This window comes from Paroedura picta, chromosome 13 (assembly GCF_049243985.1).
Source record: "Paroedura picta isolate Pp20150507F chromosome 13, Ppicta_v3.0, whole genome shotgun sequence".
Classification (NCBI taxonomy): domain Eukaryota; kingdom Metazoa; phylum Chordata; class Lepidosauria; order Squamata; family Gekkonidae; genus Paroedura; species Paroedura picta.
Window position 1 is genome coordinate 21665554 of NC_135381.1, and position 54634 is coordinate 21720187.

Below are 54634 nucleotides of genomic sequence, written 5' to 3' on the forward strand. Positions count from 1 at the left end.
CTACAGTACCATCTCCTCTTAGCCTATCAGGCTATTATCCTCTATAGAAGAACTTAAGTTTTGCCTTGTGGAGATTATTGTCAAGATTAAAGGAAATTTCAGTGCAACTCCAGCTGATAACTTTCCTTCAAAACTAAAATGTGTGTTCCTTTTTCCAAATGGCATAATCTGCTTGTGGAACTGTATACTGTTGTCTTGCTTCAACTAAATCTCCCTAGCTTCTTAATATTTAAAAATATTTTCACAGATAGAGATCAAGCAAGCTTTTCTCTCTCTTTAGCAAAGAGTGGCAGTGGTAATTGTTTTAGTTGTCTAAAAAACTAGTCGATCTATTCAGTGGAGTTGCTTTCTGTAACTGGGGAAAACATTTACAAGGACAACTGAAAATATGGTCTTTTCCAGCAACCTGGTAGATCTGTCCCCATCAATTAATTTCAGAACACCTTCTATTAAGTTTTGGTTAAAAAACAAAAAACAAAACAAAACCATATGTAATCTGAGAATCTGAGTATTGAACAGCATTGATGCAAATACTCAACAGCGATGAACAGGCACACACACAGTAGCAGGTAATCATGACCACAGAACCTTCACATTCAGAAGCAGTATATCTCGGAATATAAAATGCTGGACATAGATGAAGTCTACCCAATCTGTGATGTTGCCAAAGGTTGGACTATGCCAGAGGTCAAATGCATTGGCCATGATAGTTGCTTGGCCTGTTGCAAAAACACAGTAAGTAACCAAGGGCAAGAGGAAGAACCAGGTCAAGAAATTCCCAACAACAAAGGCAGTTATTTCGAAGGGGATGTGTTCTTCCTCTACCTGACTGCAGCATTATTTATAAAGGAAAAACACTTACCAGAAAACAAAGAATCCTCTGTGCCAACAGTAAGTGCTCAATGTGTTAATTAGATTTCAGTGTCAATGTTGGACCTTAACTTTTCCCTTGAGAGCTAAATTTACTTATGAACTCTCCAGTGCCTCTATGCTGTGTGGACACTGCCAGGAAGCCCATAGAAATCTATATTTATTATGAATGCAAGCCTCTAGGGAGAAAGAGAAGAGTGCACCTCAGCCAGAAATACTGTGTGCTTTTTCTGGAGCAGCTAAACTTTTAACCTGCACCCAAGAGCTGCCGTGAGCAACAAGATGAACAAAAGAAAAAAGTTTCCATACTTCCAAAAATCCCTTTAACAGTCAAAGGACTTGTTTCCAAAGTGATTAAAATCATGTTAATATTACACGGAACTCAACCACCCAACATGCCTTGATATGACCAGCAACTGGACAGAGCTCTAAAATAGTGATCAAACTAGGGATATGGCTGCCAAACAGTAAACCCCAGGCAAAATCATTTTGAGATGTTATGACCAGGGTAGACCGATGAAAGTTTTATTTGAAAACAGTTTTCTCTGCAGAGCTGGTGTCAAATTAGCTACGTCAGGGCAAAGGAATACAGGAGGTCAGCTTTTATTCTGCAGAGCATCTTTTCAAAGGATTTCAGTTGAGTTTTATGAGTCGTTCACAGTATTCCCACTTGTGGCTTCACGAACGACTCCGTTACGAAATCGGAGAATCAGTTCTGTCCAGCCACATTTTATTGTTTGACCAAAATGAACTTTGCAAACATATAAAAAAAACCACCGTTAAAACACACAATTAACAAGGCAGAGAGATAGCATGTGGCTCAGAGCCACTCACTCAAATAAACTGTTGGGAATCTGCTGTCTGACTGCGAAAAGCTGGGCTTAAGAGGGCTGGAAATCAGAAGAAAGGCTTCTTGTAGAACAAATCCACAGGATCCAACAAACAAGCACACTCTGTGAGCCGGATGGCAGGGAAGCACATTGGGGGTACAGGCTCTTTGACAGAGGATGTAATTTGAAGGTGTCCTGACCTGGATGGCCCAGGCTAGCCTAATCTCATCAGATCTTGCCCTTGGTCAGTATTCAGATGGGAGAGCACTAAAGATTACCACGGTTGCTACACAGAGGCAGGCACTGGCAAGCCACCTCTGAACATCTTTTGCCTCCAAAACCTTATGGGGCTGCCATAAGGAAGCTGTCATAAGTCAGCTGCGACAGCAAATAAATAAATGAAAGGTAGCATGTCTGCTGCCTCATTGGAGTTCTCCAGACATCATGCGATACTTTGAGCATGTGTTTGTCAATAAGCTAAGTATTAGACACACCATTTTTCTTCCAGCACTCTCTCATCAAAGGGAACTAACCTAGTGGCTGCTGGCCCATGACACTTACTTAGAGCCAGTTTGGTGTAGTGGTTAGGAGTGCGGACTTGTAATCTGGCATGCTAGGTTCGATTCTGCGCTCCCCCACATGCAACCAGCTGGGTGACCTTGGGCTCGCCACTGCGCTGATAAAACTGATATCAGTGCTCTCTCAGCCTCACCCACCCCACAGGGTGTCTATTGTGGGGAGAGGAATGGGAAAGCGACTGTAAGCCGCTTTGAGCCTCCTTCGGGTAGGGAAAAGCGGCATATAAGAACCAACTCTTCTTCTTATTATTATTATTGCCCCAATTTGTTAGGAGGCTACAAACATTTTAGGTAATAAATACTGTTTCATGGAGGAAGGCAGCACAATATTGTTTGGGACCCTCGTGCTATAAAGGGCATTGTGAGTGGGATGTGAGGTCCTCGCTCATGTCTATCCCTCTATATATTGAAAGCACAGAACAAGCAATCAACTCTGGATCAATTCAAAACTCAGCCAAGTTGCTTCTTGTCGAGACTCCAAAAGTAACCAAATTTTATTAGCACACGTCTGATACTGATTTTTTATTACTCATTTGTTGCATTTTGCATCTTGCATGCTGTTTTTTTTGTGGCGGTAGAGTAGCTGGCTGCCTCTCCCCACCCCCTGAAACAAACTGTGAGGCAGGTTAAGCTCAAATCCGGTGATTGGCTCCAAATCCGATGTCCAGCTTTGCAGCACGGCAAGAATTGGAACCCAGGTCTCTCTGGTCCTAGTCTGACACCCTAACCGCCGACATTCTCTCTCTGCAGCCCTTCAGAGGGTGTTGCCTGAGTTTCCCATAATTTTAACCTAGCTGGCTGTTTTGTTTTGTAAATAAGTGAGATGAGGGCAGCCTCAAAGGAGTACTTGCATAATAGGAGACTGGATTCAGTTCTAGCTATCTTTAGTTTGTGGTCAGTGGCTGGCAATTCAGCTGGGTTACCAAGGACTTAAAGAAACGTGGAAACCCGTCTTATTTGCTCAGTCCTTTCTGCCGTGCTCAAATGCCCGTCTCTTGGGAGAAAATAAAAACCAGGTTTAAGACAGACAAGGAAAAAATGCATGAATTAATTAACTTCATCAAGTATTAACCTTGTGCCAAGCACCTACCCAGATTCACCCATGGTTTCCTGCCTGCTGCAAAACTGCAAAACCCACGGGAAACCTGCCCTTTTGAGAAGAAGCTGTACCACACGCCCCCCCATCATGTTCATCGGGTCCTGTAAGTGTGAACCCGTTTTATTGGCTATCCTGTGCTGTTTTTATTGTTCTCTGTAATTGTGTGATTCAGTTTTATAACATTGTTATATGTATTAAAGGTAAAGGTATCCCCTGTGCAAGCACCGAGTCATGTCTGACCCTTGGGGTGACGCCCTCTAGCGTTTTCATGGCAGACTCAATACGGGGTGGTTTGCCAGTGCCTTCCCCAGTCATTACCATTTACCCCCCAGCAAGCTGGATACTCATTTTACTGACCTCGGAAGGATGGAAGGCTGAGTCAACCTTGAGCTAGCTGCTGGGATCAAACTCCCACCCTCATGGGCAGAGCTTTCAGACTGCATGACTGCTGCCTTACCACTCTGCGCCACAAGAGGCTCTTTGCTATATGCATTATATACACATTTATCACATTGTTTAATTCTGTCATCCACTCTTGAGTCTCAACCAGAAAGAAGGGGGATAAATGAAGTAAATATTGGGAAGTCACATAAATTTATGATCAAGATATTGGCACTATTGTTTGCTCAACACTGCCTCACTCATGGAACGCCCACCCCATTGACTCCTTGCCTGGCACGCAAGGTTCTCCCCACCTCTTGCAAAAAGAAACTTTGGTTTGCTTAAGTTGCTGGTTATTGATTTCTCAGACACGCTGCTAGTCACTGCACCTAGCTGCAATTTAGAGCTTATGTCATTTGGATAGGCTTTGACTCTCCCTTGTGAGTTTTGAGTAAGCTGCTGTAATAATGTGTTAAGAACTTGTAAGGAGAACTTTTAGGGAGAGATATAAACCTTAAAAACCTTAAAAAGAAAATAAGTACATCAGTGCACAATTTGTCAAAAGAATTGCACGAGAGAGAAATGATACTCTACTTTTTTATTAAAAAAACAAAGGTGGGGGGGGGGGGGGGGAGAAGGTGGTTTGTCCTGCCTTTTAAAAACAAATTTGAAATGTTTGGTTAATTTGCTAGCCCACTTCCATGGTATGATTCTATGCTCTTGCTTGGGAATTCCAAAGATAATGCTTCAGCCTCATCAAATGCCTGCACCAAATTCCTACTCTTTTCTATATTGAGTAAGTGTTTTCAAGCACTTTGTAGCCTTGTCCTTTCCCTTTAGGGTCTTATTTCCTGACATGAAATTTGCTTAGTCAGCAAATCTCCCCCCCCCCCCCCCCTTGAAGGCTGTGGCTTTCTCAAATGCTTCTCTCCAATCTGGAATCTCTGTTCTACCCAGACTCCATGACTATTTCTATCTTTTAAATTCCTCCTCAAAATCATTCCCCTTGCTTCTCATAACACTTTTATCCCTATCTGAAATGACATGTAATTTTCAGTGTATTTTTTATTAACAGCTGCTATTAATAGTAGTTTGCACTTAGCATTTGTATTTAACTACTAATAATAGTGCTAATTCCTTGCTTGCGCAAGAAATTATTTATCTCCCTTTGGTTTTGTTTTTCCAAATTCTTCTCCCTTCCATATTTTCTATTTTGTTTAGAAATTAAATCAGATGAAAATCTCACAGCATTACATGGCCTTCTCAGTAACAGACCTACTGTAGCAGAAAGCCACCAGAGGGAGGAGGAGAGCGGAAAATGTGCCCTTTCAATTCAGCCCAGCTGCCAGAGAGCACATAACTGCAGTCTTACTGTCTTACACATAACATTATGAACTTCCCCGAAAGGGAAGAATCCTGAACAAGCAGACCTGTGTCTACAGCAAGTGGGAAAGGGAAGGCATAGCTGGAAAATGCATGAATCATATTTGGGCTTGACATCCAAGATAAAACTGCTGACACAGAAAAGCTGTGAGCCTTAGTTCCTGTGCTGTGGTAGCTCTCTATTTAGAAACAGGCCTGCTGTGGGTAACTCTGTTTCTAAATTTCTGGGCAGAGCAACCTGGAGAATGTGGCTCATTTCCTACACTACACAGGCAACAGGCTTCACCTGGACATAACACCCTGAGGAAAAAAATGCTCTTGATTAGTGGTGGGGTTTATAATATCCATAATACCCATCATTATGACAGACAAGATCCATGGAACGAATGAATCTCATCTCACTGGAATATGTGTGCCCTCCCGCCCCCTGACGCATTGCATTCCCTCTTAACCCTTTTCACCTGTTTTGTTTTGTTGCATTTCTTCCAGGTAACATACAGGTGTTTGTCCGGGAGGCCCCCTGCATGAGTCAAGCTTGCACAAGGTAAGCATAGCACATATCCCTCCCAATCTAGGGCCTAGACTGACCACACCTGGATCAGTGCTGGTGGAAACTGGCCATGAAGGGTGCTGGGTGGCCAGAACCAGTTCGAGCCATGAGGCTGCACAAGCCTGTGAAAAGGGCAGATCCTCCAAGGAAACACCGACCTCCTTGCCACCTTCCACTGACTGCAAGTATTCTTCATCAGCAACCACTCTGTGACCAAAGTAGCTCAGGGTTTCTTATTCTTATTAACATCCCCAGTGTCAACACTGTCAGTTCTTGTGTGGCCTAGTACTCTTCTGAGAGAACAGAGTGACCTGCAGAGCAGGGACGCTGGCCGTTGAGCTGCAATCATCCAAAGAAATAAATCAAAAGAAGATATAGAAGAGCACTCTTGCCTCCCTCCAGGGAACAGGGGCCATTTGGCTGTGAAAAAATACACAGTGAGTAGGAGAATCCAGCTTCATCCAGAAATCACAGGCCACAGGAAGAGGAGTTGCAGGCCTTTATCTGACATCTCTTGAGTGATGTATCTGTTTTCCAGTTCCCACAGCCAGGATAAAAGTCCTGGCTCTGTGACTTTTGCTCCCACGAGGAGGGAATAGCTCTACTGCTAACCAGGCCCTGAGGAAGAGCCAAGAAGACATTTCACAATTGAGGAAGAGGCAAGGCTGTGCAAGGAACAACTCTGCAACTGCATGTCAGTTTGGCTTGGGCCCATTATGCACGGCTGCTGAAACGGCGATTTCTGGTCACATGGAAAACGCAGAGGGGGAAGAAGCGAAGCAAACCACTTATGCACGGGACAGGACGCAACGGCAGCAAAACCCAGAGTAACCGATTATGCACGCGGCGACCCCGGCACCGCTTCTGGTTGCGACCCGGTCTCCCGGAAGCTGCGCTTTCTTCTGCGTTTCACTAACGCAGCTTTTTCGGCGGCATGCACTGAATCTGCGGCCGGTTGCAGCCGGCGCTGTGCGTTATCGGTGATTTTAGTCGCCACCATTCCACCTCGAATGCTCGCTATCCCCCCCCCCCCGTGCATAATGGGCCTTGTACAGGGTAATGACCGCTACGAAGCAGGGAATTCTTGCTTCAATCTCACCTCTGCCATCAACTCCTTAGGCGGCCTGAAACAGGCCATTCCCTCACGCCAACTCTCCTCACCATCACAAGCAAAATTGGAACAGTGACCCACTTGCAGAATTGATGTAAGATGACAAGATTCTCAGACTATTTAAAAAATAGCTGGCTGCACGTGGGGGAGTGCAGAATTTGTTAGCAGCTATAATCTCTACACATCACTGCAGGCTCTTGAGGAGGAAGAAGAGGAAGAAGAAGAGTTGGTTCTTATATGCCGCTTTTCTCTACCCGAAGGAGGCTCAAAGCGGCTTACAGTTGCCTTCCCTTTCCTCTCCCCATAACAGACACCCTGTGAGGCGGGTGAGGCTGAGAGAGCCCTGATATCACTGCTTGGTCAGAACAGCTTTATCAGTGCCATGGTGAGCCCAAGGTCACCCAGCTGGCTGCACGTGGGGGAGTGCAGAATCAAACCAGGCTTGCTAGATTAGAAGTCTGCACTCCTAACCACTACACCAAACCAGGCCTATGACTAAGACCAGGGCAGTTCAAAGTTTTATGGGCATCCCCCATCCTCCACTTCTTGGCTCTATTTGATGTCAACTCCAGTCTAGGCTAACTAGAAGAGGGTGCAAAGTGGGGGGGGGGGTAGAGATGGGTTTTTAAAATTGTATTTTATTATTGTAACCAATTTTATTGAATGTTTTATTGTTGCAAATTTCCCTGAGCCCATATGGGAAAGGGCAGTCTAGAAATTAAATATCATTCATCTTATTACTACCTGCTTCCCGTACCTCCTCAGTAATCCAGAGGGGCTCCTGGCTTTACACATCCTTGGTTAGAGTCAGAAATGAAAAGGTATGTGTGCGTTTGGAGAGATCTAGGCAACAATAAAGTAATTCTGAACTAAGAAGAACTGAACCGGGAAAGAGGCAGGTGTATTATGGCACCTGTTTAGCTTTCAGGCCAGGACCAGTGGCTAGTGGCATGCCAGTTCTAGTTGTCATGGTGAGGTCAAGGAGATATGCAGGGTTAGTGCGGAGTACTGTTTAAGAACGGTAGACTCTAATCTGGAGAGCCCGGTTTGATTCCTCACTTCACATGAAGCCTGCTGGGTGACCTCCATCTAGTCACCGTTCTTTCAGAACTCTCTCAGCTCCATCGACCTTGCAAGTTGCCTGTTGTGGGGAGAAGGGAAAGGCGATTTGTAAACCACTTCAAGACTCCTTCGGGCAAAGAAAACAGGTTATAAAAACCAACTCTTCTTCTTCAGGGCTAGTTTTAGGATCAGAACCCTGAGATTAATCATTATTAAATGCCAGAACTGGAACATCAACAGTAAGAAAAAACTGGGCATGGTTCTGTTCATATTTTTTATATTTATTTGTAGCCATTTAAACTAGTATGTCTACTGGCACTACACATCTAAAGATACATTTCAGTTCAATAATGTACAACACATAGCATAGCTGTACAGTTGAAAATTAGCCAAAAAGCATACCCGTTAAATAAAAATTAATACATTTTAAAAAATTTTAAATGATTTTTAAAAAGATTTTAAATTCCATGGAATTCAAAGTACTGCTGGACAGTCTAATCTGACACCTGTATAAAATAGGAATGCTTATCTACCCTTAAAAGATGCTGCGTTTCTTACTAGCAGTGGTGCAAAATTTGGCCATGTAAACAGTTGTATGGCTTCCTCCCTCATTTAGCAGCAATTGTATCTTTTCCCTTGATGGCAGCCCTGTTGTTCTTGTTTTCTATAGCCAGAGCCTTACAAGCTTAGGACCAAACAAGAATATGAATAGGGGATGGGTTTTATGTATATCTGTGGAGGATATGGATGTGTACAACTGCTCAAGTCCTAAGCAGGGCATGTGAGACTATAGATAAGCACACAGGAAAGGAGAGAAAAACATTGTCCCCACTCCTCCAGATGCAATTTTGATTGTATTCAGCACTGGAGATACTTGGGGAGGGGGAGAAATACTTAAAGCTACAGTACATAGCAGGATATCCCTGGCTGTGTCTTCATGCAGGCGTGACAAAAACTGTATCATGTGTTGCTTTGTAATGATTATAGAAGGAGATCATGCGATTGCTCTACTCTTAGGCAAGGTACCAGGTCACTCAGCTGAATAGCCAGCTAAAACCTTTCTTGCTGGGGAGAATGTACATGTCACAGAAAGAGCCATTTAGATCCTGCAAATTGAAAGAATTCTGTTCAACATGTGCCATTCTGATATTTTGTTTTAATAAATGCATTACTGAAAGGACCATATAAAAAGTTGTCTGTCAAGCTGTAGTAAGGTAAGGTGATGGCAGGGCTTAGCTCCCTTCACTAGTATGCTCCATTTTGGGTAACAAATGACATTTACAACTCCCCCCCCCTTTTAGATGGAAGTATAGGGACATGTATACAAACATATGTGAATCCTCTTCTTCATGTCTTATTCTGCTGGTCTGTTCAACGGTGTGCCACATACACAGAACATGCTGTGCTTTTCATAATAAAACAGTGAATGGCTTGTTTCTTGTTTCTTTTTAATTGGTGCTGATCTTATTTTTCAAACACTTTAGAATGATTTGTATAAAAACAGGAGCAATGTGTTTCAGGGGGAAACTCACAAAACAATAACGTATTAGTACTCCAAAGTTATGGTAGCACCAGCTCCACGTTATAAATAGCTGTGTCACACTACGCATGTAACAAAGGGGGAAATGCATTAGAATTTGGGGCAATAACCTAAGACTACACAAAGGGAAGTGGAACAGCTAGACAGAGTGTGAAAGGCTGGGTCCAGCAACTGATTAATGGAGCAGTACTTTCAAATTTTGGCTTGCTCATACGCAAGTCCTGTCAAGGCACGGGCTATTAGACAATATGGTTCTGGAACTTGCTGGAAAGGCTCGGAGTGACAGAACGTTCTCTCCCCTGTGATGGCTCTGGCTAAAGAGTTCTGGGTAAGGTTGTGCTCTCCATGAATCAACAGGTTCAACATCTGGGGATATTCTTGGGCTTGGGCCAGCTGCTACGTAAGCAGATGGCAGCCCAGTTTCACGGAGTAAATTCACTCTCCAGTGTAGAGCTCTGAAAAACAACAGTGCTATTAGCGAGTTTTCATCAACTTTCCCCTCATGCAGAAGTGGCCCAGGAGTGCCTTTTAACAGCCCTAACCGCTTAAGGCAGCTGTGGTCTTTCCTGGGCTGAAAGGAACTGGCCACTGTGGTGCATGCTCTCACTATATCTAGATTAGATTTCTGAAAAGTACTCTGTGGAACTGCCCTTAAAAAGTGTTCAGAAACTTCAATGGGTGCAGAATGCTGCAGCGAGGATGCTGACTGAAGCAGGTCATGGTGAAGAAGTTGGTTCTTATATACCGCTTTTCCCATCTTTGCCAAGCTAAGCTGCTTGTGTCCTACCTGGCACCAGAGCACCTCGCCACAGTGATCCATGTGACAGTCCCCTCAAGACTCGTTCAATGTGGGCCTACCCTTGGATCTAGTTTGGAAATTGTAACTGGTCCAAAATGCTGCTGCTTGAGTCCTCACTAGGACACCATGGAGGACACCCAAAGGGTGTGGAGAGGAGTGACTCCATCTTCTTGGAGAGGAGTGATAATTGTAGTGCCTCAGGGATCTAGCCTGGGCCCTGTGTTGTTCAATATATTTATAAATTTTATTACATTTAGTTATTACATTTATTTACTGCCCTCCCTTGTGGCTCAGGGCGGTTAACAGTGAAATTTATGGTGCAATACAAGAAATTATTGAAAACATATATTTCTAACAGTGGAAACTCATAACAATAAATTGTTGAACGTTTAACATTTAATTATCTGTTCCACTTAATATTTCTGGTAAGGCCTTGGAGGAGGAGCAAGAGGGCGTCACCCCAAGGGTCAGACATGACTCAGTGCTTGCACAGGGGATACCTTTACCTTATAGGAAATCAACAGCAATGACTGAGCACAGGATATTTATTGTTAGCTTTTTAATAGTGATAACTGTATTTGTGTGTTTTAATGGTTTTATTCTATAAATGCTATATGCTGCCGTGGGATGATAGATTCAAGAAGGGTGGCCTATAAATCTAAATAATAAATAAATAAATAAATGTTCTAGATGCAACAGCACAATAGATTGTTCATAGGGGAGTGAATAAACCCAAATCAATGATAAACAGGCATTGGAAAACAAAAACTATATTTAAAAAACAACAATTGGCAAACTCCTCTAGAAAAAGACAAAACTGATTAGGCTTGAACTATAGTAACTATAGACAAGCTGACAACCTGCAGTGATTAAAAATGTGGAAGTATTAGAAAGACTGAGTCTCCTATTGTAAAGGGAGTGTTTGTAATCCATTTAATATGCTAAAGAAGGATTAGAATGTAGTTATTTTAGGTTTTGTCTCTTTGAATAATATACATAAAGTAGTGAAGCCTATTGCATTCTGTAATACAATCGGCATTAGTTCATAGTTTGGTGTGGGTTTAATGACTCAGTTGGAAGCTGGCAACCCTAAGAGGAGGTTGCTGGGTGCACAGCAGTCTTGACCCTAGTCAGGTTTATGCACACCTAGGTAGTATGGAATTCTAGAACATGAACCTACACCAATCTGGAAACCTTTCCTCCTCGCTGCAATGTTTTCTTGATCTGAAATAGGTCAGGGGGTGGTAGGTGGCTGCGGGGGCATTACACACTTTTGATGCCCCGCTTCCAAACCTCAAGGAATATTTTCAGACCAGGAACAGCCAAGCTCCAGGTGGGGCCTGGAGATCTCCTGGAATTACTGCTCATCTCCAGACTATAAAGATCAGCTCCCCAGGAAAAAATGGCTGCTTTGAAGGGGTGACTCTGTAACATTGTATCCCACTGGGGTTTAGGGGTATCAGCCTCCAGGTAGGGTCCAGGAATTCCCTGGAAGTACAGCTCATCTCCAGGAAGTTAGGTTGAAGGGAAAGCTCTCTCTCCTCACATGCATCCCTTCAAAAGGAATGCATGCGGGCCCAGACACCCCTTGTTTGCTTAGCCGGTGATGTCTGACCTTCTGAAGCCTGAGGCCTACTGCTGGCAACTGCAGTTCCTGTTGTCAGCAAGGACAAGTTGTTGCCTAATAAGAGTGGATCACCTAGTTCCCCCCTAAGTCTCACTGTCTACTTTCCTGTTAAGCTAACTCCACTTGAAATTCTGGGCCACTTATGCCTTTGATTTCATAGGACCTTCCTGGCAAATGCTGTTTTTTATTTACCAGGCGAAGCTTGAAAGAAGTCACTTCAGTACCCATGTCTCTCCAGCCATTTACTTGTTCACCATTGACAGTTTCAGGTGGTAAATATTCTTTATTTAGATCTTCCTGCACTTTTCAGACTCGCAGGACCCGTGCTGGTTTGTCTTTCTGTCTGCACCCTAAAATAGAAACAGTTGCTGTTAAGGGCTGGCTGAAGCCCGTAGCCCAGGAGGGACACACCTGTACCACTCCATCCAAACCTCAGTCTGCAAGCCTCTACAATCGTCTCTAGTATCACTGCTCATCTCTAGATTATAATGATCAGCTCTGCAGGCAAAAATGACTACTTTGGAGGGTGGACTCTGAGGCATTGTACCATTTTAAGGCCCTCATCCAAACCTCCGGGAATATTTCCAATCCAAGGGCAGCCAACCTCCAGGAGGAGCTCATTTCCAAATTACAGGCAGAAAGGGCTGCTTTGGAGGATGGACGGGATTGTTGTGCAGAAGAAACAATTAAAGCCTCCCATGCTGGTTGTTGTGAAGTTGAAACACTTGAAGCCTACTGCACAGGGTTGTGCAGATGAAACAGGAGGCAAAAGAACCTCCACAACAACCCTGTGGGGTAGGCCTCAAATCTATGGAGAGTCATGGAGAATAAACATACATGGATTGGTTGTGTCTTCCCTCCAGCAGCGAGGCCAGCCACATAAGTATTTTAAATGAGAAGGGGCTTTTCTGTGGCCTCCCTGTCACCCAGCAGTTCGCAGAAAGGGAAATCTATCCGCCCTCAAAAGGAAACCACAAGTAAACCCACAGACTCCTCTGCGTTGCTCTCAGAAATGCCTCCCTCGCCTCAGTCAGGGGCTGTTAGAGGCTTCCTTCACAGCAGGGCTGAAGGGAGGTGGGGAGTTAGCTGCCAAGCCCAACAGCAGCTAACTCACCAGCCAACAGACTATGAAGAACTGAAAGGACTATGAGGAGACTGGTCAGGGGTGGGACACACACGTTGATTGGGTGGCCACCACAGGGTTGTTGGGAGTGGGTATGAGTGGGGCCAGGCCAATCAGGATGCGCAAAGCTTTGCCAGGAGGCTGGACAGGCTCCACCCAGGAGGCCTCTGCTCAAATATTTTAACAGCGAAGCATTAAAGAAAAGATATATGATTCTCAGTAGAATTTTCTATTACGTATGTAATGGGAAATAATTTTTAATTATAATGGGCAAATTTATAGTGGATTGGATGTTTTGATTCCCTTCTACTAAACCTTCCTTTGAGGAAGAAAGTCTATCCCTATGGAGAGGGTTTTGGTGTAAAGGAGTCATAGGATACAACCCAGCATTTAACAGAGGTACATATGATGATCAGGTCTACGTAGCTAACTCAGGGTCAAAGCAGGCCAGCAGAAAGGGCCACTTTCTCTTGCAGAGGGGCCAGGTGGCACCTGGGCTAAGTAGATTCATGAAATATTTGAGATAACCAAGCCAATTCTGGCTGACTGGTTTGGTCACTGCTCCCAAGGTATACCAAAACTCTTGATAAATTCTATACTAGGCCTTTATAAATACTCTATGTACAGATATCTTTTTTTACTGGCATCTGACAATCCAGAATGGTCAGTTAACTGATGTCACCCAGAGCAAGTTGCTCTCCTTTAACCACTGTATTTCTACATATTTGGACACATACTTGCCCCACCCCCTGTTAATCCACTTGATGGCTCATGCCATTGATAGGCAGCTGTTGTCATTGCCAAGGTACCTCCTTCTTTTCAGTCTACATCAAGCTGTTGAAAGGGAGCTCTGCTTCTTCTCTGCTCTTTGGGTCTGGTCCTTTGTACAAAATGTACTTTGAACTTACCTGGAGTCGTCTAGGCCTCTGGGTTTTCAAATCAATGTCATTTCTCCAAGGGATACTCATTTTATTACTTCTGTATTTTAAAAACAAACAAGAAAACATACTTAAAAATTAAATTCTCCCAAGAACATAGTAAGCAAACTAATTGTGCACCTATTTTCCTTGATTTAAGTAATGAGAAAAGTGATGCAAAATTACTAGAAATTATGAAGCCATGGAAAAACCCTCACTTTTCATTTTTTCTGCCCCTTCTTTCTTTTCTGAGGTGTGTGTAGAAATCTGAAATACATTCCACACTTATTCTATCAAACCTGCATTTATTTTATTGCCTTACCATAAAAAATGTATTAGTTATAACTAGGATACAAATAGGACAGTTTGGCACATTTTTGGAATTTAAAAGCACAACCTGCCTAGTTTTCTGAATGCAAAATCGCAAATGTAATCAACACTTTAAAACAGCTACGACCTATGCTATCTTAGCACGTATGTTAATTTTTGCCACCTAAGAAATAAGAAAAACACAGTAGTTCAAGTTAGAAAACAAATGTCATAGTTAAGTATTGTTTAGGCAGAAAATCACCGCAGCATATTTGGATATCAGATTACCTTTTTAACACTGAAAACCTCTTAAAACATTACACATACTAATTGTTGCCAAATTAATCATGGTTAAATATACATAGCCTTGAAAATATTGCCTATAACTACTATACATGTAGGGATAATCAATACTTTAGATAGCCTTATTTAATTTTTTGACACACATTTTAAGTAAAACCCTGTCTTAAAAAGCATTTTACTCATTCCAACAGAGAACATATTGCAGTGTTGTTTTAATGCTCCCTAAAACTTCCTGATTTTACCTTTAAAATATTTAAAACAGTTTGTCAAAAACAGTTTTCCAATATTTTCTAGACTTTCATGTCTTACATATTATGCAGTACCTGGAAGCCATAGTTGGCTGCCCGGTAATTAAGCCCTGCCTGCACAGGTCTGCCTTATTTAGAAACCACTGTGCAAAGCTTGACTGAGCAGGGGTTTGTACCCTACTATTATGATTTTGAAGCAGCTCAATAAAGTATTCTTATTCTACTTTTCCTTCAGACCTTAAGCTGTGTACATTTAGGTGTTCAAACATGAAGGCTAGCATTGAGAGCAAGTAATTTGCTTAATAGTAAGTAAACCATTCCATATCTAGACACTATGTCTCAACCACTCACTGTACAGCTGGGTTGCATTAATGGAGCTTTCCCGGCTTCCACCCTGTTGTCCTTCTGGTCTAAGAAAACTCAATATTATACCTGCAAGAAGTGGGGGCAACCTACTTGGATGGTGAGCAAACTGGAGGCAAATAATATTATTCAATCTGATAAATAGGTTGCTCTGTTCATAATATGTGTTACTATGGCCACTAAAATGAAGTTAATGGAGGAAGGCACAGAATATGGCAAACCTGAGTCTGCTTTGCCACCACTTCTGCCAATGGTGGCTCACTGCCCAGGATGCTGGATGAGACATGCAAACCCACCAGTTCACATTCATAATGCACTCTGGGATCAGCAGAACTATGAAACATCCAATGTGTACTTTTTGAACCATGAACCAACTGCTAATTTCGGCTGCAGACTGTTTGCAGATATTCAAAGATTTGGAAAAGGCAAAAGAATCTGAGACAAATTAACAATGTCATAAAAAAACAACTGAACAAAACTAGGTTGCTGTGTGTTTTGCTTTATGAATCTTGCACTTTAAAGTGTACAAAGCTCAAAGTTTTACACAAGACTCTACACTTTTAAAAAACAGACAGTTCTGAATACGTCACTCAAACAAGTCAACAGGGAAAATAAAAGCAAAAGTTTTCCCGCTATGAGGGAGCATGCAAAAAGTTTTATTTTACTGCCACTTGTCAAGTGGAGTTCATTGTCACAGTCCTTAAGTGCATGGGGAAGGGTTCACAAATTGTACTTCATCACAGAGTTATTTCGCAAACATAAAAACACTTTATGTAGCTAAAGAAAGCAAAGGACAAAACAAGGCAAGGACAAAAATCCCTCTTAAGTTAAAACAATCTATGCAGCGGCCAATATACAAGAAACAGCACTGAGCATACCCAAATACAATTCACACACTGATCAGTCATTTTTTAAAAAATGGCACCCCTGGGTGATAATTTACAATATACACATTTATTGGAAAAGGAGGGGAGGGGGAACTAACTCTCCACAGGTGAGTGTATTAATACAGATAAGAGAAGCACCACTGGCCCAAGTGTGATACTTATTACAGCTGCAAAACAAAAGAAAAAACCCAAACAACCTACATGGAAAAGCAAATCTAAGTATGAAAAATCAAGTGTCTCTCTTTTGACCAGGTCTCTCCCCCTTCCCCTCCATAGCCAGGCAAGTATTGCCACAGATGGTGTGCTTCATAGTTCAGCACACTCGTACTTCAATTTCAGTGCTAGAATCTTTCAAACAAAACAAAATTCATCAGTTGTACTTTGACAACAAGAGCATGTGAATTACTTATAAACATTCAGAACTGGAAGTGTACATTTCTGGCAGACAGTGTTGCCTATTAAATACAGACCAGCCAGCACTCACAGAACATAAAAAAGGTTTTCAATCATAAAAAAATACTATAATTCATCACCAGACTTTTTTCTTTACAGTTATAAATAATAAATAGCATAACACAGTAGATTACAAATGGATCTTTTTTTTTAAAAAGCCCAGTTCGCTTTTTAAGTAAGAAGTAATTTGCTGAACCCCAAAACTTAAACCAGGATATTGGCAGCAGGTTTACTTCTCTTAGCTCATGTAAGTTCTTTAAAAGTCCGGCTATATGCAGGGCCAGCATCCAAACAAAAGCATTAAAAAAGCTTCCCCCTAGAATTAACACTTGCCTATTGGCCTGCCCTTCTCATAAAGCAGAGCCCAAGGCTTGTTCTGATGATGCAGAAGACGATGTAGTCAGAGAACAGTTAGGGCTGCTCACAGAACTCCTCCCACTGGATCAAGCATGTCAAAAAGCAACTGAGGGAAAACAGCGGTGGGCTATAGCACCTGATACAAGTACTCATTTTTCAAGACAAAAACCAAACAAACAAAAAGCCCATTCCCCCACCCAATGTTTCAGTTTACATTCTTCTATTTTGTAACCACATTCCCCTAAGGCACAAACATATCTCGGTACCACAGGAGACACCAAGGGCCCAGCCAATTCCACACAGTGACCCTAAGCCCTTGTGGCAGCTCATACTGTGCTTTGTTGCATTCTCAAGGCCAAAAAGAGTTCTGCAATTCACATAATCTTTTAGCCGTCTGGGTTAGAGAATGCTGCAGGGGAGTTATATAGATGTGCACAGGAAGTTTTTCTTCTCTTCCTACTGTAAGTATAAAGGAGCTATAATAGCATTCCATAACTTTTTTTAAAAAGTGGATCATTATTGGCTCCTGGAACTGTAAGAGGACCTGAATCTGAACAGTCTGAAACATCTTTCCTTTTTGGGGGAAAGATGACAAAAGGAGAGGCTCCAATAGATAAATGAGGAACAATTTTACATTTTGATGTGATCATTTTTAGGGGTGGGGGAAGTGTAGTCCAAAATATGCCTAATATTATGCCTTCCTAAACAAATATCAACAATCTAGTTTATTAAAAATTTTAAAGCATTTCAAAGATTACATTACAACTCTGGAACCACTGTTCTTATTACCAGAATAAGTAATCATGATAGCAACAGTGGACAATTTCCCCATCTACAGTTTTAATGTCATTCCAACTTAGGTGCTTGTTTGGGATTTTAAAAAAAAGTGTATGCAGTTTCCTTGAAAGCAAATTAGTACAATCTGAGGAAATACTTGTAAAAATAAAATTTTAAAAAAATCAGCAAACCCAGTCATCAGTAGCACACATTCTTTAAGAAGGATAACCAAAATCACTTGTAGCATCAGGTTATGTTGATATTCCCACTCAGTATTTAAATCCTCATATCCTTAAGGATTTAACTGCATGGGTTTTTCTGTACAATGTACAGTACAGTAACAGCTCAGCCAGACATTGATGACTGGGTAAGTCACTTGGGTGAAAGGTCATCCATTAAGAGGAATGAAGAACATGAGTTTGAACATGTGACTGGAGATTCTGTAGTAGTGCTGCCTTTGGCCAGTGAATCGGATGATGAACTCACGCTGCTTGTGCTCCCATCCAGAATATCTGAAGACAAGCTAGGAATAAACAAGGAAAACCATTTGCTTTATCAGCATTCAAAGAAACAATGCATGCAACATTTAAAAAAAATCACTAGAAATTGGGAGGCAAATGTGCTTGTTAGAGGAGCAAAAATAATGAACTGGGAGGGGTGGGTCCCAGTGAAGAGACAAATATAGAATAGTACAGACGCACTGGGAAACCAATATGGCAATAAAATATCCAAATTAGACTTATATAGAGTCGTCTCTCTTCAGTTTCAGTAATTCTTTTGTTCTTATTTCACACAAGTCCCCTTTTTCCTTTTAACAAAGTTAAATATTTTCAGACTGTACCCCCCCCAATGCATACTTGTTGCTTCTGTGTCAGTAACTGGAAAGGTAAGATTCTTTCCACCTACTGCTGAAGAGAGAGGAGGGACATGCCTCCTTCATGGGAAATTGGCTTTTGGTCCTTTGTTAGTTTTAGTTTTAAATAGAAACTTGTCTCTAAGGGTTCTTAGCAGTTCATTATATCTACTATCATTCCATAGCGCCTCAAGGTCCTTGAGATGAACAATAAAGCCATTGTTTTACAAAATAATTTTCAAGTTATCTCAACAGGTACTTTGAAGTAGTAATGAACTATAACAGAATTAAGTCCTGGTGCTAGGCAATAGAAGTGCAGGCCAGCATGGCCTGCATAAAATACGCTGTATTTTGAACTCAGATTTTGGCTCTTCCTCTGGAGATTAAGCAAGAAGATCACTAGTGTTAGAACAAGACAGGTGAACCAGCAAGCACAAAAATAGTGCACTTGATAATCAGAAGACCTTAGCCTTTAATGCAGCAACAAGCTAACTATAGTGTTTAACATTCTGTAATATGAAATAAAACAAGTCATTTCTGGAACACAGTGAAGAAAGAACAACATCTATTCCAGTAATTCACAATAGCCTTATTCATTTTACTTTTACCAGGTACTGAGGTCTGTCAATTGTGCCACATCAGGGGAAAGCATATTGGTGGTTCCTTGGAAGAGTCTCTTTGGCTGGCTTTCAGTTTCCATCTCACCTATACAAATCAAATCCATCCTGTTAGATTTCAGAAAGAGCCTTTCTAGCTTAGTAGCACTGAAGTATACTTCACAAAGATGCTGGTTCAACAAAAAGAATATATCCAGTAGTTTGCATAAGCCTATTGACATATTGTAATTCAGCCACACATCAGTATTTTATGGCCACACTAGGATCATCCAGACTATGGAATATGCATATTCCAGTCTGTCCATGTAAATGTAGAAGAAATATACTACCACTCAGCCTCTACTTGAAGACTGGTGGCCCTGAAAACTCCTTATTTTTTATAGCACTGAAGGAATATTCATTCTCCTTAGAAGAAAGAAGAATGGCAGCTTCCATCATGCAGAGGTCCCTGGGGAAGAATTGTTCTTTGCATCAAAGTATAGTAAGCATGAACACATCTCTTGTGCTCAGGAATTCCACAGCTCTCTTTTGTTGTCGAAAAACTGAGAATACCCAACAGGAGAAAAGCGAGAAAATAGGTCTGCTGCATTTTTATCCTACCCTTCCTCCAAAGAGCTACCGATGGCATGCATCGTTCTTCCCCCTTCGGTTTTGTCTGCACAACAAATTTGTGTGGTAGGTTAGGCTAAGAAAGAAGGGTTGGCCCAAGGTAATGAATGTCCAATTTCAAATGCTGCGGCCCCATTCGTAATGCCAAGGCTGAGTGCTCAGTCCACACAGAGCAGGTTTCTGCAGCAGGCCATGTATGCCATCCATAATCAGCAGCAGCTGCAGTACGGCCATACCAACATGGCTCATGTAAAACAAGACCATGTCCAGACTGGAACTGCAGTTGCCATACCTCCTCGTCCCATAGCCCCACAGATCCATGGTGGGCTTTCTCAGTGAGGTGTGCTCCAGAATGGTATGCTCATTCTGAGCTTTTATGCCTTCTCCATATACTTAAATATGACACCACCAAATTCAGTCTCATTCTTCTCAGGAGCTCCATTCCACTCCCCAAGCATGGACGTCCGCACTTCTCCAAATGACCTGAAACCCCAGCCTGCCTTGGCTCAGTTGCTTGGCCCCATGATGGAGCTTGCCCTCATGGCTAAGGCAGAGACCCTTGGAGTGGTGTAGTCTGTCCTGAACTGGACGTTCATCAAGCACCTTCCATTCTGTTGGGGTGCCAGTAGGACAGTGCAGGGCTCCTTCCCCTCATCTGGAGAAAGGCAGGGTATCTTTTCTGCTATTCATGACTCCATTTGGGCTCATAAAGCAAATGACACTTTCTCACACAGTAGCCCAACATAACCAGACAGAAACAGTTCGATTTCATTCAGTAAAAATATTTTAAACTTTTTAAAAATCGTCAAATTTATTAAACGTTTATATTCTGCTACCTCGTCCAAATCAAGGCAGCTAACAAAGCAGTAACAGTTGCAAGTTAACAAAAAACAAAAAAACAACAAATGTGTTCAGGATTAAAAAATACAGAGTTAAAATCTACCAGAACAGCATACTACCTACCCTCCTTAGTACATTAGCAAAATACTAACTCAGATCTCTTTAAGAGGCATAGATAAAAACATGAAAACTATTGATAAGCTACATGAAATCTTCATGCTTAGAGGCAGCATGGCTCTGAAGATTGTGGAGAGCAGGAAAAGGCAGTTGGGTTCAAGCCCTGCTTGTGGGTTTCCTGGACACATCGACAACTGTGAGAATCAGGATGCTGGTTTAGATGGATCCTTGGGCTCTTCATTTTTTAACAGTCCCATCACAACTGTTCAACCAGCATTAATAAGTGAGCTAAAGAACCCTATAGCAAGAAGGCACAATGGGAGATGTACTTTCAAAAAGGATTACGAACACTAACTGGATCCAGTCTGTCTATCTCTTACAAGCATCACATCCAAGGGCAAGGAAGAGGACATTGTCTAGCATCTGCTCCACAATCTAGAAAGCAGGCCTATTTACTTTAAAGCATCTGTGACACATACCTTTCCTTTTAATGGGGCCAAGAACACTGGGCCTGATGCAATTGATTGGACTCTGGCTTCTCCTGCTAAAATAGAGTGGATTAGTATATTCTGGCAATGAAATATTTCCAAGATCATAACGAATAATGTGCTTGAAATAGGATTTTTAAAGCACACTGAAGAGCCTCAAGAGAACAAATTATCTCCAAAAGGAAGTATCAGAATATTACTATCATTAACCAGGAAATGTCAATAAATGACACATTTGTCATTTAGGAATAAGCTGTTAATTTGCTTGTAAAAAGGGGTCTCACTAGCAACTCAAAAGTGTGACAATGCTATGGTCTTAGACTTTATAGTAATACCATCAGCTTTTGAAAACACCTTTGATAAAGATGCCCCAGAAGGGAAGCTTCAGGTCTCTATCTGAACTGGATATTGCAGTTTGCAACTTAGACATCTGATAGATACTTGAAGGCAGTTTTCCAATTAATTAGGAGTCCATTTCAAAGAAACAAAGCCATGATAAGACAGGTTTTTATTCCCTGACCCTACACTTTTCCATTACAGGGGGTCCCTGTAGGCAGTTTTTACCTACGCCAAATCACCAATTTTCATCGTGCTTTCTTCTTCTCTCCTATCCTATTTAACATTTTCATGCGCCCTCTTGCTCAGCTGGTACGGAAGTTTGGGCTGGGCTGTCATCAATATGCAGATGACACCCAGCTCTTCCTCCTGATGGATGGCCGCCCTGTCTCTCCCCCAGAAGCATTAGCCAGCTGCCTTGAAGCAGTGACAGCTCAAGCAGAGTCGTCTGAAGCTCAATCCATCAAAGACGGAGGTCCTGTGGCTTGGTAAGAAGGGACCATGTGAGGAAGCGCGCCTGCCCACCCTATATAGTGTAGAGCTCACTATAACTCACTGTGCTAGGAACCTGGGTGTGATCCTGGATGCTTCCCTGACAATGGAAGCCCAGGTCACGATTGCATTCTACAATCTCCGCCAAGCCAAGCTACTAGTGCCCTACCTGGCTCCGGAACACCTAGCTACAGTGATCCATGCAATGGTCACCTCCAGACTGGATTTCTGTTAACTCGCTCTACGCAGGCCTGCCCTTAGCCTTGACCCGGTTACTACAGCTGGTCCAGAATGCAGCGGATCCTCACAGCAACACCATGGAGATCTCACATCCAGCCCATCCTACATCAACTGCAATGGTTGCCAGTCAAATGCCGAATCAGGCTAAAGATTCTGGTAATTACCTTCAAGGCCATATGTGGTCAGGGCCCAGTGTACCTGGGGGACCGCCTCCCTGCCTATGCCCCCCAAAGAGCTCTACGCTCCACTGTCACCAACCAGCTACTGGTCCCTGGTCCTAAAGAAGTCCGCCTAGCCTCGACGAGGGCCAGGGCCTTCTCTGTCCTCGCCTCCACCTGGTGGAATGAGCTCCCAGATGAGATCAGAGCCCTGACGGAGATAAAGCAGTTCTACAGAGCCTGCAAAAGGGAGCTCCTCCACCAGGCATTTGGCTGAGGCCAGACACAAACAATCGACATCAACAAGGCCCCTGCCCCTCCAGAAATCCACCAAGACTCCTGGACCTGTTGTATTATTACTGTTTAATGTTATACAGTTACTCTGTTATTATCAGTTAATATTATTAATGTTATAACTAGTTATATGTAATGTTTTCTGTATAGTTTCTTCAGTTCCATGTATACCGCCCTGAGCCTTTGGGGAGGACGGTATAGAAATGTGAAAAATAAATACATAAATAAAACTCTCCTGAAACCATGAGGACTTTGCGTGCCATGCTCACATGTTTAACTGCAACTGTGAGCACATACCGGGAATATTTGCGTAAGCTTCAATGAGATACATGTGCAACAGAAATGAAATAGAAATAACGTGTGCATAAGAAGTCTTTGAAGCTGAACCAACTTTGGTCTCCGGCCCAAGCCACGTATCACTGCACATGACAGCAAGTCTGACTGCTTCTTATTAAGTTTAAGACATCAACTTACTTTGAAAATCTCCTTGTGGGACTGGGAATGGGGCTTGGAGGCAATCCATTACTACTCACGAACATTTGCAAAGATGGTGAAAAACATTGCTAGGAAACACAATCACATTCACAGTCTTTGTAGACATTTGGAATTCAACACTTTAGTCTCTAAAAATAAAAATCCATTAAAAAAACTTATACGTATATTTATTAAGCGCCACTCCCAGACCCTGCCAGCTGTTTACAATAAAATTTAAAACCCATAAAAAATCCATGAGCTAGCTAAATCTTTTTTCTTCCATCTCCTTTAACAAAGCAATGTTATAGTCCAAGAGTTTAAATACTTATGCTAAAGTGCACGTCTATTCATTTTACTATCCTAACATGGCTTGTTAAGAAAGCATCAATAGAATTAGAAATAGGCAAGCAGAGCTCTTCTGAGAACTACCCATTTGTAAGGAACCTTGTTCCTTATGAACATGGAATCTTAGATTCTCAGGCTCCTGGGCAAGGGGGGGAGGGGAGAGAAGATCTCCCATTCTTAGGAGAGCTGCTACCAGTCAAATCTGCAACACTGTTTAGGTGGACAAATAGTCTGACTCAATAAAAGGTAGAATAAGAATTGTAAGCATACGCTCACATGTAACACTGCCTTTGACAAAAGGCCAATAGCTGTAGTCAAAATGTCATCTTCTGTATGTGAACTACTTGAAGTTAGTTCTTCTGGGAAGCAATTTTGTTTTATTTTTTTGCTTCCCTACAGAATCAAGATACAGTCATGCACCTCCAAGAATTTCCCTGGCTTTTCTCCTACCTTTCTAAAAACGGCTTTGCTTCCAAGTTTTGGGAAAGATTGCAGTAAAGCCACAATGGCTGCTATGCATGTAGGAAAATGTGGAATTTCTGGTTCACGTAGCACCCATTTTTCCAAACCCTGTCTCTGAAGCCATTTACTCCACCACCACAGGTGGTTTTTAAAAAAGCACTGACTATCATTTTATCACTATACCACTGTAACAATAGATATAGGAGATTCTCTCAATCCCCAAATTTCATTGTAAAAGAATAAGTCTCTTTCCCCCTCCTTTCCAGAGACACAAGGAAAAAGGCATATGTTCACAAGGGAAGAAGCTAGAGATTAACTTTTTTAAGAAGAGAAAAAGTTTGGAATTCAGAGAGCCTGTGGCACCTATCATGACAATGGTATACTATTAGAATTACATCCTAGTGTGGATTTAATAAAAAAATGTTGAAGCAGTTTTGCCTGAGGAGTGGGGGGGGGGGGGGGTGGAGAGCCACTTCCAGGAGAACTGGGGCAGAGAAACTGTGGTGAAACATAGCATATGAAAAAACCACTGTTGTTGCACTTAGGCTGCAGCTGCACCAGTGTACCTGGGTAACCACAAAACCTTGTGTCTCTGTGAGAGATGCATAAATCCCCAAAAGCTCTAATTAGGGCTTGATCTATTACTTAACAGCATTATCTTACCTATATCATTTAGTTTTTATATGGAAATTGTTCAAACACTATAAACTCCCTGACATACTATATGCTATCCAAAGCAGTCAGTCTTTACATCCCCTTCTTATGACCGGTACGGGCTTTGTGGCAACTGCAAAGCTTTTTGGCTGCAGTCCTATAAACACTTACTTGGGAAATCAACTCTACTGAACTAAATGAGATTTTCTCCTCAGTAAACATATGTAGGATCAGGCTGTCACGTCACTGAAGTTCCCTCTACTTCCTTCATGTTACTTTCACATAAGATACGAAAGAACTTGCAAATTTCTTATAATCCCTATTATAATACACAGTTCAAGCTCAGACAGAGAATAAAATTCTCTGTTCTCATGGCAGAAAAGTCTTTCCAGAAAACATTCAACCTCCTTTGCAACTTCCAATCTTCTGGAATCTCTATGGCGTACCTTTCCAATTCCTCTTGTAGGTGAAGGCGCTGGAGAAACAGGAATAAAATCTATCCTCTTTGGAGATGAAGATTTTTCAGATTTGTCCAAGTCATTGTCACTCTGGGAATACAAGATATCATGTTTACAGTCTCACAATCCACAGCAGCTATGGACACTGAACCCCAACATTTAGATGAAAAACAAAATGGCTGATCAGTGGAGCCTGAAGTACTCTCCACTTGAGCTATTTCCCCCCTTAAGTTCACTGGTCAAGTGAAAAGGTAAAATTAAAATATTAAACATCTTTAGAGAGATTACCAGGCTCAAGCTTTCCTCCCATGACTGGCTTATCTGCATTGCTGTTTGCACTTCCCTAAAACACAAAAAGGTTTATCAGTGGCTACAAGATGACCACTGGCTACTTTCTTAAGGCACAGTAGTTACACCTACCTTTCATGTGCTGTTTCTCTGTTCATCAAATCAACTCCTTCTTCCTGTAAAAATATAAGATTTCACCTCTTACCTCTTGTTATCTTCATCTTGACTTTAATTCCTACAACAATCTATGTTTTCAGAACTAGAGCCAACATGTACTAATCAGCCCAATTGAGTGGTCCAGCTGCACCAACCCATTTTAGATTGTAGATTGAATGCTTCCCATATAACGAACAATTTGCAGGAAGAAAACCAGTAAGGAAGTAATCTTCCCTCTACAGATTTTCTGGTTACAGAGGAAATTTTCAAACACATAATCCTCTATCTGGACTATGAAGTGTTACAACCTCAAATTATCCAATTATGCTGCCTGCCTCTGTGTCATACCCCTGGTATTCCTTGGTGGTATCCCATCCCACCCTGCTTAGCTTCTGAAATTAGGCTAGCCTGGGCTATTCAGGTCAGGGCTGCTAACCATATAATTCAACATTATAATGTAAACAAGAGCACTCTAGACAGTAATACAGTCAAATGTATTACTACCTCCCTTATCCTACCATGCAAACAGGAACCCCAGAATTTGCACTGAATACATTAAGACAAGTTAATCTGCCTATGTACAATATTTGAACTTCTAAATTCAAGAACTACTGGGCAAATAGAGCTTGGAATTTGTACCACAATGGCACCAAGAACATAATTACACCAATAATATTTGAGGCAGTAACAATTAGCCATCTTATAGGAAAAATGAGAATTGATGAAAGGCTGTATATCCCCAAGAAGTGAATTCTCACTTACCCTTCTTATTTGATGAAGTCGGCTGCTAGGGATACGAATTGGAGATGATGATACCAGCTGAAAAGGTGAAAAAAACATACATTTCAGAAGTTACAACCGCATCTCCTAGGCTTTGTTTAAGGCTAACATTGGTCTAAGAACCAAGCATGCACTGAAATGAACTTTTGCCAATACAATTCATATTCACAGTCTCTTCTGATTGCAGTGCATATGAACATTTCCTGTTAATCAATAGAAAACAAAAATGTTCATTTATATAATAAGAAGAACTATAACCTCTATCTCCTGCCTGTCAGGGACTACAGAACATTTATGTATTCAACTTTCATCTTTTCTATTTTAATGCAGAAGAAATATACTTCCACTCAACCTCTGCTGCAAGGCTGGCGGCTCTGAAAACTCCTCATCTGTATAGTACTGAAGGAACATTCATTCTCCCCGACAGAAGTCATCATGCAAACAAAACTACTGCCTAACTATGACCCATTATGCACGGCTGGTGGGGGTCTGATGGAAGATGCGAAGGAGGAAGCTGTGCGGCAAGCCATGTACAAATGGCACAGCGGCAACGCCTGGAGCAGCCTCCATTGTCAAAAGGTTGAAAAATCGTTTTTTAGATCAAGAAGTATAAACAGAATAAATACCCACTTCTTGTAAGAGTTTCCCTTTTGTCTTTGCATGAGTTTTGAGGCAAGTTACAATGCAGAGAAATTGAGCATGTTCTTGTCAGTGGGTACATTCAACTCAAAAGGCATTTTTAAAGTTTCTACAAGATATTAGTATACTCTAATAAGGAGTCTCACAATTACTGTAGTAACTCAGTAGTAATTCAGCTGTATCGGAGTCAGGGACCTTTCTATAAATCACTATGAACAATTAGTACTCCTTTGGGGAGCCTCTGATTATAGCCACATCTAGTCTTGCTGTTCTTGTTAGTTGCCAAGTCATGTCCCACCCATTGCGACCCTATGGAGAATGATCCTCCAGGCCTTTCTGTCCTCTACCATTTCCCGGAGTCCATTTAAGTTTGCACCGACTGCTTCTGTGACTCCATCCAGCCACCTCATTCTCTCTTGTCCCCTTTTTCTTTTGCCCTCAGTCGCTCCCAGCATTAGGCTCTTCTAGTTTAGTTTAGTCAGGTCTAGTATAATTCCAAAAAGATACACATTATTTTCATAAGATCAAAGTTCTGCTAGCTTTTCACTGCCAGTTCCGGCTCGAATGATATAACTGCAATAAGATTTTAGCTGGAGACACCCCCTTATCAAAAAAAACCCTTATTGTACACTATCCCGAGTATATCCTGTACACTATTTCCACCTTTACACTAGCACAAGATTCTGTATGCTTACATTGCTCTTCAATACCACAGTTTTTGGTCTCTGCTCTGAAGGTCACCTACCATGCTGTGCCGGTTCATAACTGTCGTGCTGTTCCTACGGGTTCTCAAGACATAAGGCTGAAAAACCTGTGAATTATCACTGAAAGAAACAACAATTGTTACATCTCTACACATCATTCAGCCATTTACATTTCTATTGCAGGAATTTGGTATTGTACTAACATTTTTACTCTCCATTAAAATGACACAAAGGCATGAAAAAGCATAAATGGACTATTAATGTACTAATCTCATAATACCAAATGGCTCCCATTTACAGTACATGAATTTGCTCTTCTTCTAAACTTTGCTGTTGAAAACTTGCCTTTGGCCAACTATAAGATTTGGGTTGGGGGACGGGTGAACCATAGAGCACATCATATACTTAACCCAAGCCATAAAGATGCACACATCATTACTTTCCTAAAGCCTATCTCAAAGAATATAGATCTGCTTTCTCAACTTTCTTACCATTGTGAGACCCCTGAATCATTCTTCAGACTTTGAAAAACCTCAGAAGTGGTGCAATTATTTTTGAGAAACATAGTTGTGTACACTCCCACCCAGGGATTCTTCTCCCCATGCCACCCCACCCCATTCAGGCCCACTTTGGCCATCACTGGCCATTTGAGGAGAGGGTGGTGGGTTGATATGACAATATATGGTAATATCACCCAATAAGTGTTTATGCAAACCTTGGTTGAGAAAGCCTGATCTAGACAAAAACAAATATTGTTTTTTATGCACCATACTTTCCTTACTGGCAAGTTACGGATTATACGTTCCTCAGGGCATGCACCTGTCTTTCTGAATTTGTAGTTTACTTATATCCCACTTTTCTTTCTGATTGGGATACAAAGCAGCTCTTCATATCATCCTTCCCTCCTTCACTTAATCCTCACAGCAACAACGTTGGGAGGGCAAATTAGGTTGAAATGCTACGGTGGGCCCAAGGTTAACTAGTGAGCTTCTAGGACCAGGGTGATCTGGCCCTGGTCTTTTCAGGTCCTATTCCAACACTACTACACCATGCCTGCCCTCATCATGCTGTAGACATGGATGAAAATAAGATGGAGGGTGAGATCCAATCATACTGCCCTCCACAAGTGGCAAAGAAGTACTTCTCCTCAATTGGGTGAACATTTTCTTCACTTTTGTGTGGCTTTTCAGAAGGGCACCACCAGACAAGAAGAACTGGGAAGTCAATGACATATATTCAACTGTGAATCTCACCCCCCCCCCCATTTAATGTCTCACTTCCACTGACTAAGGATATCTTACTAAGGATGCAATCCTAAATGGACATATTTGAGAGTCAACCCCATTGTTTCAATGTTGGCAGTGTGTTCGATCCAAATGGGTAGCCATGTAGGTCAGAAGCAGCAGAACAAAATTTTAGTCCAACAGCACCTTTAAGGCCAACAAAGTTTAATTCTGGGCATAAGATTTCTTGTGCATACAAAAGCTTATAGCTTGAAGAAACTTTGTTGGTCTTAAATGTGCCAGTGGCCATGTTATTTACCAAGAATAACATTAGGAACTTAGCCCTAATAACAGCAACATTACATATCAATAAAGGCAATATTTTGAGGCTAATAGCAGGAATCAACACAGCTGGAAATTAGCCAAATTGCCAGGAGTAGGGGTAGTCAACCTGTGATCCTCCAGATGTTCATGAACTACAATTCCCATGAGCCCCTGCCAGCAGGACTCACGGGAATTGTAGTCCATGAACATCTGGAGGACCACAGGTTGACTACCCGTGGCCAGGAGGATAAAGGCAGGAGGTGGCCTACGGAGATTCCTACGGCAATGTAACTTAACACAGACTGATGTTACCCTAATAAACTATTGCTGTTCCTAATAAAAGCAACCCTCATCCAAGTGCTGCGACTAATCATCACAACGACACAGCCAGGCACCAGGATGTCCTAGGCCAGGGGTAGTCAAACTGCGGCCCTCCAGATGTCCATGGACTACAATTCCCATGAGCCCCTGCCAGCGTTCGCTGGCAGGGGCTCATGGGAATTGTAGTCCATGGACACCTGGAGGGCCGCAGTTCCATGCATGCATGCAAAGCGGAGGAGGGAAGAAGCCCGAAGTGGAGCCGGGGGGGGGGGTTCTCTTCCTTCCGCCCCTGGGGCCTCACCTGAGCCCGTGGATGAGGGGCGCGCTGTTGGATCGCCTCAGACCGCCCCCGTCACTCCCGGCCGGCGGCAGCTCCAGATCCAGCTCCATTTTCTCGGCCTGAGCCATGGCGGCAGCGGCGGTCACTGAAGGCGGGAGTTTCTCCTCATGGCCGGCGGTGAGAAAGGGGGGCAGGTGGAGGGCGCCGGTCTCGTCTCCTTTCTCCGGCCTCTCCCCCTACAGGCCCTGCTGAGACGGGCGGACTTCAGGGGGAACCCGGCCAGCGAGGGAGGGGCAGCCGCCGCAGCGCCCCATCCCGGGGCGGAAGACAAGGGGCGCCCGATCGGAGCTGTGAGCTCGGCGGCGGCGGCGGAGGAGGAGGAATCGCTGGGGCGCGTGCGCCGCCGCCTCTTCTTCGCACACAGTACCTTCACAGGTGGAGGCCAAGCAGCCAGTCACAATGCGCACGCGCAGCGAGGGGCGGGCGGGCGGAGGCGAAGCCCCAGAGCCACCCCAGCACGCATGCTCGGTTTGGTTCTCTGGTTTGTACATGCGCGCGAAAGTGTTGGTTTCGTCAGAATAGGTTCGTCTTCCTCCCTGTCGTTGCCTCTCGCGAAAGCCGATTCGGGCAAAGCGATTGGCTGGTATGGTTTCAGGTGCTTTTTGAAGAGGGGACGAATCAGTAAAGCGTATTCTGCGGTAGAAAGAAGGGGGGGGGGGGAGGAGGCCGTTTTCTTCCCGTCAGGTTTCTTCTCTCCGGTTTTTGCATCCAGACGTAGTATAAAAGGGAATAGTGTAGTAAGAAATATATGGGGGTTGCTGGCGACCCATCCTAACTTCTTCATGGCTGCCCTTCCTAGTCTCAGTCCCTTTCGGCTTTCTTGGCGGCGATTTCCCTTCTTGAGGGCTGCTCCAACAAATAAAAAATGTTTGAACAATTCCGGTTTTTGCATGATTAACTTTAAAGTTGTGTTGTTCAGTAGTCACTTCAGGGGCTGAAATTTTGTTCTAGTACAGACTAACGGCTCTCCACCTTAAAATAAAACTTTTAATGCAATGAGTTATTTGTAAAAATTATCTTTCCTGCCTTCAGAACAGATCCCCCCCCCCAAAAAAAAATCATTTCCAGTACTTTTAAATAATCTGTCGTTGTCAGAATTGTCCAAGACAGTGGTTCTACACATTCCAGTGGAACTACTCAGATCTGTTCCACCAGCAGCAATCACAGCATTATGTCAAAAAGTCTGGGAAACCGGCACACAGCCAATAGACTGGAAAAGGTCCGTTTTTATCCCATTATTAAAGAAAGGTGATGCTCGCATCTGCTCAAACTATCAAACTATAGCCTTGATCTCCCACGCAAGTAAAATCTTATTGAAGATCATCCAGAACTGTCTCAAATCAACCATTGATGCTCAGCTACCAGATGTCCGGGCTGGTTTTCGACATGGTCATGGCACCCAAGACCACATTGCAGATTTGCGCTGGATTCTTGAAAAAAACACATGAAAATTGATATGCTGTATTGATTATTATAAAGCATTTGACTGTGTTGATCACAAGAAGCTATGGGATGCCTTACATTAATTGGAGGTAGTAACATAAATAATCTCCGCTATGCAAATGATACAACACTCCTTGCTGAATCAGAGTGTGATCTGAAGACCCTGATAAAGAGACTAAAAGAAGAAAGTGAAAAGATGGGACTATAACTAAATATCAAAATGACCAAGATCATGACAACGGCTGGTTGTACCAAAGTCACAATTGACAATGAGAAAATTGAATGTATTGATGATTTCATATTTCTTGGCTCTATGATCAATCAAAGTGGTAGATGCAGCTGTGAAATCAAACGCCAAATAACACTGGGCCGGAACACTATGTTAGGCATGAACCAAATATGGAAGAGTAAGGATATCAGCCTTAATACAAAGTGCCGGCTAGTCAACACTGTTGTTTTCCCCATAACAACCTATGGATGTGAAAGCTGGACCCTGAAGAAGGAAGACAGGAGGAGAATAGATGCATATGAATTATGGTGTTGGAGACAAATGGTGCGAATACTATGGACAACCAAAGTTTCCAACAAGATAATTTTAGAGAGGAGCAAACCAACTATGTCATTAGAAGCAAGATATTATGGCTAGAGCTCACTTACTTTGGACACATCATGCGATCAAATTCACTAGAAAAATCATTAATGCTCGGCATGGTCAGCGGCAAAAGGAAACGTGGTTGCCAAAGGATCCGCTGGCTCAACACAATTAACACCGATACAGGGATGACCATGAACCAGCTAAAAGAATCAGTCAGAGACGGATGCATGGCGAAGACTTTTCTATAGAATCGCCAAGCGCTGGACACGACTGAATGGATAACATAATCAACATTATGATGGGCTCAGAGTCACCTTCATTGTCACCACTGTGATCAGTGTTTACTTTTTTTTTTTACTCATTTAAATCCAAAAGGAGACAAAACAAATCAAGTGAACACTGAAATTGAGAGAAATTGCAAAAAGGTCTATTTCAGTTGGTCTGGAAACAAAGTAAAGACTCTGTGGGAAAAGCTGAATTATTTAAAGGTGCATTGAGAATTACAAAGCTGCTTGAATAAAGGGCGCCATGGAAAAGGAATGATGTTTGTTAACAATGGCATGTTGTTGTTTTAGCAAGATATCCCAAAGAAGGAGGTATCTGGAGGATGTTAGAGTCTTCCCAGGAAAAACTTTCTGGATCAGTAATTGGCAGGATGACTGTAGCCTATGACTAATGTTGATTTCCTGGTTTTTCTTATGTAACTGACTGGGGGAACTGGAAATAATATGTGAGAGGTTACATATGAACTGTTTTTTCTCTCATTATCTTCCTCCCTTCTCCTACAACAGATGTCAAGTAGCTTTAAGCAAGCTGGAAAAACATGGGATAGAAGCATAACAACTGCCTGCTGCGGCTTGGTTGGGACAGTGAAGAACAGGATATTTCAACTCAGCCCTTGGTCATATCTAATTGATGACTCTTGCCCTAGATTAAAGTATTCCTCATGGCAAACTTAATAGTAGTTGTTGGTTCCCCTAAAAGACATCTGTTTCAGAAAGTCTCCTCCTATTACAGAAGATTGTTGGGATATGTTATACAGGCTTTCTCAACCAGTGTTGCATGATACCCTTGGGTTTCTTGATGATGACCCTGGAAATGTTTCCTGATTAGAGCTCTTAACCACTACAATAAGCTGGCCCTCCAGCTAAGTTAAGGTCAAACCAGTTAAGTTAGTGCCCAACATGAACTAAAGTAAAAAACACTCCAAAATCCTTTTTAATGTGCCTGAGTCCCATTGAAAATGTGAAGAATCTTATTCAGAAGTATAGAACTATTCCAGATGCTGAGTCAGTCATGTGGCGGGAATGGCGGCGCCACGCAAGCCCTGCCCCTGAGCCGGGGGTCCTGCGCGGCGCCTTCCTAAGCCTGGGCTGCCCACTCCACTGCCTGCCAAACACTTTAAAAAATACTAAAAAAAATGTTTTTTAATTGAAAAAATTTGCAGAACGTTGCAGGGCACTCCGAAAACACTGCGGCACAGGGCTCAGATGCCCCCAAATGCGGGACTGTCCCGCCAAAGGCGGGACATCTGGTCACCTTACCCTATGTCTAGGGTACAGTATTCTACTTAAAGTGCAAAGTTGTATTTCCACAGGCAATACTGATTATTACCTGTATTATTTTAATTTATTATTATAGACTGTAACAAAGATCAAAGAACAGGTGTGCTTACCAAGAGAGCCAGTTTGGTGTAGTCGTTAGGAATGCGGACTTCTAATCTGGCATGCCGGGTTCGATTCTGCACTCCCCAACATGCAGCCAGCTGGGTGACCTTGGGCTCGCCACAGCCCTGATAAAGCTGTTCTGACTGAGCAGTGATATCAGGGCTCTCTTAGCCTCACCCCACCTCACAGGGTGTCTGTTGTGGGGAGAGAAAGGGAAGGCGACTGTAAGCTGCTTTGAGCAGATAGAGAAAAGCGGCATAGAAGAACCAACTCTTTTTCTTGTTCTTAAATGGCCGTTTTAGCATGTACAGTTTAAATTCGATTATCACTGAATTGAAGGCAGTAGGCTTTTAAGTCACATCCTGTTCTTGTATTCTGCACATTTCTTCTGTCTCCATGCATACTAATGAGAAAAATGAGAAAAACGAGATTGACAGGTTGGTTTCTTTGTGTGTTTGTGTGCCAGCTTTCAGAAAGCTATTTATTTATGCATATGCCAGAAAATATTTTACATAATTGCATTTAATTTTTCATATTCCATAATTATATCTCAATCTGTATTCCCTGGTTTCTTGGTCCTTTAAATATGCTGTTTATCACATTTCTCTTTATAACCTTAAATGAAAATGAATCTTTATTTTTCTTGCGTGTTCTTCCAATACAGCACAGGGTGAATGGTAATATTATTAATACAATAAAATACATTAAAAACAGACATCATGTAATTTCCCTTACTTAATCAATTTGTAGATTAGGGGGTTTCTTGGACTTGCAGAGCAGATCTTCTCCATTTCCAGCAATGAGGCAAGCAATTATTGATGATCATTTCAGGCCCAGAGGAGGGCAACAAAGCTGGTGAGGGGTTTGGAGACCAAGACGTATGAGGAAAGGTTGGGGGAGCTTGGTCTGTTTAGCCTGGAGAGGAGACGACTGAGAGGGGATCAGATAACCATCTTCAAGTATTTAAAAGGCTGCCATATAGAGGATGGAGTGGAGTTGTTCTCTCTTGCCCCGGAGGGACAGACCAGAACCAACGGGATGGAATTAATTCAAAAGCAATTCCATCTAAATATCCGGAAGACGTTCCTGACAGTTAGAACAGTTTCTCAGTGGAACAGGCTTCCTCGGGAGGTGGTGGGTTCTCCATCTTTGGACATTTTAAAACAGAGGCTGGATAGCCATCTGACGGAGAGGCTGATTCTGTGAAAGCTTAAGGGGTGGCAGGTTACAGTGGATAAGCGTCTGGGATGTGAGTGCCCTGCATAGTGCAGGGGGTTGGACTAGATGACCCATTAGGTCCCTTCCAACTCTATGATTCTATGATCCATAGCTGTAAGAAAAGAGACGGAGAGGCTGATTCTGTGAAGGCTCAAAGGGGCCCTCACCGGACGGCTCATCTTCACCTAGATATTGGGGACCACTGCAGAAGATCCAGCCAGTAGTGGCACTGGGGGCAGCCTTCCCATTGGTCTTCAGCCTAGACTGGCTTTGGCAGCACAATCCTAGTGTCCACCGGTGGGCCCGGGTAATGATTTTCAATGACCCAGGGTGTCAGGCTCGCTGTCATTCAGCTGCACCTACCAGGGACTCCAAGAAATCAGTATGTTCAGCTGGCTCCCCACAGATGGAACAGATGGGGCTAAACAGGGAGGAATGGGATGCTGTGCTGAAAGAATACCAGGCCTTTCGGGAGGCGTTCGAGGGGCAGGAATGTGATAAACTTCCCCCACACTGCAAGACAAACTCTGCAATCAAACTAAAACTTGGTGAGCCTCTACCTAAGGCTAAGATTTACTCCATGGGCCTATAAGGAGATGGGGGAACTGCGGAAGTTCTTGGACAAAAACCTAGTCCAGGGTTTCATCCAGCTGGCCATATCCAGCATGGCGCCGTTGGTTTTCTTTGCAAAAAATAAGGATGGGATGTTGCAGTTGTGCACAGACTAATGTGGGCTTAATGCCATTTCCACATCCAATTTGTACCTCCTACCACTGATAAAAGACCTCTTGGGACAGTTGAGAAAGAGAGTTTGGACTTTGTGGGTTACAGGCTGTCCCCACATGAATTGGGCATGTGCCCGGCAAAAGTGCGTCATGTGTTGGGATGGTTCCCTCTTCATACCAGATGGCAGCTGCAAAGTTTCTTGGGCTTTGCTAATTTCTACTGGGACATCATCGTGAAATGCCCATGCTGTACCATGCTCCCGTACCCGACAACTGGCATTCAGTTTCTGGCACTGCTATTCCAATCTAAGAGGATGAACACATCCACTGTGAAGTCAACAAGATCCTGGACTCCAGGGTGCGCTGGGGCAAACTTCAATACCCTGTGGACTGGAAAGAGTTACTCACAGGGGACCAGGAGAATGTGGAAGCCACATTCGGACACCCAGGCTGGTCCTGGAAACAGCATGTCCCTCAGAGGTATTTTTCTAGCACTGTGATTTATTGCGCCCCAATACCCTTTTTTCTGGGAAACCCTGTGACTGCTTCAGCAAGCAGGGTTGCTAAGCCTTGTAAAGAAGCGTCTTGCTTAATTAATTTTAATTGTTCCCAGCAACACCTCCCCCTGAACAGAACACACTGTCACAAAGAGAACAATGGTGCTTTTGATCAGCAACTGAATAAAAAGTGTGCAACTGCCGTGCTTAAATTAATCATTGTTGTTATGTTTGTGGGCATTTGGCCACTGATGCAAATGAGGCTTCTGCCAGCCAAGGAACTAACCTATCAAAGGATCCCGTTAAGATCCAACCAGATTGCTCTTAGAACCAATCGGATTGCTCTGCTTAGGGCCAATCAGAGGCAGCAGCTGGCTGCCTGAAAGATATAAAAGTGCATGAGATCGCCTGTTTTTCTCTGTTCAGTCTTTGTAGTTTGTTGCTGGAGTTGCTAAATAAAAAGAGCTGTTCTGAAGAATTGGAGTCCGAATTCACTGAACCCGCAGACTTAATATTGGCGACGAAGGTGGGATCGCAGTCCTAGACAGCCTACCCAGCCGAAGCCACCGCTGGACCTACCTCAGCTACACCTGGTGCCCGCCACCAAGGGACCAACCGGTTGAGTGCAGTTCCTCTTGACAAGGAAGAACCTTGCAGTGCTTCTGCCAAGACTGCTGGAGCAACTCCACTGAGTACCACCCAGAGCTCAGCTTGCTCAATCACTTGGCTTGGACGCCACACCAGAGAAACCAGGTCAAGCCACTTCCTGTGGCACCTTCAGCCATGAGGGCTGCTGATTTGTTACAGTCTAGGCTCCCACTGCCAGCCAAGCACAAGCATGCCACGGTCACCATGTCAAAATTCGAACCGTTCCTAGCGGACAATACCAAGGACTGGGAGTCCTATGTTGGCAGATTAGAGTGTTTCTTCAAAGCCAACGACATCATTGACCCTGCAAAGAAGCGCAGCATGCTCCTCAGCATATGTGGAAAGGCAACGTTTGCCCTTGCCCGGGACCTGCTTGCTCCGGTCAAACCCAGAGAGGCTGCATATGAGACAATTGTCAAGAAGCTCCAACACCATTTTGACCCCCAATCAGCAGAGATCCATTGCGATGCCTTCTACCGCCGAAGCCGGCTTGAGGAAGAATCTGTTACCAAGTTTGTGGCAGCACTGTGACTGGCCGCACGACACTGTGCCTTTGATAATGTCAAACAGATGCTGAGAGATCGTCTTGTGTGCAGCCTGTGAGATGAGCGGACTCAAAGGCACCTGTTCCCATGGTGGGACCTAGCAGTCCAGCAAGTACTCGATGAGGCACTCGCGGCTGAGACACACCTGCCGGATTCCACCCGAGAACAGCCCTGGTCCACACCACCGATGTCAACAGCGAGGCTAGCACATACAAAAAGGAGATAGAAGAGGTTCGACCCTCCTCATTCGAGAGACGTGGAGACCAGAAACAACAGCCAACTGCCTATGCCAGCTGTGGTGGCCCGCACCCGAGAAAGACGTGCCATTTCCGAGAGGTACAGTGAGAGCTCCGTGGCAAACTTGACCACATCGCCAGGGCCTGCAGGTCCAACCCAGCGGTTTTGCAACACCTGAGAGATGGCCAGTTCCAGGGCTGCCAAGGGCAAGTGCAGAAACAAAACCAAAAAAAAAATCTAACTGTACCACGTTCCAGTGCAATGACTGGCACTTTGGCACAGACCCACATTTGAGCACTAACTACCAATGATCACTACCTATCACAATCCAATCAACTGACAGTACACAAAATAAAATCTCTGTGATGGTCAAAACAGAAGGAGCTCCCTGTAGTTAAAGTCAAAGACCTTTATTGGCATAATAGCTAAACATCTATATAAAAGACAAAGCAATTCAAATCCCAGATCACTTGGAGAAAATCCCATGGAGGAATTTTGCAATGCCTTCTGTTACTTGAGGATTGTGATCCAGTAAAAGAGAGTGCACTACTGTCGAGGGACTGTGCATCTTGCTCGCTCACATGAGAGGATATATGTAGCATTCTCTAAGAGGGTTGTGTTTGTCACAAAGGAGGAGAATGTGTTCCACTGACTCAGGTTTCTTGGCGGGACATGAGCAGAGTCTGTCGGCATATCGGATTTTAGCATATTGATCTCTAGTCACTGCTGTTGGTCGGAGGTTTAGCCTTGCTAGCATTAAAAATTGCTTTGGGGAAGGCGATTTTAAAGATGTAAAGTACTCCGGGATCCTTCTTGCGGGGGGATAGATATCAAAAAAGATGGGAGAGCATGCTCTGCATGCTCCTGTGATAGTGTTCTGATAGTCAATATCCAAGATTCGTTGCCTGATGGTGTTGTAAGCTTTGTTCTCTTCAAGCTTTTCCAAGAGGCCTAAAGACTTTAGTTTGATGTTAATCTTTACAAACCAGGGTGATCGAAACTTATCAGACAACATAAGGTAGACAAAGCACCCAGCTTGGGCTCTAAAATCCAGCCAGAGCCAGTATTTAAAGATACGGAGCCAGGCTAGAGAGGCCAATTGGTTGACGCTGGTCTCCAATTATATTGTGGAGTCAGAAATGCATTTGGGGAGACCCAATAATCGATGAAGAAAGGCAGATTGCAGTCTCTCTACTCCTACAGGGAGGTCTATACCCCATATTGGTATGCCATAGAAAAATTATGGGATCAGCATAGTTTGAAAAATTTTAATAGCAGCAGGGAGGTTTTGGCCTCCCTTAGGAAAGTAAAATCTCGCTATTGCATTTGCCTTGAGATTTGTGCAGGTTGATGTTTGGTTCCAATGTCGGGTCCATTTCAAAGAGTGGTAGAAATGGACTCCTAAGTATTTAACACGGTGCACTTGCTCAATGAAATGTTCGTTTATTTTCCACTTGATGAGCTTTCTGGATTTAGAAAATACAACTATTTTAGATTTGGTGAAGTTGATTTTGATTTGCGATAACTTTGAGAAAGCTTGGAGAAGGGTTTTTAGGACAACCTTTGTACAAGAAAGGAGGACCGCGTTGTCCGCGTACAAAAGGAGGGGGACCGAAGAGCTTCCCAACGTTGGGGCGTGGCAATGGATTCCCATAAAATTTTCAGCCAGATTGGATACATAAAGGTTGAATAGATATGGGGCTAAAACGCAGCCCTGTTTTACACATTTGTTGGCAGATATTCTATCGGAAAGTTTCCCATCCCTGGCACCGCGGATTTGGCAGCCAGTAATCGTATGAAGGTTACGAATTAGGTAAAAAAGTCTGGAATCCATTCCCATGTCTGATAATTTTTTCCATAGACAAATTCTAGGGATGGTATCGAAGGCAGCTTACAGATTGAGAAAGGCAGCATAGAGTTTGCCCTGTTTGGCACAGGTGTATTTAGCCACTAGATGGTAGAGGATCAGGGCATGAACAAGAGTGGATTTTCCCATCATAAAAACGATCTGTTCTGGCCCCACCTTGGTAATTGACCACTCCACTAATCTGGATCTAAGATTCCTAGCATAGGTTTTACCAGGGACAGAAAGGTGACTGATAGGTCTGCAGTTAGCTGGGAGGTTTGGGTCGCCTTTTTTGAAAATCGGGACGACGACCGCTTCTTTCCAGGAGGCAGGGAAGAGAAGCAAGGAAAAGAGAAGCAAGGAAAGGGGCCCAATAGTTGGCAAATTTTTGAAAGATTTCTGGTCTTGCCACATTGGAGTTTGGAAATGAGTTCTCTGATTTCATTTTCTTCGACTGGGGGGGCGGAGGTAGCAGCCTGGGTGTGTTTATGGTTGGTCACAGATTAGAGCTCTCTGTACCTCAAGAGGCCTATTCAGCTGTTTAAAAGCTGAGGCCTGAGCCTTTGCACTAGCATTTTATATTGCTTTTAAACACTTACCGCAAAAATAGTCACATGCCAGGTGATATTTACAAACAACCATTTACAGATCAGTAAAATATCATGATGCACAGGAGTCCATTTGATAAACTAGTTGTCCAAATTGTTATGCCAAGGATCATCCTTATCAGTTAGTGATGAGTTCACCTTACGCCCCTTACAAACAACTAGCTTACTAAATGAGGCCACATAAATACTGGTACATTACCTCTTGGGAAAAGGGCTGTTTTAATTCTTCAAAATTCCACCAACACCTTTGTCCATTTTCCCAGTCATTCCTCTTACTGTCCTGCACATTTTGCTACTACCATTAAACAGTTCGTTCACAGACCAGTCTAGGTCAACCTTTCTTAACCTTTTTACCATTAAGAACCCCTGACATGTTCTTCAGACTTCGAGAAACCTCAGCAGTGTGATGGTGCAGAATATGGATGGGAAGCATAGCTGTACACATGCCCACGTGGGGCCCCTCCCCTTCCCACCCCCTCCAGGCCATTTTGGGATGGAGGAAGGTCAACATGACAATATATGGTCGTATCACTGAATAAATGTTCAACAAACTTTAAAAATACATGAAAAAATAATTAACTCACACACATTTGGGAAACCCTTCCAGGGCCATCAAGAAACCGCAGTTTAACAAAACCCTGGCCTAGGTGCAGTAACTGGTTGCTGTTTTGTTCCATACATAAATACAGAGGGTAGACATGACAGAGTGGGGAGAAAGGTTTAATTTTTCAAAACATTCTTTACACATCTCAAAGTGCATTAAACCTTTTTTTAAAAAAGCTTTGGATAAGAATGAAATAACCCAAACATTGTAGCAAATGGGCCTAGGGAAGGAAGCAGGAGGAATTTCTTTTGAACTAGACAAAGGAGATCTACCAGGAGCTGCCACATGGATAATAGTTTCCAAGGATGAATGCAAGAGCGAAAAAGTATACAAATTGCAGGAATAAGTCTTCAACATCAGTTTCTTGCAAAAGAGGGGAAATCCCAACATATTTAATTACATACTTGTAGATTGAGGCTTTGTCTTTGTTTCTATACATAATCAAGTAGATAATCCAAAGTCGAGGGAATGTTTCTCTCCATTCCCTGACCTAGTGGATTCTGTACCAAGTTGATCCTTGTTGAGTTATTAATGTAAGCACTAATGCGCAAGCATTGAGGCATTATGTTTTAACAGAAACTGATACCACTGCTGAGAGTATAAGCCCTGTGTCCCACATTTGTCAAAGATGTATGAAGGAACTATTTTCCTATGTAAACATGATGCTGTCTTGTTCTTTCTGTTTTCACTGTCAGGTCATCAACTTTTTATGATGTCTGACCATCCTGGGATTTATTCTGTACATAAAAGTCATTTAGCACTAACTGCAATACTTACAGGCATGAAGTAGATAAATTAAGTGTTGCAGGGAGAATTGCTGGCTTTTATGGTGATTAAACACTGATGTAAATATGGATTTAAAAAAAACAACAAAATGTTATTTTAATAAGATTTTGTACAGTAGGAGAAGATATAAAAGATTCTCGGGATTCATTCATTAAACAATTTATAGCTGTCTGTAAAAGAAGCACCTCAGAGCGCTTGAGTCTTTTGCAGTTAAACATAGTTAAAATATTACTCAAAAAAAGCACTCTAATATCATTAAATCGTCTTTCTGTAGCATCTTAATGAGCCAAATGGGAGTCAAAAGACAGTCCACATTCATGATGTGAATTTAGAGCATAGTAAAAAAAAAGGAAAAAAAATAAAAGAAATCTTGACATCCAATTAAATTATCACTCATGTTCTCAGGATAACCATGGTGATGAGGCCTGAAAGAAAACAATCAGGTAGTGTGTTAAAGTCTTGTTTTAGTTTAGTTTGACAAATTAGCCATATCAAGTGGCTGGGGTCAGGGAAGAATTGCAAAATCTATTGTTCATAACCAGCTTTTGTTCTTTGTTTTGTGAGGTTTTATGATGACACAGTTACTTGTCACGAACCCCAGGTTCCTGCCCCACACCCCCTTCGTAGGCTGTGCATTTCCCAACCCTCCCGCTTAATCCTGCTCTGGCATCCCACTTGAGCCTAGGAGCACTTCCCCCTCCCCTCGACTCAGCTATGCATTTCAAAGCGCACAATCTTGCTTTCAAGGTTGCTTCCTTTGGCCCAGCTAAATAACAGCTGCAGGAATAGCGCCTTCACACCTTTCTCTATCAAGGGACATCAAAGGCTTTTGCTGTTCCACTTTCCTATGTGAATGCCTGGTTCTTTCCCAAGTAGTTGATTGCCCTCTTCCCACGGCCTAGGTATAAAGGTTGGCCACCCCGTTCCCCAGTGTCTGTCAAAGATTATGTCTGCGAGCGTATGCAAAGTGTGGACTCTGAATGCTGACTTCTTCATACAAGACTTTTGCTTAAAGCTTTGACCTGAAGCCTGATAGTGATGTCTTGGGTGTGAGTTTGCTGGGTCTCTATGCCTTGGTTCCTGACAACTTCAAGTTTGCGGTGATGTACTAATACCAAACCACTTGATAGCCAAGTTCTGCTTTCAATGTTTAATATTTATTTGTGAAAATGAATGCTTACCTAATACATAAGCAGCAACCAATTTCTGATTCACACTTAAATGGAGGTAGAGAGGCACAAGGGAATCCACTTCTCCCAATGTGGGAAGCATGAGAGCTACAATGCACACTATTCCCAGGAAGACTGTGAGTAAACTAGGTCCCGAGGAGGCAATTCTGTGCTCTGGAGGAAAAAGAGGCAAGACATCCAGCATCAAGGAAGGATAAAACATTTCCCTTTCAGTTACACGTTTCCCTTTTCAGTGTGTTCTGCCCACATGCCCCCTTCTGCTATAAGAGCCAAAGAAAGTAGCATATCACTCAGCAATTACAAGATCCTTTTCTACAAGAAAGAAAAAACAGCTACCAAAGCCAACAATAAATAAAACATAAAACCTTTTGTATTTTCCTTTAGCTGCATTTGCACAGAGAAAAGACAGAAAGAACCTTTGCTGTTATCAGATTTGACTAATATTGTACAATGCTATTATACCGCAAGCCACAGCAAGGCATTTTCCATAGTTAGGGAGTTTTTATTTAAAAAAAGATTCAATACACTTTTATGTCCTTCATACAGAATATGAACCATGGTAAAGAACATGGTTGAGAAACTTCACTTTCTTAGAAATAACCCAGACCAACAGTGTCTAAGCAATCCTTACAGACTTTATGAAAAGCTATCACATACTCCCTCAAATCCTATGTCATACATTCATCCAATTCCATGAAACTCCTGTTTCTCAAAGATCATAAACAGACCATATAACTTGGGCTGGCTTCCCTGAACACCCAAACGAAGTGTAGCTATTCCCTCACACCCCTGTTCATATCCATGCCTGGGGAAAGCATTCCAGTGCCACAGCTTTAAGGAATTTCTCTGTTCTAATGAATCCCAGTCTCTGTCAATGATTTCTATTGCGGTCCCCTGGCCTGGCAAGGTGAGGTGGTGCCCTCAGGTGGTGGATTCTGGAGGGAAGCAGCCTTTGCCTTGCCAGGAGATAGGGGCTCCTAATAGCCTTTTACTTCTTGCTCTCCCAAGGTGCTTTAACTGCATTGCACGAAGACGTACACAACCAATAGGTTTAAGTATCTGGGAAGTAGCATTAGGTTCTCTAGCTTCCAGGTGGCATCAGCAGATGGTACCACGTTGAGCCAGCACTGGTCACACACAGTTTCCTTCTCCTGCTCTATGCCAATGTGTTCTGGATTTCATTCAAATGCATTAAGGGAGCAAGGTTGCAGCGCAATGGATCTGCCAGGGCAGGGGGAATGGACAGTTTTTCCAACACGGATTGTTTTGCTGCTTTAAGCAGATATGTGTACATGTGTTGATTGACTGAAAAAAGGGTTTAAAAAATAATCATACTTGATTCTCAGTAAGAAAGGTGAACTACAGATGAAAATGATACATTACTGTGCTAATAAAGTATAAAGGTAAAGGTATCCCCTGTGCAAGCACCGAGTCATGTCTGACCCTTGGGGTGATGCCCTCTAGCGTTTTCATGGCAGACTCAATACGGGGTGGTTTGCCAGTGCCTTCCCCAGTCATAACCGTTTACCCCCCCCGCAAGCTGGGTACTCGTTTTACCGACCACGGAAGGATGGAAGGCTGAGTCAACCTTGAGCCGACTGCTGGGATCGAACTCCCAACCTCAAGGACAGACAGCTTCGGACAGCATTTCTGCTGTTTACCACTCTGCGCCACAATAAAGCATACTTGCACATTATTCTGAATAGTGAATTAGTATTAGTGTGTGGCATGCACTGGTGACAGAGACCTTGGCTTATCTCATTTGTGTCTAGCCCTGGCAGGTCAAGAGATCAACCTTGAAATGTCTATGCCTTGGGGCTTCTACAGTTCATTTATTCACTCCTCTTTCTTCCTTTGGAAGTGGACTAATTGGAACTAGACTGCCTGAATATATGAAGAAGCACCAAGGTTTTCAACATTGTATTGGATATTGTTTTGTTATATGGGATTTTAGATTTTATATAAACTGTCATGAGCCAGGTGACTCCGGGAGTGGTAGTCTAAAAATCTGAATATAAATAAAAATAAAATGTCTCAAACAAATACATGCCAAAGGCAATGGTTTGGCTTTTCTCTGAAGACAATACATCAGCATGCTTATCATTTGCTGTTTCTTTATGGCAGCTAGTTAAAACTAGCAAAACATTAAACAAACTGACTTCAGAGGACCATTTTTATTAAATGCTTTGGACCCCCCCCCCCCATGATCTTGGGAAGGGACAGGATTGAAACCTATATTTATTAAATAATAAATGCTTTTATATTAAGGCAACTATATCTAAGCAATATTTTAAAGCAACAATGTCTAAGGAAAGACAGAGTGTTGCTCTTAAGAGGAAAAAACACACAGTATGACAACTCCTATGTACATAAATGTAAAATACAAAAATAAAATCTACATTTAGAGAGTGCTAAAGAAATTGTACCCACAGTGGGATCAAACAGATGAAGAGGCAGAGCTAAGCAGAAAGCTGGTTCCATGCTAACCAAAGGCTGGATGGGTCCTGAGTGTGAGTGTACCCCTCTTCTATATAAGTGAATGGTTGCCCAAATTAACCCAGCAGAGGAGGGATACAAACCCATGTCTCCCAGCTACCAGTCCAACACTGTGTCTCCCAGTTGAGTTCTTTTTTTCCCCCCTGCTCCAAAAATCCATTTAATATATAGTCCTCAGATAGAGGACGTATCAGATATTAAACTGATAAGAACAGATACTACACTTGATCTTAGCCAAAAGGCCGAGAAGCGATGCCAGTTGAGTTCTGAATCAGATTCAAGATGCTGGTATTGAACTTTAGAGCTGTATGCAGTCTGTGACCCATGTATATGAGGAACTGCCTCTCCCAATATGTCCCTGGGATAGCACTTAGTTGATCTGGTGCAAATTTGTTGGAAGCACCTGGCCCCAAAGCCTTTTCAGCCCCAACCCTCCGCCAAAGAATTGATGAACACAAGTCTGACATCAAAAGCCACAAGACTGAAAAACCTGCAAGGGAACACTTTAACCTTCCAGGACATTCTATATAAGGGACCTGAAACTAGCTGTTTTATTACAAAGAAACTTCAAGAACAGGCTAGAAAGGGAGATTACAGAAATGCAAGTTATTACAACACTCAATACTTTGACATACCCTGGACTCAACAAGGACAAAGGTTTTTTATCTCACTATGCATGCTAACCTTATGTAACTTGTGTACCCACATTCCTCACAATTTATTTCAATTGGGATTATGTGACTGTTAGTAATATGTAATGTAATTTTGAATTCTACTTTCTGGTCCCTAGCTGCCAGCTTAGCTTCTACTTGTAAGGAAGTTTCACACTGGTATGGAGACAGATGGGGCCCCCGGCAGTAAATAGTAGGGTGTGAGCTGTGGATCACTGGCTTTGACAGTTTTATTTCTAATATATATATGTCCTTGTGAAACTACAAATGGGTTCGAGGGGTTTGATTGGCTAGTTTGGCAGAGAGTTCTCATGTGGCTGTGTTTGGTTGCTGTGACACAGTTAACTAATGTAACAAGATTAACTTCTGCTTATATATTCCTACTGTTATGATGGTCAGTTCTTAGTCTGACGAAGAGTGCTTGCACTCGAAAGCTCACGCCTTGAATAAATCTTTGTTGGTCTTAAAGGTGCTACTGGACTCTGATTTTATCAGGAAATACCAGTATACCTGAACCTGAAAAATACCATTTGGCTTTTGTTTTGTTTTTTGCATACCCATACCCAGGATAGGCTACTACTCAAAAAGGGGCAGGTATCTTAATGGCCTCTTGTGGCGCAGAGTGGTAAGGCAGCCGTCTGACAGCTTTGCTCATGAGGCTGGGAGTTCAATCCCAGCAGCCGGCTCAAGGTTGACTCTGCCTTCCATCCTTCCGAGGTCGGTAAAATGAGTACCCAGCTTGCTGGGGGGTAAACGGTAATGACTGGGGAAGGCACTGGCAAACCACCCCGTATTGAGTCTGCCAAGAAAACGCTAGAGGGCGTCACCCCAAGGGTCAGACATGACTCGGTGCTTGCACAGGGGATACCTTTACCTTTACTTTATCTTAATGGCTGGTAACACCACAAACAGGGAGCACGTTTATTCCTTGCCCCACGGGTGTCTGAGTGCACTCTTTTACTTTTTCCTATAGGAATGAATGGCAATCACCAGGTTGGTGTGTGTATAAAACACTGAACTCAAAGACAACACTACAGCAGAGGCAAAACTTGCTTACTATTCTCATGTAATGCTAACCATTTTGTCAGTCATTAATAAGCAAGATATTCATCTTTGACTATGAAAATCACATGGAAAAGAACATATATAAATAATGGGATTGAGAGGCGCACTCTATTTTCCCAGAAGAATAACGTGGTGATTTTTAAAGAGAAGGTTATATAGAAATCAAGCCAAGATAACAAATCCAAATTATCAAACTACCTGGCTGACACAAAGTCTGCTCAAAGAAGACACTTTCAGTCAAGTGTTCCTTTATCCTTTTTTCCTCCTCTTCTTTCTGCTGCTCCTTTGCAGTGGGAAGCAACATTGCTATGACTTCTTTCCGCCCTAATGCTTTCCTCTGGCTTTGCTCAGAGACCTGCAGCCGAAATTTGTCTATCACACCATAGTGACAAGGTCGAATGTCTCTGTGACGAATCACACTGTAAGAGAAGCAAGCCTCACAGTTATTATGTATTATCTTGGGCGAGGAAGGAAAACACTGTATGATAACTGCAAATTCAAAATGTACAGCACTATTGTAACTCTTGATGAAAGCATGAACAAGTACTTAAACATTATGTAGTGTTTTGCTCATAGAGAAAACTTCTCATGGTCTGACTTACAAGTCCTCCCCCCTCTCTTATTTTAAAATCTGATCTACTAATTCAACAGCCACGTTCTTTTAAGTTGACATTTCAGATTTTAGGAATATTTTATTCTGAAATTTATCAGAGATGTAATAAGCTCTAATAATCTTAGGGTACTAATAAGCTTAGTATATTGCTCTCCCCTCTTTCGTTTTTGGAATCCTGACATTGGGTTGGCACAACCCACACAATGGCTGCCACAGGAAGCAGAGTCACGGACAAAGGAAGCCTAAGGGCAAGGGAGAAAAGGGATACACTGGGAAAGAGAATAAGAATAACACTGTAGTGGCAGCTGCTGTCAAAACATTGTTGTCTTAACTTGCTCAGATAACTGGATCTCCAGTGGCCTGTCAGAAGCCCGGCTGAGCAAGTGCCAACTGGTTGCACCTATTCAGTGGGCTCTAGGATAGATGCCTATAGCACCATGTCATCCACTAACACCATACTGGGGACTTCTGCATAAATCAATATCCCACCCTGCCCCAACCTATAATAAATGAGTTGTCTAGAACATTAAAGAAAAATGAGAGGACAGTCGGCTCTGAAGAATTCAAAAAAATTAAATATATCATATTGCCTGCAACAAGCATTGACTCTGCTATTAATTTTAATCAAGGCTACTATTTGCTTGTTGTTTCTGACCAGCCAATTCATTGGACATCTAGTTTAAACAACAAAAAAGCCATTACAGATTTTCCAAGGAATTCAAAACCTGAGAAATACTTTCAAAGCACAAATTAGTTTTCACTAAATTGTAGCAGTATGATAATGTTTTGGGGAGAGGGAAGGTTGTTATTTACTCCAAATCTGTTTCAATATAATCCAACCAAAAAATAGCTATTTTACTTACATGTCAACACAACATTGAGGCTTTACTGCACCTGCAGCATCCACCACAACATATTTATTTGGAGTTGTACAGAGAACTAAAATAAAAGAAAATTGGAAGTATTAAAGCATAATGACCACACTTAACAGTCAACATCTATTCTGGCTACAGTTTCTCTGAATTTAAATAGTACAAAACCATACTGAAGCATGCCTTTAAAATGAAGTTGTATTTGACACGCACCTTTAAATTTTAAGGCAAATTCATAGGGATTATAGAGAGTCAACACCTGTTTGTGCGTTGACTGATCATCAGCATAAAATATAAGTTCAGTGGGGAATACAAAGACTGGAAGATTTCCTTCCACTAACTCTGGCTGTCTTTTTTGTTGCTGCATTGGCACAGAATCCTTTGTGCTGCCCCTTCTGCTTTTAGGATGTTTTGTCCCCACAGGATTCTCGTCCTGATTACTTTTAGGAAAGTGAAAGCATTTTGGCAAACCTGAAAAAGGAAAGAAAACAGCAATGATAACCACATGGTTAATTCTGGGCACAAGAAGGCAATGGCAAACTATTTCTGAACATCTCATATCTTGATAACCCCTGCCAATACAGAAATCAAATATAGATTACATAATTGGAAGCAAAAGATGGAGAAGCAATATTATCTTTGCTAAATAAGACCAGCAACTGACTGTAGTGCAGACCATGAAGTGTTAATATATAAAAAAATAAAGTTGCAGACAGGTACAAAAACACTTATTGTATCAAAATACAATAAACAACATTGCTCTAAAGTCTTGACGACCACATAGAGAACACTAGGTTCAAATGAATGGGACCCAGAAGAACTGTGGGTTGAAACTAGAGATGCTTTCGAAGAAGAATATGCAAAGCACTATTCTTGTGAGTAAAAGAAATGAAAAACTTAGGTGGATGACAGATAAAACAAATTGCTAAAGGTAGACAAGAAGCGAAAGGTAAGAGAAATAGAATCAGGAATCTAAATGCAGTGTCCCGACAACTGGAATGTAGAGAAAAAAAGAACTAATATAATAAATAGTGCAAAGAACAATGACAAGAAAAAAAAGCAAGAAATAAGAGAACAAGAATAGATTCAAGTGGGTAGCTGTGTTGGTCTGAAGTAGCACAACAGAATTAGAGTCCAGTAGTCAGCATTGGTAGCTCTGATAAAACATCCAAGATTCTTCCCCCATACGTTTGGACCTCAGGATCACCAGACTCTGGGGAGGCAGACCCCAAGGCAGCAACAAGAGAATATGCAACTGTACATTCACAGAAATCTTTCCTGTCAACTGCCAAGGTAACTTGCTGACAATGAGTGCTAATGTGACAAACAGGATCCTTCAAAGAGGAACACCTTTTGACTAGTATCAGGCTGAACAGAAGCAAAATGGAAGGAAGAGGCCAGACTACAACCCATACCTCATACACTCATGAGCATACTCCTAAATATGCATACAACTGGGCAAAAAGGAACAAAAACCAGGATAGCATTGGATATTTTCCAAAAGCAGTGGTCTCAACACCAACCATATTGACTGATCAGAGAGGACTGGAACCAAAGGCATAGGATCAGGCTTAAGGTTCTGGTAATCATCTTCAAGGCCATATACGGTCAGGGCCCTGAGTACCTGAGGGACCCCCCTGTCTATCTAGTCCAACACTCTGCTAACACTAATAAGCTGATGATCCCTGTCCCCAGAGAAGCTTGTTTGGCCTCAGCCTGGGCTTTCTCTGTCCTGGCCCTCACTTGGTAGAACAAGCTCCCAGAAGAGATCAGGGCCCTGCCAGAACTAAAACAATTCTGCAGGGCCTGCAAAGTGGAGCTCTTCCACCAAACCTTTGGTCGAGGCGTGTGAGAGGAGTAGCTGTCCTATCAAGCAGCTTATAATGGTAAAAGAGCCAAGTCAACAATAAAAGAGCTGGCAGCCCCATAGGAGAAGCACTTAGTGGGCACTGGTTGCTTCAGCGGTAGGTCACATTGCAGGCTGGGTGTATGATTATCATTTCAGTGCGTGTAGACTCTGACTGAGATTGTGCCATGTTGGGTGCCTGCAGAGATTCCAGACAGCAATGTGGAATGTTCTGCAGTAGGAGCAAAAAGCATGAAGGCTTCAAAGGTCTGCACAAGCATGCTCTTCTGTCTTTGGGGTTCCCACATGCTAGTATAAACTTATTGAGGAACACAGAGTAATCATTCAATTAATACATACTTCTTGAAGAGAGCTGCATTGGAGCTATGTCTAAAGCTGTGTGGAGAAACAGACAGTGTAATCAGGCAAGGTAGTGGGTACCCTAAGTCTTTGGATAGAAGGTAGGAAGAGTTCAGGCTTGGTTTGATCAAGAACCCACTTATTTGTCATTTTTGCAGTCCATGGTGTCCCAAAAACTCCTGCAACACCACATTTCAAATGAATTCACTTTCTTCCTGTCAGCTTTTTACATTGTCAAACTTTCACATCCATATATAAGAGTGGAGAATACTAGAGTATGAATTATGAATACAGCTATCCATGTTCCATATGTGGTGACAGTCTTTGTTGTAAGATTTTGAGCATCACTTTACTCATGTGAAAAAATAATGCAACAATCTCCTCACTGCTACAGTCCTTGATATCTCTCTTAAAAAAATAGAATATAGATAGAACATTTCCAGTCAATGGGGCATTATTTTCCATATTTGTTCTCACAGTACTGTTAAGATTTTGATGGACTCAATTTCTATTGCATTAGATAGCTCTATTGATACGCTGTCTGCTCCTGGCAACTTGTTTCTCACAATTGCTTTGGGTGCAGATTTCACTTCACTTTCTAAAACTGCAGGTCCTTCAAAAGATTCTTCTTTGAAAGAATCTGTTATCCTTTCATTTCTTCTGTATAGTTCTTCAATGTGTTGTACCCATCTTTTCTTCATCGTATCCTGTTGAGTTAATGTATTTCCATGTCAATCTTTCAATATTTCTGTGCTTTTAGATTTCTCTGTGATTTATTGGTTCTTGTGGAACAGATATCTTTTTTTCTTGTTGTTGTTCAACAAAATCAGAGCCCAGTAGCACCTTTAAGACCAACAAAGACTGCTTCTTGCAGTAGAACAAAACCATGGACATTTGGTCGATAATGGGGACGCAAACAGGTTGACCGTTCGGAGGCCCCATCGTTCCAGAACTGGTAGTAGGGAGTTGTAGTTCAGGGACCAGTCGTATGGTGGAAGGAACAATCTGCTCAGGGCATCTGCTTGAACATTCAAGACTCCCGCTATATGAATGACCCTGAAGTCTGTGTCCAGCCTGATGGCTGATTCTCAAATTTTCATGTCCTTGCAACAGAGGCACCAGGAAGACACTCCTCCCTGCTTGCTCAGAGCTCGCCTTCTTCCATTTTGGACTGTGGGGTGGTATTCCCCAAAACCGAAGGAGATGGGTAGTTCACTCTTATAGGGCCGGTCCCATTGACCCACGTAGACGGGGGACGGATAATACGAAGCCTGCAAGGCTGAGTACTGAACCGTTGGAGCAGATTGCGGTTGTGGTGAAAGACTGGGGTCCGTGGGGGCTGGAGATGGAGTTTGTTGTGTCAGTGGAACCATAGATGGAATCAACTGATGATGCGACGTACGAGTGAGACAGGAAGCCTGAACAGGAGGACAATCTTGAGACGGAACCATAGTAGTGGAGGGGACCGTGGATTGTGAAGCCATTCCATAGTCGGAATGAGAGTAACGGGACTTGTGTTTAGTCTTCGTTGCCTTCTTAGTATGAGGCTCTGAAGACAGCTGAAGCGGCTGGAACCGTAATGGTTTCCAAGGTCTTGGCAGCCAGTGATAGTACAGATGGAACTGATGGAACTGCTTTCCATTTCTCCACCCGAGTTAGAACTACAGCCGGAATGGACCTTATGGAACGGACTGAAGCAGATCCGGGATGAGGGGTGGGAGGGTGGGAGGCTTGGATGCCAGTTTGGAAGGGGCTGGAGATCACAGCCGTCAGAGGGCCTTCTCCCAAAGCACTGCCTTTAGCAGAACGATCTGACCTGGCCTTCGGAGTGAAGCATTGGCAGATCTTACACGCCTTGACATTGTGTGCCTTGCCAAGGCAAAGAAAACAAAATTAATGATCATCAGTCTGCAGAATCTTCACTCCACAGCGAGAGCACTTCTTGAAAACAGCCTCTGAAGCCATTTCCAAACGAACAATATCTACTAGAAAAACTGAGGAGCTACATCAGCTACAGCTCTATCTGACTCACATGTGTGTTCTGGCGGGAAACTGCACACATGCACACCATGACGGAACAGTAGCGGCCCCTATAGGGCTAAAGCTAGAAAAAATTTCTGCGGCTGGCCTGTGCTTGTGCAGTCCCAATGTGGGGTTGCACAACAAGATAGACAGTGAACTAAAGTGCAATGCCCACATTGCATAGAATATTAGTAATTTATGTTTTTTTCTCATTAAACATAATTCTGAAGCTAATTAAACATCTAACGTGATTCAGAAAGCCATAATACCCATTCATACACATTTATCCAACAGCCCATGTTCATATATGATTGGCTCATACTCTCTAATATTCAGTGCCAAATGTTTGTGGGCCATTCAGTAATTTTCTGTTCAAGTGATGAACCCAGTTTCTAACCCTGCCACCACTTTCTCTGCTGAAATAAGAGGAAGGAAGGACCCTCTTTTAGACCTTTGGAAAAGTTGTGATGGAAGGGACTGTGAGAGAGGCTTCTCTGGGGCCAGGAATTAGCAAGAATATTTCTCCTTGCTCATACACCAAAGGCAAACCTCATTAGGATTCAGACCCTCACTATCTTAGAACATTTTATCTGAGATTGACAATCAGATTAAATGGTTTATGAAAGCAATTAAGCAGAGTTTAAAGTTATAACAGCAATATCGGCCAAGATTTATAATAATTCATTTGTCATGTATTTGGTTTCCATTTGTGAAGTATCTTAAAGTATTACTAGCTACAGCAATAAGTAGTAGCTGCTGCATGCTATGTAGATCATTAGAATTCTTAATACAGACTAGCTACCTATTAACATTCTTCAAGCAGTTAGGTCAGTGAAGGGCTACTAATATGATTGATTCTCCCTCCTACTCATTCAGTGCATAGATACAGGTGGGGAAGAGTTCCTAATTGGCATGAGTGATTGTTAATTCTGAAATGCGGAGAGGTTAATAATCTGTCTATCAAAAAAACAAGGGAATGATTATTATATTCAAACAGGAAATTAGAACTGATGGGTTCAGCAATTGCTAGCTCTAATACCAACTTGGTGTGTGGCACTTATCAAAAACAGGCTGTAATTATGGTCCATTTCAGAAGTGCATACAAGTCTGTCTTCCACCCTTCATACAGTCATTCAGCTCTCCAAAAGGGAAACATTTCAGGACAACTTTTTTCCTTCACTCTAAAGAATAAGAGATATTAACATGGTGCTGGTTTGTCTCCTGGGATTGGTTGAACTTATTATGACCATCTCTGTAATGATTCTGCTTTTTTTCTTTTGACGAGTGAAGTTTAACATTTTAAAAATGTACCAGGACACATGATAGAATACAAAATCAATGTTTGGAATCACTGCTATGAGAACACATGAAAGAATACAAAATCAATGTTTGGAATTACTACTATGAGAGCAGTTACTAACAAGGCAAATTCATACCAATTGATCCCTAAACTGCACATATAAGATTATTTATGCTGGAGGCCAGCATAAGACAAGAAAGCTCAATGGGACCTATTTTGATGCTATATCTCTGAATCACTCTGTTCTTGGAAATATCACAATTTACAGAAATCATATAAACCAGAATTCCACTCCCTCTTCCAGTTAATCATTTTAAAATTAACCTTTCTTCATATTCCCAGGGTTCTACAAACATACACACTCCTTCCTAAGCATTTCAAGCACATCTGCCAAGCCACAGGAGTCCAAAAAAGAACTGGGAGATGAAAGTGAATTGCACATGGCAGGCAAAGAGAGGCAATATAATTCTGGTGCTCTTCAGGCCGGCACCATGATAAAAATGCGGCTGCGCCATGTGATGTTGACAACAAGGGATGTTGTCCAGACCTGTCAAGGCAGCAACCAATGGAAAAGGCAGGATGGGCACAGAAGAGAAGCTACAGCTCCAAATGTATAGACCAGATTTTTATGGCTTCCCCTGCTGGCCACTAGCCCCTTTTAGCTATGTTTTAGAACTGCTTCTCCAGCCACTGCTGGACTTTATTTTTAACAGGAGTGCCAGGCATCTTGCACTTGTTAAGGGTCATTCCATATGCAACTCTGCAAACTCCACAGCACAAAACTTGCCACTCAGGCAATTCTATACGAATCCTTAACAAATGCCTTTCTCCTACACTCCCCTAATAGCCATAAAAGTTATTTGGGGACACATAAAAGTCCCACACCCCCTCTCAAAATCCCACTGTTCTAGAAAATTTTTTTAGCAATTTATACAAGAACTACCAATGAAATTTCCCCTCTCATTGCCGGGGGCACAACCCGGCAATGGCAACCAATTTCT

The 54634-nt window shown here is 42.5% G+C and overlaps 2 protein-coding genes, 1 long non-coding RNA gene, 2 other non-coding genes and 1 pseudogene across 10 annotated transcripts in view; 1 reads left to right on the forward strand and 5 right to left on the reverse strand.

The window, feature by feature from the left end:
- The first annotated feature begins 3159 nt into the window (after positions 1 to 3159).
- Positions 3160 to 26847, forward strand: LOC143822922 (uncharacterized). 2 transcript variants are annotated; one of them, XR_013226305.1, is made up of 3 exons: positions 3160 to 3480; positions 5631 to 5685; positions 26559 to 26847. It is a non-coding gene; the product is annotated as an uncharacterized LOC143822922 (long non-coding RNA). The 2 variants fall into 2 exon arrangements; XR_013226304.1 differs by lacking the exon at positions 5631 to 5685 and adding an exon at positions 19421 to 19513.
- Positions 15577 to 30246, reverse strand: PABIR2 (PABIR family member 2). 3 transcript variants are annotated; one of them, XM_077308630.1, is made up of 10 exons: positions 29741 to 30246; positions 27613 to 27691; positions 26211 to 26267; positions 25425 to 25468; positions 25293 to 25347; positions 24993 to 25094; positions 23086 to 23174; positions 21083 to 21147; positions 19023 to 19125; positions 15577 to 18090 (listed from the first exon to the last, which is right to left on the reverse strand). In XM_077308630.1, the coding sequence occupies exons 1-9, from the start codon at positions 29845 to 29847 to the stop codon at positions 19025 to 19027; spliced, it is 699 nt and encodes a 232-aa protein (XP_077164745.1). In that variant the 5' UTR covers positions 29848 to 30246; the 3' UTR covers positions 15577 to 18090; positions 19023 to 19024. The 3 variants fall into 3 exon arrangements, with proteins under 3 accessions (XP_077164745.1, XP_077164744.1, XP_077164742.1); XM_077308629.1 differs by having other exon boundaries at positions 19029 to 19125; positions 21083 to 21144; positions 29741 to 30245; XM_077308627.1 differs by having other exon boundaries at positions 19029 to 19125; positions 29741 to 30240.
- LOC143823291 (small nucleolar RNA U109) lies at positions 19345 to 19479 on the reverse strand. The gene has a single exon (XR_013226453.1). It is a non-coding gene; the product is annotated as a small nucleolar RNA U109 (small nucleolar RNA).
- On the reverse strand, positions 26551 to 26673 carry LOC143823292 (small nucleolar RNA U109). Its single transcript, XR_013226454.1, has one exon. It is a non-coding gene; the product is annotated as a small nucleolar RNA U109 (small nucleolar RNA).
- Positions 30247 to 40512: 10266 nt separating the features above from the next.
- The window catches only part of MOSPD1 (motile sperm domain containing 1), an 18228-nt gene continuing 4106 nt past the window's right edge, over positions 40513 to 54634 (reverse strand). For 2 of the 3 annotated variants that reach the window (XM_077308633.1, XM_077308632.1), the window contains exons 2-6: positions 48319 to 48576; positions 48097 to 48172; positions 46819 to 47039; positions 42380 to 42541; positions 40513 to 41623 (exon numbers count right to left, since the gene is read on the reverse strand). In XM_077308633.1, coding sequence (XP_077164748.1) covers positions 41592 to 41623; positions 42380 to 42541; positions 46819 to 47039; positions 48097 to 48172; positions 48319 to 48472 — 645 coding nt within the window. In that variant the 5' untranslated portion in view covers positions 48473 to 48576 and the 3' untranslated portion in view covers positions 40513 to 41591. Of the gene's footprint in view, positions 41624 to 42379; positions 42542 to 46818; positions 47040 to 48096; positions 48173 to 48318; positions 48577 to 53376 lie in introns of all 3 variants that reach the window. The other variant, XM_077308631.1, reaches the window with a different exon arrangement.
- Positions 44926 to 45138, reverse strand: LOC143823272 (U2 spliceosomal RNA; annotated as a pseudogene).

Bases quoted from the DNA above. Each gene is read 5' to 3' on its own strand.
- PABIR2 (XM_077308627.1), bottom strand. From the start codon at position 29,847: ATGGCTCAGGCCGAGAAAATGGAGCTGGATCTGGAGCTGCCGCCGGCC. The intron at 27,692-29,740 runs GTGAGGCCCCAG...TGTTTCTTTCAG, and splicing joins CCCCTCATCCACGGGCTCAG to TGATAATTCACAGGTTTTTC. The intron at 26,268-27,612 runs GTAGGTGACCTT...TCACCTTTTCAG, and splicing joins TTATGAACCGGCACAGCATG to CTGGTATCATCATCTCCAAT.